The sequence below is a fragment of the Phocoena phocoena genome, chromosome 14 (assembly GCF_963924675.1).
Source record: "Phocoena phocoena chromosome 14, mPhoPho1.1, whole genome shotgun sequence".
Classification (NCBI taxonomy): Eukaryota; Metazoa; Chordata; class Mammalia; order Artiodactyla; family Phocoenidae; genus Phocoena; species Phocoena phocoena.
The window spans coordinates 85,371,457-85,443,321 of NC_089232.1; the positions used below are offsets into that span (position 1 = coordinate 85,371,457).

At 49.7% G+C, this 71,865-nt stretch overlaps 1 protein-coding gene across 1 annotated transcript; it reads right to left on the bottom strand.

Moving 5' to 3' along the window:
* Positions 1-3,391: 3,391 nt before the first annotated feature.
* RNF144A (ring finger protein 144A) lies at positions 3,392-38,713 on the bottom strand. The gene is made up of 7 exons (XM_065891337.1): positions 38,579-38,713; positions 26,458-26,562; positions 26,275-26,335; positions 20,291-20,498; positions 15,714-15,861; positions 10,885-10,974; positions 3,392-3,523 (listed from the first exon to the last, which is right to left on the bottom strand). Exons 1-7 carry the CDS (start codon positions 38,711-38,713, stop codon positions 3,392-3,394), a joined length of 879 nt encoding a protein of 292 aa, XP_065747409.1.
* Positions 38,714-71,865: the final 33,152 nt, after the last annotated feature.

The window sequence follows — 71,865 nt, forward strand, 5'->3', positions numbered from 1 at the left end:
AAGCTTTATACATGCAAAATGTTTTCCCTTGATGATTTTACTGTGATTTATATACACATCCCGGGGTATTTATTAATCAACAAGAATCTGAGAAATATACAAAAAAAACACCCTGGTTCTTTCCAATCTTCTCATTTTTAAAGACGACCAAGGGAAAATGCTCTCTTCTAATTTGCGAAATAACCTTTAACATTTGTAACATAGGAGAGAAAGATAAAATCATCTTGGAGTAATTTTTGCATATCTGATACTCCCCTTCCCCCGGGAACTGGCCTGGTTGCTAAACCGGTTTTGTGCAATAATATGCTGTAAAGAGAATTTGTTCCCCTTTAAAAAGATGCCAGAGGTGGCGGATATTGTTCCCTCAGCCCGCAGCTCCCCCTGGAGGTGGAGCAGACACTGGTCTGGACAGCCATGCGCGCTGGCAAAGGCTCTGCGCATGCTCAGGTCCTAGGTCGGTCTCTGTCCCGTGAGCGTCTACAGAGACGCCTCTGAAGGCGCTGGTCCCCTGTGACGATGGCGAGCTCGGCCGGCCAGGCTGGAGGATGCAGGGCAGGATCAGGCTCAGAGACCAGGCACGGCCGGGGAAACCTCACAGCGTTGTCAGTTACCAAAGGGACTCAGATAACCCCACCCGGACAGGGGCAGAGTCAGCCGTGGTCTGTCTCCATGCTCTTCCACCCCTCCTCCCCAGATTTAAAGGCCTCTAAATGAATAAACAGACGTGTGCTTCCAGAGAGTCAGCAGGAAAACCACCTGTAAAAGTGTCATTTTTAATTAAGACCAGCTCCTAAGCATCGAATCCCCAGGTTTTACTGGGAGGGACCGAAAGGTCAAAACCCAAACCGCGGGCCACCTTCCCACATCCTGTTTACATCTGACATCAAGCCTGGTTCATACTGCATCCCCACAAACAACGGGATGGCATTCCTCCCTGAAAGAAAAGGAGTCATATGGGGGCGATGCAAGTCTATGTAAGGATCTCAATGCGATCCCGCTGGTATCTTTCTAGGGAATAGACAGTTTTAGTTTTGTTTTTACTGAATCAGACTGAGCACTCTGAGGCATGCCTGATGCAAAAACTCAGAGCAAGTAGGTGCCCGGCCGGCCCCAGAATCTCCGGTGTTCCCTGCCTGGGTCAAACCATGTGCTATGAGCAGAGGTAAAGGCACAGGGATGGTTGATGCTCTAGATGTGCACGATTTGCCCATGGACTCTTCTAGGAGAGACAAGACAGCCCGACTCGCTAGGAATAAAGGGACCTGAGCACTGACCCAGGGAATGCAACCTTTCCAAAGCCTCTGGTTCCCGCCCCAAAGGAGGGGGTACTACTGTATGGACCTCTGTATGCAGTGGGCAGTAGTGAGCACAGGCAGGATGACCTGGGATGATGAAGGCCTGCTCCGTGGACCACTGGACATGGGCCACGAGCCTGCTGTATTCCATACGAATTCTAAAGTGCACTCACAGATCATGAAGCCATCTCACGCCTGGGCCACCAACCTCATCTTCAGGCCTCCTGGAGTTGTCACTCTCTCCAGAAGAGCCATTCTACCTCCAGGGCCGATCAAAACGTCTCAAGCTGCAGAGACCTAGTGCCCAGGCTTCATCCAAAAAGACGGTCCCAGGCATGTTCTTATTGTTACTGAGTTTTCAAACTGCAGTTATAAGGAGGATTTTTTGCATGTAATTTTGACACAGACTGGGTTCCTAAATGGCTTCAGTTTCAAAAAGAAAATCAATACTAGAGGGGAAGAGTGAGGTGAGCCTGTTTCTCCTACTAACTGATGAAATGTTAAGAAAGACATTTCTCTATGGGAAGGAAAACCAGGACCTGAGACAGGTACCCAATTGCAGAAGTCAAGGGTATAAAACACCACCACACTTTACAAATGTGCTTGCCACAAGCAAACAACTGAGATAAAAGTCAGGTTTTGTTTTCATTTTACTCCTTTGTGGAATGCTTAGTAAGTTTTAAAAAAAAGTTCCACCATGATAAATCTACAACATTTGCCTTTCTACTATGTTTAGAAGTCCCAAGTTGGATGCGATCAGTTTGCTCTTTAAAAGCCATTATTAAAGTCAACTTTCTGTAAAGAACACACTGTCCAAAGGCAATTGATGGAGTTCCGTGTGTCTTACTGATCCGGGCATCCTGCTGCCATGGTAATCGACACACACAGCCTGTAAAAGACCCATCCAAATAACTAAGTGAAATGGAAGATTTTTTTCAGCAGGGTAAGCAACAGGATTTGGAACTAAGATGATTTCTCCAAATTAGCTTAGTCATTACAAAAACTGTGAACATCCGGAAGCTTCTCCCCCAGCCCCTGGGAGTCCCCCAGCCCTGATAGGAGGCCCCCCTTTTGGGCATCAATGTCACTATTTGCTTGGTTTTGTCTGCTTGAGGAGACTGAGGCTACGGCCAAACCACAGGGATTCTCAGCAGAACTATTTCCAAGTAAAACATTTGGTTTCTGAAGACATGAAAAAATATTTACTGATACTTGGGTGAAAAGAGAGGAGCCCTGTGAGCTGAGCTGAATCAACAGAGAGAGAAAGACAAAAGGCAAACCTAAGGATGGGCATGTCCCTTCAAATGCATCCGTGTTTTCAAAGAAATGCAATGACACAGGAAACACGTTGATGACAGTACACAGCTTACAGCATCCAAAAAGTCTCCACAAGTTTCAAGAAAAACACAAAGAGCGCATAAGGCTTTCTAAATCTCCTGAAAAGTGGCCGAGCCAGAAAGGTCATTTAACCGTAACTTCTTAAAATGCACATTTCAAGAAAAGGCATAGGATGGTTTCAATGCACCTTGTTGATTTTTCACTACTCAGTTGGAAAAAAAAAAACAAAAAAAAAACCAACCTTCTAAAAAGGATTTTACTAAACGCCATTAGTAATAAAAAGAGTTGTCATAAACAGAGTGCTTTTCTCAAGTCAGAACACTTGGATTCTGTCTGAAGTGAGATGCGATCCTTAAAAGACTTCTTCTCTCAGCAACGTGGCGCCAGCTTGAAGCCAAGGAGGAGACGGACAACGTTCTGCGAGAGAAGGTCTCCTCAGCAACACCAGACGTTCCTAGTCTACCACCACCTGGTGGTCCATACAGCAGCTCCCTTGTCAAGTCTGCAGAGACAGCCTCTGTGGGACGCGCCCCACCCATGCCAGCCTTGCCTCCCCCACGCCGGGGTGACTGCACCTGGGGCCTCCGCCAACGATCTGATATCAGTCCCTGAAATCACGGCATCCGGCGTGACACTGTGAAGCTCAATGGGGCACATAAGGCAAGAAACATGTTTAGTGAGAGGGGGACGGCGGGGTGGGGATGGGAGAGAACCACGCTTCCCGGAGGTGAGGTCTTGCTCCAGCATCACGCCTTCCTCTAGGTGGGTAGGGGGTCGTCGTCGCCTTTACCGCACTTGCACTTGCAGCAAAGCACAAACGGCGTGGCCAGGAGCAGGAAAGGCGAGGCCACCAGGAGCAGAAGCCCGAATCCAGCAAAAATGCCCACAACCTGCAAGAAGGAGACGGAGGGGCACAGGGTAAGCTGGCTGACCTGTAAGTTCGATAGCTAAAGTATAAACCACACAACGATCCGTGCATCCGTCATCCACCCACCTATATCCACCCATCTATCCATCCATCCATCTGTATCCACCCATCCATCCATCCCTCTGTCCACCCATCCATCCACCCACCTATATCCACCCATCTATTCATCCATCCATCTGTATCCACCCAACCATCCAGCTACCCATCCATCCATCCCTCTGTCCACCCATCCATCCACCCACCTATATCCACCCATCTATCCATCCATCCATTCATCCACCCACGTATATCCATCCACCTATCCATCTATCCATCCATCTATTATACACACAACATCCACCCATCTTTCCATACATCTTTCATCTCTCCATCTACTCGTCCATCCACCCATGCATGTTTCCATCATCTACCACCTATATCATCCATCCATCAATCCATTTATTCATCCACTCATCATCCATCCATCATCCATCTATCCAGCATCCACTCACCTATCCATCCATCCATCTATCCATATTTCCTTCCCTTCACTTCCTTCCTTTCACTCCCCCTTCCTTTTTCCCTTTTTTTCTTCCTTTCCCTTCTCTTCCCTTCCCTCCTTCCATCTAAATACCCAAACATCCATCCAATTATACATCCAGTTAACCAACAGGCTTCCTCTGAGCCAAAGGCTGTATTAGGGGCGACAAACACAGAGGCACATTAGATCTTGGCTCTCAAGGACCACCCAGTCTGGTGGAAAGAGACCATGACTACACCTGATAATAATACATTTTACAAAAACTGCCATTGGGTTCCAGGGTGTAAAGGGAGCCCAGGAGCCAGACACCTACATTAGCCAGGGGCAGGAGACTTTGCGTGCAATGGGAAATGGTTGAGATTATAAGGGTTATGAGGACGTGGGTGGTAAACAAAAATGAGTGGGATAAGGCATTCCAGGTGGGAGAACAGAAAGGCACAGGCGTGGTGCATTAGGGGGTGACCAGACCTGTGTTATTCCTGGAGTTTAAAACCCACCATTTACTGCTACGAATTTTGATTTTTTAAAAAAACATATATTTACCCCTAGGTATGAGTAAATCCCGAAGGAAATAAGCCTCAAATGTAGACATACTGTCATTCAAATCGGGCAGTGAGGCTGGACAAAGAAGCAAGGGGGGTGGTTCTTTAACTGGTCCCCCCTCCACCAGCTGCTGGAGTCCAGAATCGGAATCCGAAGGTGGAGCTCGTCCGCCACCTAGTGTTCATAGCGATAAATACATGAACCCGTTGGGCTCATGGTTCTAATCCTGACTCAGTGTGTTCACCTCTCTGGGCTTCAGTTTTCTCGATCATAAAATAAGCAGATAAAATAAAAGATCTCCAAGCGCTAGTATCAGCCCTGAAGTGTGATGCTCCGCTTCAGCATCACAGCGGTGTGAATGAAAGTGCACCCTTAGATTCTGCCGGAAAACCACCTCACACACACACACACTCTCACACACACACACACCATGTTGTTTCTATATTAGACTGTGCTTATGCTAAGAATCTGTGTTTTCTGCCGCTTGGCTGAGTCCATTTGTCTGAACATAATGTCAACGGTGGAATTACGCGGTGTGGATTCAGATCACGCTCTGTTAAAATCACGCACACAGATATTTCGGAATACATAAAACCCCCCAGGAAGGCATCACTGATCTGCAGGGCATCTTGGATAACCTCAACCACCTGGGACACTTTCTCAGTCTCTAGGGAGCCAGGGACTCTCGCACCAATAACACACCAAAATCCTTCACCAAATGCTCACATTCTTGGTCAATAAGACCCCATCTTCATTTTCACTCAGGCTATCTTGTCTCTTTCTTTGCATGCCATTGAACAAGCGATGTTACCCAGTGGGTCCCAACTGGTGATGGGAGGGTACAGATATTGTCAGAGGGAAGTCAGCCAACAATAAAGAATGAGACAGGAAGTCAATACCTCACAACAAAAATAATCACTTCGTGAGCATCTTATAAGTACGTGTCAGGCAGAAACGATATACTGTAGGAAGACAGAAGGATAAAGAAGGAATCACGGTGAAACGAGGATCATTCATACTGGCAAACCCTGATTTAAAGGAGCGGCTAACCTGTCAGACAGTTTCTCAAGAGGGACACTCATTCAGAGCAGAACACAGTTTGTGTGACCAGCATAAGCCCCTGTACACAGCCTGGTGGCTCTGCCTTAACAAACGTCCAATATGTGTTTATAGGATGAACCAGTTCAATGGAATCTAGTAGCTTCTGAATCCTCTGCCCCCAGAGGGTTCTGTGACAAAACCACTCCAGGGCTTGGGAACACTAACCCAAGTCAAAGAGATGGTGAGATGAACGGGACACATTTAATTTACTGAAACTTGGCATTGGACACAGCCTGGGTGTCTGCCGCGCCCAGGCCTGAATGCGCAGAGGCCGGGCCACTGGCCCGAGGGCTGTGCTGGGGTATATGGGGGCTGCTCCCATGTCTCTTTCCAGTTCTCCATCCAATGACATCACCTTGGCAACTTGAAACAGCCATCCTGGGGGTGCTGACACCACCGAAAGCGACCAACCCTACAAAGTCGGCCCGCCCCCTGCCGCCCCATGGCCAGCTGTTGAATATCCTCACTGCGCTGGCCCTGTGTGTGTTCTGAGGCAGGGGATGAATGAGCTAAGGGGGCCGGTGGCAGCTGCGTCGTCTGCATGGAACGTTTACCGATTGCTCCCACTGCAGTCGTCCTCGCCCCACCACAGAGCCCCTCTTTTCTCTGCTTCATGAATATCTGCCGTTCTGGATTGGATAGAGTGCGAGAGAGTTAGGGTCTGCTTTTGTCCTCTGAGAGAATGGGTTCTCCTGTTGGGAGGAGGAGTTGGACGCAAATAATGAAAAACTTCTGCCCCAAAACAGAGTCAGGACACTGAAAACAGCCCCAGGAGAGGCGTCAGGTCCCGCAGGGGTCAGGCAGGTGGAGATGGGGGCCTGATCAGGGAGACACAGGAAGCTGTCTCTGAGGATGGGATCGCCGAGCTGCTGTCTGCAGGAGAAGGACCCCAGCAGGGAACGTGAAGACGGCTACCCGTGCAGTGAGCCTGGGAGTAGTGTTCGGGGAGCAGGAAGGAGGTGATGTGGCCCGAGTGGAGGGGTGCTGGGGGGAGTGGGAACCCTGGGGGCGGCCCAGGTCTTTTGTTCAGAAGATACGGAAGCTGGGGGTGCGCTTCCCGCCATGAGGGAGACCTGGAGAAGGAGGCGATCTTGAGGGAAAATCTAAACTTCTGTTCGCGCCTGTTCTAGCTGAAATGTACCGTTAGACGTCCAAGTGGAGATGGCCGGCAGCCAGGTAGGCACGAGGCTGTGAGTTCGGTGGGGCCGCCAGGACGGAAACCGAAGTGAGGCAGACATAGCCTTGCAGTCCCGGGGGGCCGTGGGCTCTAGGAATGCACACAGAGGGCTGACACGACGTCCCCTCCCTGCCGTGGTCACAAGCGCTGGTCCCACCTGCCTATAAACGTAGAATAATGAAACCACGGTTGACCCTGGATAATAAATCCAGTCCAATTTTCTCATTTCACCAATGCAAAATCTATGGCCAAAGAGCGATTCCAAAGGCCCCAGCACTTAAGACAGAGAGGACTGGGCGTCTAGTTCAAGTACAAGACACAACTTGTGTGTATTTTCCTGAGCGTAGTGAAAAATACCCTCAGAACAGGTCACTGCGTGAGGCCCCTGCCCTGTAGCCCGGCCTCAGGGGGGCTGAGTGAGGACAGCTCCACCACGTGTGAACACAGATATCAGCAATCAGCCGCGTGTGAAATGCCACCCTCGGGCTAAAAGTGAGCTCTCTCGTTACAGGGAGGTGGGTCTCCTGCTCAGAAGAAAAGGAAGAGCCAGTGTGGGTGAGACTCCACCTTGTCAGGTGCTGGCCTCCTAAGGAAGAAGATTTACTTGACTGAGAAAGAAATGCAGCCCTTGTCTCTTACGCACGATGGCTGATTGCTGGAACAGCACCGGGAAAGGCAGAGGGCGCCGTACAACAAGCGTGTTTCCAGAGATGCTCGTGAAGGCAGGTGGAAGGCCCGGCCTGTGACCCCTCAGTGTGGTCAGGGAAGGGGGCAGAATTAGGATGTGCAGAGCTGGGCATGGACAAGACAGGGAGAGAGAGGGTTGGGTGATGAAGACCGGGACAACAGCGGGGCCACAGCAGGGCCAGGGAGAGGGACACAGCACAGCTGGGGGCTTCCGTCCCGAAGTCCAGTGAGTGACGAGAAGAAAAAGAGGAGGGGCTGCAGAGGGAGACTCAGAGTCGGGCCCTGGAACGGGGGCCTGCCCGCCGTCCCAGAGCACATGGGCATCAGCGCCTACTACGACGTCCGGGTGCTAGGGAGACACTGAATGCAATTTTCCTGAGTAAATTGATGGAAGATAATCAAACCTGCATTTCTGCTTAAGAGACTTGGTGATAAATGCAAAGTGAAACTCCACTCGCGGATCATTGACGAAGCAGATCATGAACATGCCCTGAGCCAGAAGCCCGTTTGAGGGGTAAGGGAATGGAGGCTACCAATCGGATAGAAAGCCAGGAGACTCACAAGGGAAAGGAGGACTTTCTCGGCTTCCACGTGGATGCTTTACCTCTAAAAGCAAATTACGAGAGTGAAAGTTCCTTTCAGTAATGGAGATTCTGTATCATGTGCTGGGAGGTGGTTCTAACTATGAAAACTGAAGGCTTAAGAGCAAATTGGTCTTGTGATTGCACACGAATGTCTGCTCTGGGCGGGGCTCTTCCACTGCACACCATGTCCCTCGCTAATTCCCAAGCCTCTGGCCTTCGTTCCTGGTTTATATGTCACACGCTTTGCTAGTTTTCGTGACTCCCTTACTTTCCTTTTGACACTGCTCACTCATATTTTATTGTTTACCCCAAATCCAACACTAACGTGTGGACATCTGTCTACAGCCCTGCGTGTCTCCAGGGTTCCTCACACCCCAAGGAAGAGACCCCTGCACCCCGAGTGCCTTTGTTCAATTCCACAAGCACCGAGAGGGGCCTGAGATCGGGGCGGCGGCGGTGGGGGCTTCCTTTGTCCATGTGGCTCCAGGGGTGACTCAGAGCTGGCACTCAGCAGGTGCCCCTGGCAGGTGCCGACCGACGATGCTGAGAGAGGCTGGTGGGAGGTGCCCCCAGGATCCTTCCTCAACAACAGGGGAGGCTACAGACCCCCATCCAGGCTTCTGCATTTCTCAAGGGCCTGTTCTCTAAATGACCGTTACCAGGAACCGCAACTGTTCCAGGACCCCGGGAACACGTGACTCACTCCCGGGGATAAGCAGGCACGAGGGCTGAGGTGTGAGCGCCCAGCCCAGCCTCGCTATTGGACAGGGTGACATGGTCTCCACAGCTCTCACACTCTCCTGGGAAGCTTGCCATGCTTTTAGGGCGCTCAGGCCACATGGAGAGACAGCTCCTTATGCAGAAAGAGGGCCTTTACAGAGGGAATCAAGTTAAAATGACATTACCAGGATGGGCCCTGATCCATTATGACTGCTGTCTTTATCCAAAGGGAAGTTTGGACACAGAGACAGATGTGCAGAGAGAAAGATGAAGTACTGGAGAGGCGCACCTGGGAACTAGGACTGCAGGGAACGACCAGGGGCCGGAAGAGGCAGGCGGGGCCCTCCTACAGGTTTCCGAGGGAGCCCTGCCCATACCTCGACTCCAGACTCCTGGCCTCTAGAACCGTGAGGGAGTCTATTTCTGTTGTTTGGGGTGCTTTTTTTACACAGCAGAGGTGGAGGGGCGAGCACTGGAGCTGGCTGTACTGGCCAGGAGGACGAAATAAAATGCAGCTAAAATCCACTCTCCACGCTGAGGTCGGCAGACTGGCCCTTGGGCCAGATCTGGTCCGCAGTCCGTTTTGTTTAGTTTGGTGCTTACAACTTTATGGAGCTATAACTCACATACCTCACAACTCACCTATTTAATGCACAGTCTGATGGTTTTGAGTGCACTCACAATTGTGCAGCCTTCGCCACAGTCAATGCTACCACCTGATTGTTTAAAGCGTTTTCCTGGAATGCAGCCACGGGCCTTTGTTGGCCTACTGGCTGCGGCAGCTCCTTCCCTACCAGGCAGAGCTGATAGTTGCAACAGAGACCTTATGGCCTGCAAAGCCAGGGCCGTCTACTGTCCGGCCACCTGTGGACTCATCAGCCCTGCCACGCGGTCTGCAGTGAGGATCACCGAAGAAGCACACTTACGGGTGGTCTCCTTCTATTCCCACAAAACTGCCTGAGTCTCGGTTCCTGCATCTCCCAGACCGCCTGCTTCAAGGCTGTGCTGAGAAATGCCGACAATGTGGTAATGGTCGGAGCCCATCAAGGCTCTTCCCCGCACCCAGGACCTGGCGCACACCCGAGTCTTGCCTGCAGCTCCCCTCGGTAGGCTCCCCCCGCGCCCAGAGCACACCCCGAAGATCGCACCTCATCCTGCAAAGCCCATGGGGTCAACGCTGATCATCTCTGACCACTGCTGCCTCCTGCTGTCCCCATGGACCTTTATGCCATAGTTCCTCCCATCAGCCCATCTCCGTCCCCCCTGCTTGCACTGTCCCCTCTGCCTTGTCCCACCTACTCCCATGGCCGGCTCCCCAACACTCAGTGCTCAGTCAAAAAGCAACGCCTCCAACAAGCCTTCCCAGCCACACCATCTAAAAGACCTCTCCCCAATCACACCTCCCCTATAGCTGAATCCACATCATATATATATACGTTATCTGTCCCTACATGGAATGTGGGTTCCATCAGAGAAGGATGCATCTATCTTATTCACTGGAGTATTCCCAGCTCCTAGAATACTGCCAGGCACACAATAGGAAATAAATATGTGTTGAAAGTATGAATAACTGCACCAGCTGCACAGACATCATCACCCAGGGACCTTTCCATTCTTTCCCTCTTACCCTTCTCTGTGACTGATTTGCTCACCTGGGAGCCTCTATGGAAAGCTCTTCCGTTAAAGGCCATGCAAGGATTCACTAAGCACAGTGGGTCATTACCAAGGTCAAGAGTAGGTGCAAGCAATCGAAAGCCTGATGTTGAAGAATCATCAGGGGCTAAGTGTGGTGCATATTTATTCCAGGCCTACTGAAAGCATAATCTTGGTCCAGGAAAAATTCAGGCGGGAACCTCATTTACTAGCTTTTTTCTATATAACAGACCTTTGACCAACTGGCAAGTCTCCTGGAAACCCCACACACGTGTACACACACACTCTCTCTCCCCCTCTCCCCCATAGGTCAGAGTGCGAGGTGAGCGGCCTCCTACCTGTGTCCGATGCCAGATGACAGATGCCCTGGAATGACCCAGCTTGTTCCTGCAGGGCCCTTTATCATAATGGATCAGAAGGAAGTCATCCTGAGAAGGAAGGGAAAGAACAGGGGTGGGTGGGACAGTCCTCTCTGTTCAGTGAATGAGTCCTGCCTGGTCCCAGTTTCTTTTTTTAAAGCTTTAATTGGGGATGTGAGAGAACGAGGACAACAGCAGAGGAAGAACGTACACCCAGAGGGAGCTGCTGCCACCCCAGGTCCCTGTGAGTCCCCGGGCTCTCCATCCTCCGTGGAGCGTCCCCGACAGACTGCTCACGGGCCACTAGAGGGAGCCCTGCTCCAGCTTCGGTCTCTGCTGCAGCCTGGCTCCCCCACCCCCACCCCCGCCGGGCTCAGGGACTCTGTGCTGATGCAGGACTTCTGAACAAGTAGGTCAGAGCCCCCTGCTGCTCCACGAGCTGCCCCCAGCCCTGGCTGTGCTTTACTCCCCACGAGTCTTTGCCTGTGCATCTTCCCGCCACCCTGGCAGGATTATTCCGGGATGCAATGACTTCCTTTATGTCTGGTCCATCCTCCTCGCCCTGAAAGTCCTTCCTCTCAGCTCAGACCAAGAAAATGTTCTCAGTACTCAAGAGGAGACCCACCCTCCACCTCGGACTGTCTAGAAGTGAGAGACAGCTCGAGGGAACATCCTGCCCACCCTACCACCTCCAGGTGTCCTCACGTCCCACCTCCATCTCCAATCACCTTCCCCTGACAACCTTCACCAGACCGTCAGGTTCTTGGAGCCGGGACCCTGAGCTGATGTCAGTCAGCCGCTGTCACCACATCCCCGGCTCGGTGCACGGCCCCCAAACCTCAGCGAGCAGCGACCGAGGTACAGGAGTGCGTTTTCTGGACAAAACCCTCTGCTTCTCCATGTACAGGAGGTGCCATTTTCTCTCCTATCGTCCATAAAAAGGACCAGCTCAGTAAACAGCACAAAAGAGAGGCTGACGCTGTTTGTTCACTTAACTGAGGCTGTAAACAGAGCCTCTTTTTTTTTTTTTTTTTTTTTTTTTTTGTGGTATGCGGGCCTCTCACTGTTGTGGCCTCTCCCGTTGCGGAGCACAGGCTCCGGACGCGCAGGCCCAGCGGCCATGGCTCACGGGCCCAGGTGCTCCGCGGCATGTGGGATCCTCCCGGACTGGGGCACGAACCTGCGTCCCCTGCATCGGCAGGCAGACTCCCAACCACTGCGCCACCAGGGAAGCCCCCAGAGCCTCTTTTTGAGAAAAGGGGAAATAAGCACAAGGCCCAGCGTGTCTGAGGCGGGAAGTCACTCCTCCGAGGGCCGGGCAGAGCCGGGGGCGATGGTGTCCTTTGGTCCTTAGCGGCCCCGCTGGGTGGTCCTCTCAGGGAGCCTCCAGTCTGATGATTTTATAGGTCGGCCTCGTGGAGCCTGAACACACGCTGGAGCATCAGGAAATCCTGGCTTTTTGGGGGTCGTGGCGAGGGCCCAGACTGCCACCCCCCGACTCACCCCCTGTCCTAGACCCTCATCTGTCCAAGGAAGCACAGGCGCGGGTGAACGCACGCTTCTTCTGGCTGGAGCTTGTCCTCTCTGGGGCCATTTCTGATGACTTCTGTCCACGGAGACTCTCTGTTCCTCGAACTCCTAATTCTGTTTTCTTTCACCCACACACCACGGAGAGTAACGTCCCACTTTAAGCCTCATTTTCCCAGGCTGCCTCTCACGGTGTTGCTCTGTAGACTCCTAACAGCCTTTGGATTTGTTTTCTGAAACGCAAGCTGAGCTGCTCTGTGTGGCCCAGCTGAAAAGTCTTCAGGGCTCTCGCCTGGCAAAGCTGGACAAACCCGGGGACTGCACGCTACAGTCCCTGGGGTCGCCTGGGGAAACGCGGATCCTGACTCTGGGTCGGGGCGGGGGGGGTTGTACCCCGGTCACAGATGCCCCACGTGGCCCTCATCAAGCTGCTGTTGGACCAGTGTTTGGGGGGCACGAGACCCCGTGCCAGAGGTCCAGCTCTAGCTCGGCACGGAGACCCTGGTCACGTTCCCCGCCTCGGCCAGACACAGACCACGTACAGGCCACATCCTTCCTGACCACGTCCTGTCCTCTGGAGGTGACCCGTCTCCCACATTCTGCCCTCTGCCTGGTCAGCTAACTCTCCATAGCTGTGCCCACACCCCACTCCCACCCCAGACCCAGTGACCCGCCCCGGAGGGGCTGCTGGGGACTCCACACCAGCCGTCTTGTAGCACTGTGCTCACGAGGACCAGGTGCTACTAGGGGCTTCTCAGTCGGGAGGTCACCAGCCCCTCAAGGTCACGGATTTTGCCAGCGACAGCCTGGCAGCCCAGGCCTCCATGTGGAGTTGAGTTGCCAACACTCACGGCATGCTTCCTGAGCAAAACAAAAGCCTTCTCCCTAACAAAAGCTCTCCAAGATGCTTTTACAATATAAAAGTGATTTCATCGTGACTTTTAAGTTCCTGGATGAAGCCCTTGGGTATACCCACCGCAGGGCCTGCCAGGAACCTAGGTGCGTGGTGAGAGTGAATGTTTCCCTTACATTGTTCAGAGAAGCCTCATCAAGCTTCTGGGTGGAAGCAGAAACAATGGTGCCGGCGAAAGAGCACGGTGGACCAGATGCTCGCAGATAACAGTGAATTCCTCAGAGCAGCTCCACCACGGAAGGTGTGAGACTTCCTGTCCTACTCTGGCTGACAGTGACTGGTCGTACCCAAGCTGTTGGGTCTTAGGGTCTGAAAGATCAGAGAGCGGATGCCGAGTCCGTTCCTCACTCCTTCGGTGCTTTGGGGAAAGATGGTTAACCTTCCTGGACTGCTTCTTAAAGTCAGGAAACAATCATTCCACCTCTCACAGAAGGAGTGCCCGTATGAAACAACAGGGCTGTACAGCGCATGTCACAGATAGGCTAACCTTCAGCCCACATAAGCATCACTTCATAAACAGGGACCATTTACCACCAACTCCAAAAACGATAGAAGGCGAGCGGGTCCCTTCTGTCTGTAAGCGGTGAATGTTGGGCCCGCAGGGCCAGCAGAGAAGCAGTGCAGTCCTGGGCCTCACGGGTGAGGGCGGGGCCTGGCGGGGGGGCAGGGGCAAGGATGAGAATGGAAAGAATCACCCTAAGATGACTGATAACTCCGGGAGGTGTACGTGCCCAGGAGCCGGTGCTCGGAGGGGAAAATTCCCGAGAGGAGGGAAGGGGGCCGTGTAAGCCCCTCCTCCGTCTCAGAAGCTCTGCTGCTTCCAGACACACGTTCACACACTTGCCCTAAATCACGGCTACTGTCCTTGATTGACCGCTGCAGAGCAGACCCCCTGTCCCTCAGGGTCTGTTTTCTGTGGTCACAGGGTCACTTTTCAGCAGCTCATCACCTACAGAGGAAAACAGGCCACCCTTGGCCCCAAGGACACTGACCTTCAAGGAGGAAATTGCCCTGTGCTACCTCTGTCCCTGGTCCGGGCAGAGTCAGGACACAACGGGGCCTCTGGCCGGCAGGGACTGTGCTTTAGAGCCGAGTCAGACGGACACACAGATGGACAGAGAGGGTGTCTCTCCAGAGACCAGAGCAGAGAGAGAACAGCTTTGGGCTCAGAGGGGACAGACCTCGGGGAGGTCACGGTAGCAGGGGAGGTCACAGCAGAAGCAATGCTCCCTCTGGAAATCTGTGTCTGTCCATTTCTAATACTTCCCCCCAAAAATCTACCAGGAGATTTGATAACATGAGGTAAAACTGGCTTTCATTTCCTTCCCCCTTTAGGAAAAGTTGATAAGGAATTGCAAATTGCAGGCCAGACTTTAGATAATATAACATAATTTAATAATCAGTTTTCAAAAAAAAGAAATACAGTAAAATGCAAATTACATATATATATATATTATGCATAATACAGGGAGACTATATATAGCCTATATATGATATATAGAGACTATATATTTGGACTATATATATAACTATATATATGATAAATAAAGAAACTATACACATAAAGCCTCTGAAGGCCCTAAAGACTTTTTAATGCTTCAGACATCATTCTGAACAGCAGAGACAGTGCAGGGTACACTGGGGAGATGGTGGCCGTAGGAGGCCAGAAACTTCCATTCTGCCAGACGACAGAGGGTCTGTATGCTCTTCTGCCCTGCAGGTGACACGAGTGTCACTAAAGTAACTGCCCCGCGCCCAGCATCCGCGGTCCCCTGCCTCCATCATCCTTGCTATTCCAGTAACGGCCCCTGCTATGGACTGTTTGCATTCCCCAAAATCCCTGTGTTGAAGCCCTGACCTGCAGTGTAATGGTGTTTGGAGGTGGGGCTGCCGGGAGGTGTTTAGGTTCAGAGGAGGTCATGAGGCTGTGGCCCCCGTGATGGGATTCATGTCCTCATAGGAAGAGGAAGAGAGTCCAGAGCTCCCTCTCTCTGCCAGGTGAGGCCACAGTGAAGGCGGCCGTCTGTACACCAGGAAGAGGCTCCAGAATCTGATGATGCCGGCGCTGATCTCAGACGTCCAGCATCCAGCACGGAGAGATCAACGTCTGTTGTTTCAGCTCCCCGATGTGGGGAGATGCTGAGATCCTACCCACCCCTTTAACACCCAGGCTGAACCCCAGCCTGAGCTGACCCTTCGCTCCCAGAGCTCCTGCACCAACTCCCATCTTTGGATACCACTGCATCCAGGGAGCTCACATTACCATAAATACGCACAGAGAAAACGCCTGACAGTGTAACTTCAGCGAAGCGGCTGGCGCACGCCTCCGGCTTCAGCCTGACCCCCAAAGCCCCCGCCGCGTACTCACGTCCAGGGACTCGAGGCAGTACCAGCAGAAGGCGTGCTTGCAGTTCTTACACATCATCTGTGCGCACCCTTCATCCCGCTCGATGTAGACCTTGCACTTGGGGCAACGTTTGATGGGCGCGTCGTCCTCCTCCAGTTGGAAGGTGGAGCTGCTGAGGGAGAAGCTGCATCAGGGCTGTGCTCAGAGGGCCACAGGGCCAGGAGACACCTGCCAGCACAGGTTAACCCTGGAAGCACTCGCTCAACTAGAGGGACTGAGGTCACCTGTGAAATATGCTGAAACCAAAGAGACTCGAACTCTGGAAAACAATCACCGAGAAACTGTGAAGCAGCCAGTTTGACTTGGGGAAAAGAAAAAGCAAGATCAGCACATGTCTAAATTTAGATGTGCACAGACAAACCAGAGAAACTAGGGCCAAAGGCTTAGAATGGAGGTCTCTGAATAATGGGATTACGGTCGAATCTTATGCCCTTATTCATCTAATTGTATACTCTCCTGAGGGTTGATAACACATGGTATGTTCTTTGCCATTATCAGAAAAAAATATTAAAAAACACACACATACACACTAATCGCTTATTAAGATCTACTTGACTTGTCTGTACAAAACTGTTTTCCTGAGAGGTCTGAGCAGGCCCACAGGGGTGAGCATGGTGGCATTTAAGCTTGGGGTCAAGTGCAGCTCGTCGGCACACAGGCTGGGTGGCAACCTCTCTGAGGCCCAGCCTTCTGGTCAGTGTGAGTGTGACAGATGGGGTTATGCATGTGTGAAGGGCAAAGGGCAGTGCAGGCCTGTGTGAAGTGCCCAGTAATTGGCAGCAATGATTCTATGCTGTTCATAAAAAGACAGCCTAGGTATCTTTTTAGGTTGACTGTAGAACGATGTCCATCCCATGCTATTCATCTTAAAAGACAGCTAAAAATATGCAATCATCTGGAAAAAGAAGCCATCAAGGGCAGTTATCACTGATTATGGGGCACGTACTGTTTGAACTCACTGCAGCTACTGAACGTCACCAGGAGAAAAATGATTTCCCATTGGGATGAGCAGCCTTTTCAGAACCTAATGCATTCACGAGTGTAAATTCACCACAAGTGAGCAAATTCTGGCACCCTGAGTAAATTCTGGCTGAAGGATCTTCCACAAGCATCATAGTGAATGTCAGCCTTAATTATGTCATCCCTTTACACGGTTGTCTGAGGATCAGTGAGCTTCCGAACAACTGCAGTCTCAGGGTTTTCCTAAGCTCGAGGCTCCTACACCGTGGGGCACGTGCCCCAGCTTCATAGCTTCTTGTTTCGTTCACTAGTACAAGGTGACCAGGTAAGACGACCTGGAAGGAAGCAGTATGTCCTCGTGGTCAGGGGGCCTGGAGACAGACATGCAAGCCCTGGCTGGGCTGTGTACATACTATCAGTCTCCACGTCTGCAGACATGAGGCAAACTGCATCCGTCTCAGAGCCTGGAGACAGACATGCAAGCCCTGGCTGGGCTGTGTACATACTATCAGTCTCCACGTCTGCAGACACGAGGCAAACTGCATCCGTCTCAGAGCCTGGAGACAGACATGCAAGCCCTGGCTGGGCTGTGTACATACTATCAGTCTCCACGTCTGCAGACATGAGGCAAACTGCATCCGTCTCAGAGCCTGGAGACAGACATGCAAGCCCTGGCTGGGCTGTGTACATACTATCAGTCTCCACGTCTGCAGACATGAGGCAAACTGCATCCGTCTCAGAGCCTGGAGACAGACATGCAAGCCCTGGCTGGGCTGTGTACATACTATCAGTCTCCACGTCTGCAGACATGAGGCAAACTGCATCCGTCTCAGAGCGGGGGATGAAGATGTAAAGAGTTTCTCCGTGCTGAGCACACAGAACCCAGCACGTATATAGTAATCACTCAATAAATGCTAGTTGTTAGTAATACTTGTACTGAAAGATAATACAGCTGTAGCTCAAATTCATCTCTAATTTAACAGCAAACTGCGGACCAGCCTGGCTGCACAGAATGAGATTTACAGTGAAGCAGGGTTGTCATAACACGTGCAGGTGCCTCCATGGGGACGGGCAGGGGCCAGCCGTGCACAGACGCTAGCTGCCTCCTTCTGGAATGAGCTTGATTTCTAACAAAGGCCAAAAGTCAGGAGGTGCCAAGTCCCGTGATTAAGGTTGACTATCAGGTTAGAAAACATTGCTTTGATTTGAAAGCCAGGTGTGACCTTAAAATAATGAAACCAATTTTCTCATGTGACTCATAAACTAATTTTGAAGGAAATGCCATGAACAGAGGCCACGTTAGTGGAGAGTGGAAAGTGCCTCTCAGGGAGACTTTTCAAGCAGAAACAGTTAAAATATGTAAGTTCTGGTGCATTGCGGCATGGAAATTATATGGTATAGACAACAGTTTTCAAACATTTTCTGGTACCTTAATTATATTTAAAATGATTATCAGTAACAACTACTATTATACACTCAAACTTGTGAAGGCAGGTAGGAGTCTTTTGACAGTTTCATCACAATTTACGTGGTCTAATGTCTTTAAGGGGCAAACACACAACATAAATGAGTGGGGCTTGTCAGGTGGTGGGTGGGAATGGGGGTTAAAGGAAGATTTAACTTAAAGGAAAAAAAAAGTCTGTTATATGAAAATAACCGAGTGTGTCCTCAGTTATAAATGGTAGTTGAGAGTCAGCCCAGGGGCCAGGGAGACAAGAGGGAGTGGTGAGGACTGTGGCAAAGTCAAGATGCCAGAAACCCCAGATAAAGAAGGGGTTGCTGCCCAGCTCCAGACACCTGTCTCCTGTGTGGGATGAAGTTCCATGTGGCTGGATAAGCCAGAAAGTCAGATTTTGGGGGGGTAAAATCTTTGTTTTTTATATTTTCACAAAATGAGATTTGTGAGTTCTTATTCAAATTGCCCTTGTGTCAGTTTCTTAGGTTGCACAACCTGACTTTTTTTTTTTTAATTTTGTTTGTTCTTGTTCTTTCTAAGGTATATCACGGATGATTTAATATACACGTATGTCGTGCCACCGTGACACGATTGCAGTCTTTGGGCAATGACCTCCATGAAATCAGAGCACCACAGATGAAGAAATACTAATTCATCAGGCTCCCAACACCCACCACCCTCCACCTTAAGAAGGTTTTATGGATCCCTTCTCCATCCCTCCCAAGAGCAGGACACCGGCTCTTCCTGACTCCTGGTTTCGCTGGTTCTTGGAAGGGAGGAGCCCCTCACTCACTAAGCGGGGCCTTCTCTTAAACAGTCACCCGACTGCTTCACAAGGGCACAGCCCCGCCTGCCCTCTACCTGCTTCTTCCCCAGCCTGGAAATCCAGCCCTTCCGGTTATGTGTAATCTGTCACACTCGCAGTGTGGCTCTCCTCACAAAATTATGAAGGATCAAGACCCTAAGTATAAGTTAAGTGATCATTCTAGCGTTTCGGCGCCTGCTGTATGCCAAGATTTGGGGTGACAACGCCCAAACACACACAAAAGCTCAGCCTAGTGGAGGGACCGGCCACATAAACAGATGAACTAACAGCCAACAAGGCTGGTGCTGTCATCAATGCAGACGATCTCCAGGGGGGACACAGAGGATGGGTCTCCAACCCTGCCCCGGGAACTGGGAAGCTCGACAAAAGAGGGGACATGAGCCACATCCTCGAGGGTGGCAAGGAGTCCCCAGGGAAAGCAGGAGGGCGAAGAAGGGACATTCCAGGCACAGCACACAGGTGCAGGCGGCAGGGGACAGGAGTGTGTCCGGCGCCGCCACGAGGGTCCCTGGGTAGGTCGAGCTGTGGTGAGAGGGGCGGGGGCAGCAGATGGGGACAGAAGAAGACAGGCTGGTGACACCTTCAGATGGATGGTGAGATTTACTCCACCAGGAACTGGCCTCAACAGGCGCTGGGCCACCTCTATCTGATTGAACCAGATGCCACGGCAGATACTGGAGGACAAAACAGCTGAATACGATCAGTTTCTATGCTTCAACCTACTAAATTTCAAGGTACACAGAGTGATGCTGTGGTGTCCACCTGGCCATCCAGGCTGAGGGTCTGGCGGGGGATGGGAGGGCAAAACCGCTATAGTGGTTTACTGCATCCTTCCTGCCAAGGCCCCCATTTCAGGGACATGTGGCCCCCTTGGCCTCAGGCACCAGGAGCCTGTATTTGGCGATCCTTCTGGTGTTTCTAACCACTGCCCCCCCTCGTTTCTGCTCCTGCACCCCCATTTCGGATCATCTTCAGCACAATGGAGTCTTGGCAAAACTTCAGGTTATCACAGGACTTAAAACCCTGCATAGGAACTGACTGTTCATACGTTTGCCTTTCTGGATGGGCAGAGTGTACTCTGTTTCTTATTCAACTTTATATTTCCAGAGGCTGGCATAGTGCCACGCACATAATTAGTTCTCAAAATTTAATAATAAACAAATCCAGGTCTGAATGAGACCCAAGAGAAGACTGACCTTGGAGACTGACCGGGGTGCAGCCCTGTCCTCCCCAGAGGCACATTGAGGGAGAAGCCTGATTCCATCTCCCAGCCTGCAGTCTGTGCCCCGAGCGTACCTGGTCTCCCCGGGAAGGAAGGTGATGGGCATGGTCTCCGGGCAGCCCTGGCCAGGGTGCCAGCTGGCTTTGCAGGCGGAGCAGAATTCCGTGTCGCAGGCTTTGCACTGCACCAGCTGTGGGGTCTGCAGCCCCATCTCCTGGAGCTGGCACACAGCCTGGCAGGTGGACGCCGGGCACCAAGTCCGACAGGGGTCCAGGAGCACCTCTGGCACAGGGAATAAAAACAGGCAAGTCAAACTCCGCAGGACCAAGGATCTGGCGGGGCTTCGGACTGATGGACACGGACTTCACGTATTTAAGGGAGAAAAGGAAATCAAGGTCAGACATAACATCCCCTTCACGATCCGGGACCCATCTGGCTCTACCTCCTCCCCCCCAGGTACTCCCCACTTCCCACTCCACTCACGTGGGGGACAACAGATCCCCAACTACCCCCAGAGTCCTCGTGTCTCAGGAGCCCCTACATCCTGGAAGCCTTGTGGTCCGGGGACCACGTCCTGCTCGCTGTCCGCCTGCCCTGGGACATAGCTTCGTGAAGTCAGGCCCGTCCTTCAGGCTCATAGCCTCACAACCTAGCCCAGTGTGGGGCGTGCGTCGGGCATCCCAAAATACCGGTTAAGGATGGAAGGAAAAGAAGGAAGGGCGATGGCTGATTCTTCTTCCCATCAAAGGTCAGACCTCTGACTTACGACTGTCTCCCTCCCAAGTTCAAATCTAAGCCCTGAGCTAAGGACTGTATGAAATTCACTCTTCAACAGCAGGCTTTCCCTCTGAAGTGGAGCCCACATCACTAAGAAGCCTGTTTGATGAAATCAGTCAGGAAGTTGATTTTGAAAAACAGAACACCACAACCCTCCCATTCCTTCACATCTGCTTTCGTATCTCGCATTTCTTTAAATAACGGTCCCGAGCTGTCCTTCACGTAAGCCTGGTTACTGGTTCCTTGGACCCTTTGTCCAGTGTGACTGGACTCTCAATGCAGGCCAGCGGGAGGGAGAGCTGGGCAGGAACCCACACGGATGCTGATGCAAGGCCAAAACGCCGCGAGGGAGGCCAGAGGATTCCAGGGTGTGTTCAAAGGCCTCCAAGTCAGCCACTGAGGGTCGCTCTTGAGAAGGAACGGACTGCATTGTGCTGGGAACTTGGAAGCAGTGAAAGGCGCTTGCAGGCTTCTCGGCCACGTGACCAGTGACGGCCAGGGTGGGTGGGTTCACCCACATCAGAGACAGGATTTGTAGGCACTGGGAACTCCAACAGGCTGGGGCTGTCATGAGCTGCAGGCGTCTGGGCCTCACCTCAACAGGCCACCTGCGTATTTGCCATGCTCCCCAATCAAATGTGGATTCAGCCCGCCATGAATGAGCTCCTGTCAGGTACAACTGGACTAAAACCCATCTCACCATCCAATCCGGGGGCTAACAGTAAGTATTTCAGTCTTTGAGGACCATGAGGTCTCCATCCAACTACTCAGCTCTGCTGTGGTAGCACAAAGGCATCTGTGTTGATCCGTAAATGAGTGTTCCAATAAAACTTGATTTATAACCCCAAGCCAGGGGCCGTACTAATTTGGCCCACTGGCCGTGGCTGGCCGACTCCTAACCTAGTCTAACTTTTTTTAAAAGGTGAATTAATCAACAGCACAAAAGTATCAAATTGGTAGGTCTGGCAGAAGCTTTAGAAGACTTGCTAATACCGAGGAACACCTGCATTCAGGAAAATGTGACACTTTTTAATTGTTTTTCTTTATAATAAGGTGAAATCTTCCTGAGGCACTTAATAGTGAGCGAAGGAGTAAAGTTCGCTCTTGTCACGAAGAGCTGAGAGCGGCGGCTTTTCTAAGACTGTTTCTGGCTGTCCGATCCGAGGCAGTGCTTTTCTGGAAAACGCACGTGTGCGGGGCAGCGGCCTGCAGGCCCCTGGGCTGAGGAGGCAGGAGGAAGGCAGAGGGAGGGATGCAGAGGCGGCCTGGGGCACCAGGGGAAACACCAAAGGCCGCTGCGCCAGGGTCCTGTGCCTTTTAGCAGGCGGCCCTCCCCCTCCGTCATCTGGAATTTCTCTAAGAGCTCTGCCTCCGGTACTGGTGTGCTGGTGGGTGAGCCAGGGTTTGCCGCACCTACATCACGGGGCCCCTATGTGCCCGGCCCCCGAGGGCAGTGCTGCGGGATGTGCGCGCTCGGCCTTCCAACAGCTGGACACGGGCAGGTACGTCCTCAGCAGGGTCTGTTTCCCTGCCAACTTGGCAAGGTGTTTAGTGCTGTCGCCCCTAAAGGGACAACACTGTCCAGTTTAGACCCTTCCAGTTCCCACCGCTCCCCGCTTCTGCTCTGAGGAGCCTGTGACATCAGGAGGGGACCAGCAGAATCTCTGCCTGCATCTCACGGCAGAGCGCCATCTTCCGTCCATTCCTCTTAGATGGCACGCGTGGCTGCCGGCGGGGCGGGGGGGAGCTTTTCATGAAAGGCCCAATTATATCATGCAGCGCACAGCAGAGGAGACCCAGTTAGGGTTTCCATGGTAACGACTTCAACTGTGCGACCTGTGTCCTTATGGCACCGCGCATCCCTATGGGAGAGACTCCCTGTGGGAGATGTGGAGGGCAAACACTCTGCCCCATGGATCTGCTAGCTCAGAACACCCTTCTGTCGTGCGCCCGGCACACATGCCCTTGTGGGCACAGCCTGGGCTCCTCTCTCAGACGTCTATTAGAATTCTACATCATCACCCCGCTGCTGGAGTCTGCCAGCTGGTTGTACAAGATGGGACGCAATCAACAGGAAAATCCACACCGGGCAACAGCAGAGGTTTTCTTTCCAGGATGTGTATATACATACATATCTATGTCTGTCTATCTATCTATGTATTACATATATATGTTATACTATACATTGGATACATTATATCATACGATATAACTATTATAAATATTGTATCTTTTATATATATATATATATATATATATATACATATTTGTATATATTTTCACACAAGGCAAGCAGTGTATTTTCTGGCACACTAGAAGAAACTCATCTTAACTCCCATCTCCCAAAGGTATATTCATAATAGATTAATGAAGCAGTTCCCTAATAGCTCTACTTATCAAAAAGCCCAACTCTTTTAAAAGATGTTTTTCTTTCCTTTCTTTTTTTAACATCTTTATTGGAGTATAATTGCTTTACAATGGTGTGTTAGTTTCTGCTGTATAACAAAGTGAATCAGCCATACATATACATATATCCCCATATCCCCTCCCTCCCACCCTCCCTATTCCACCCCTCTAGGTGGTCACAAAGCACGAGCTGATCTCCCTGTGCTATGCGGCTGCTTCCCACTAGGAATCCATTTTACATTTGGTAGTGTATATATGTCCATGCCACTCTCTCACTTCGTCCCAGCTTACCCTTCCCCCTCCCCGTGTCCTCAAGTCCATTCTCTGCATCTGCGTCTTTATTCCTGTCCTGTCCCTAAGTTCTTCAGAACCATTTTTTTTTTTTTTTAGATTCCATATATATGAGTTAGCATACGGTATTTGTTTTTCCCTTTCTGACTTACTTCACTCTGTATGACAGACTCTAGGTCCATCCACCTCACTACAAATAACTCAATTTTGTTTCTTTTTATGGCTGAGTAATATTCCATTGTATATATGTGCCACATAAAGATGTTTTTCTTTCTTAAACACAACTGTCCTTTGAGAAGCACACTGTGAAGGGCCCAGCATCCCCACTCATACTGGTCCATTCTCACTGCCCTGGATATATAAACAAATGCCTACAGCGTGGTGTGGTCGGTGCCCAAATAGGAGCTCGTGTGTAGTCCAGTGGGGAACGCAGGCAAGGGTGATGGACCTTCCCTGGAAGCTTGTTTGTTCCCAGCCTTGGGGGTCTTCCAGTTGGGAGAGTAGGTGCTCAGAAAGCACCTCACAGCCTCCCTCCTGGCTTCCTGCTTCCCAAGGACCTGGCTGGAGGAGTGGGGAAACTCAGATTAAAATCAAGGCTCTGATATAAGATGAGACGTGCAAAGTTCACAGGAAGACAGTGTTTGAAACTTTAACCATAGGACTTTTTAGTAACTAACGGTTGTCAGAAAATCATGGCAACTGTCACTTTTAATCCAGTCACCATCCTCATTTGAAAACGAATTTCAAAGGGAGGGAGTATGTTGAAACTTGCTCACTGATCCTGTCTCAGAATTTGCTCAGTGACCAGCTATAATCAAGAGCTGTATTTTACTAGCCCTAACATTTTTTTTTTTTTTTTTTTTTTTTTTAGCCCTAACATTTTAACATCTCATTCAGACCGGTCTCTGGTCCTATTAAGTTCGAATCCTTTTTGTGTGTTTTGCTGCTTTGAACGTAATGCTAGAAAAATGTTTTAAAGTGATGGGTTTGAGAGATATTTTTTTAACCTAAGTCGAGTTGGGTTCATTATTATGCAAAGGAAAAAGAAAATCTTGGACTAAGCTAAAGCTCGGAAGAAATAACACAGTTAAAAGTATTATGTAGGAATATTTACCCAGCTGCGTTTTTAAATTCAATGTCATAGAAAGTTCATTTTCTTGTAACCCAAGTAACTGCCAGTTTCTGTCAAGATTCCCACTGGAAAATGTTTTCAGAAGACGCTCAAAGTCTCAGAAATCCAAATTAATTTTATTGCTCCACATACTGACTTTTGTATCACATGGCATTATATTTAAGCTATAAACTGCCCCAAACCAAACAATATATGGCATTTGACTAAATAAACTCTTGAAAACAAATTTCAATGCCATCAAAAATCCTGTTTGATTTTTTTTAGGTTGGCCACACATTACCTTTTTTTTTTTTTTTTTCTTTTTTCTTGAGAAGTGAGCCTCAAGAGGAAATGCAGCTATCTTTAGCAGTTCTTAAAAAAAAAAAAAAAAAGAAAAGTTTCCACATTCAGCTAAACTAAGAGTCTCTGGACACTTTCCTCTAGTCTATTCCGCATTCCATTCCCATCCTGATGGTGTTTTCCTGTAAACACGCCACCCAGGGCTTCATCTCTCATAAATGCCTGATCCAGGCAAGGACTGAGAACCAGTCAAGGAAGAGCGGGGAGCAAACTTCCGTGCTCACAAGCTGAGCTGAAAATTTTACAGTCGGGATGCAGCATCTTCACAAAGTTTTACATACAGAGCATCTTCTTTCTACCCGTGTCTTATTCTGCTCCTTTTCAGATGAGCCCAAGGTCCAGAATATACATGAAAACGAGGCCAAACAGAATCCACAGACTCTTTAGAATACCATGTTATGATCCTGAAGTATTTCAGACAGCAAAGAGAAAGACCCATCCCGGACGCTCAGCGTGTCTGAACTCTGGAGCGGCCCGGCTCCAGCCAGCAGGGCTGGGCAGGGCACTGCGGGGGACCTGGTCCGCACCCCACCCCACTACCCGCCAGAGATGGAAATCAGGGCACGTCAGTGAGTCTCTGTGGGTGTCAGGTTAACAGACAACCTTGTCGGGCTGTTGGGAGACTTGGTGAACTAAGGACTCAGCACCCACTGGTCCCAGCATGCACGACGCAGCCTGTGAAGGCGACGGACATGCGTGCGGTCAGGATGGCGAGCGCCACGATTCCACCCTGCGTGACCTCGGGACTTGCTTCCAGGCCTTTGTATCTCTTAAATTCTCCGGAGGTCAAAGAATTAGTTCTCAGACTGTTAGGCCTTAACCTGGCTGGAGAATAATGCCCCACGAGGGTCTCTTTAAACTACCCCCAAAATCCCAAACCCCTAGAAGCAAGCTGTGTTTCACGAATCTTTCCTGTTCCTAACTAGATCCCCAACAGAGGCCTTCCAACTGTGAGCTCTGCAGAGAATTCAAATGACAGCCGAACTTTAGAAGTCTAATTTACATCAATGTTTTCACTTCTGCTGTAGCCAAATGATATATAATCACAATCACCCAAAGCACTCCCCGAAGTTACCCGGATTCTGTCACGGGCTAAGGCACTGGGGCACCTACCTCTTTCAAATTGTAGCTTTTTGTATTTTTGCATGATTTCAGCTGCAACCATACACTCGATCTAAGGGAAAAAAGAAAAAGGAGTATAACAATCTGAGGGCTAGACTCCAATGCCAGGTCAGCCTAGACAGAACCCATAACCCCCGATCCACTGTGCACCCCAGTTTTCCCAGCTGAACGTGCCTCGTTCTCCTGTAGGTGGCCCTGTTTGGGGCAGGCAGCATCAGGGCAGCTAATTGCAGTTTCTAATCCTTCTTTGATCAAGAGTTCCACGTACTGTTTCAGGCACTGAAAAAAAGAAAAAACAAAACAGAGAAATATCTGTAAACATCTTTACTTCCCTAAGGCTGAAGGAGCAGTGAGGCGTTAAAAAAAAAAAAAAAAAAAAAAAAAAGGGCAAATCAAAAACATTGTTCCAATGCGTTTTTTTGTATATTTGCCGCGTAGCCACAGCAACGACCAAATTAGGGGTTGTATTCACTCAACAAATATTTGCGGGGTACCTCTTCTGCACCGGGGCTAGGGATGCGGGCTGGACCCCTGGGCCCGACCTCGGCAAACACCATGCCAGTGCGCCCAGGGCAGGAGCAGAGGCATCGAGGGAAGCAGGGAAGCCGCGTCCCTCAGACACACGTCAGACGTCAGGCGCCACGCTCAGTCCCCTATATTCCATTGTTTCACGTGCTCCTTAGAATATTCTTGCAGGAAAGGTGTGACCATGTCATCACTCGGGTGTGAACACTGAGTCACCAAAGAAGGAGCTGCCAGCTAACCCAGACAGCAAGGGCAGAGCCCAGATTCCAGCCCAGCCTCGCCTGCCTCTAAGTCGCCCCTGCACCCCACACCGAGAACCCAGGTATGGCTGCCCATCCTCCTTCAGGGACCCCTTACTTACTGGGCAATTACTTGCTACCACCTTCCGCTACTTGGCAGTCTGGCTGGACATCTGAAGTAAGTCAGAAAAATCAGTGAGGGACACAAAGCAAAGTTCATACCGAAGTGAGGAGGCCTTTCCCAATGCCAGTTTACTCTTGGCTTCACTGTCTGCTAGTTGTAAAAATCCAGTACTCCCTTAAAAAGCCTTTGTAAACAACAAGTAGAAGAAAGGTCATGACCTTCCCTAGTTGCAAGCTCACTACCATTTGTGACTGAGACAAACACTGAAGCGCTTACATCAGAACTCAAAGAGCATGGGAAACCAGACCTTTCAGTGAAGGGACAACAAGGCACAATACCTCACCAGCATCTCCAAACCTCCTTTCAGCCACAGCCCAGTGGAACACTGGGGCTCATAATTCCACCACCACTACACTATTATAATAACGCTATTACGTGCCATAGCGATTCATCAAGAAAAGACATAGACTGTTGGTGGGAATGTAAACTGATACAGCCACTATGGAGAACAGTATGGAGGCTCTTAAAAGACTAAAAATAGAACTACCATATGACCCAGCAATCCCACTGCTGGGCATACACCCAGAAGAAAATATAATTCAAAAAGACACATGCAGGGGCTTCCCTGGTGGCACAGTGGTTGAGAGTCAGCCTGCCGATGCAGGGGACACGGGTTCGTGCCCCGGTCCGGGAGGATCACACATGCTGCAGAGCGGCTGGGCCCGTGAGCCATGGCCGCTGAGCCTGCGCGTCTGGAGCCTGTGCTCCGCAACGGGAGAGGCCACAGCAGTGAGAGGCCTGCGTACCGCAAAAAAAAAAAAAAAAGACACATGCACCCCAATGTTCATTGCAGCACTATTTACAATAGCCAGGACATGGAAACAACCTAAATGCCCATCGACAGACGAATGGATAAAGAAGATGTGGTACATATATACAATGGAATATTACTCAGCCATAAAAAGGAACAAAATTGGGTCATTTGTAGAGACGTGGATGGATCTAGAGACTGTCATACAGAGTGAAGTACATCAGAAAGAGAAAAACAAATATCATATATTCACGCATATTTGGGGAACCTAGGAAAAAGGTACAGATGAACCTGTTTGCAGGGCAGAAATCAAGACACAGACGTAGAGAACAAATGCATGGACGCCAAGGGGGGGAAGCGACAGGGGGTGTGGTGATGGGATGAATTGGGCGATTGGGATTGACATGTATACACTGATGTGTATAAAATTGATGACTAATAAGAGCCTGCTGTATAAAAAAATAAATAAAATAAAATTCAAAAATTCAAAAAAAAAAAAAGTAAAGCACATAAGCTGTTTCCTAAGCCTCTTCCTCCCCCCTGCAAAATGTCTAATCCATTTCATTATAAGAATGCATGGTTACCAGGAACGGATGGGTCTAAAATCAGATCCAGCTGCACTTTCCACTGGTTCTGTGCTTTGAACAAGTCTGCCTCTCTACCAGCCTCATTTTCTGGATCTGCATTTTAGGGTGGTTCAGCCTACATCATGGTGGAGTCGAAAAAATATTGTGCAAGGGAAAGAGGTCAAGGACTTCCCTGGTGGCTCAGTGGTTAGGGGTCCGCCTGTCAATGCAGGGGACGCGGGTTCCATCCCTGGTCTGGGAAGATCCCACATGCCGCGGAGCAACTAAGCCCGTGCACCACAACTACTGAGCCTGCGCTCTAGAGCCCGCGAGCCACAACTACTGAGCCCACGCGCCACAACTACTGAGCCCACGTGCCTAGAGCCCGTGCTCTGCAACAAAGAGAAGCCACCGCAATGAGAAGCCCACGCACCGCGATGAAGAGTAACCCCCGCTCGCCGCAACTAGAGAAAGCCCGTGCGCAGCAACGAAGACCCAACACAGCCAAAATAAATAAATAAATAAGTAAATATATTTATGTTAAAAAACAAAAAGAGAAAGAGTCTAGAAGACTACGTGGACAAGAGTGTATGCTCAATATATAAATGACGGTTGATCTAAATGAGTAATTCTCACCATTTTAGCAAACCAGAATATTTCATTCACTAAAGACTCTAAAGATGGCAGTTTCTTTAAAAAATAGAAATCAAGGTAATCCTCGAAAAGACCCATCTCCTACAGCCTCTCTCAAGAGCACTGAACAGAACTCTAAGACTCCACGTGTCAGTTGCAGCCTAGGTGCCTACGACCCAAGGGCCCTGTATGCCTCTGTCCTATCCAAGCTCCCTGTGACCACGCGGGCCTTGAACTCAGGTTTTCCCCAGATCATCTATGTTTCACCAATGCAGTGATGAGGAAGAGAGCTCCAGAGAACCGAGTAAGGATGAGCCGAGTCCTGGCACTGCCTCTGAGGCCTAAGACGGCAGAGGTTTCAGAGGTCAACTCATCAAAACTAACAAAGGAGCTTCCCAGAACGAGGGAGGGGCAGAGGAGGAGGGAGGGGGTCATGCCGAGCCTCCATCAGGCCTGCACCTCTTCAGGAAGACGGCACCAGGGTTTGGTGGTGTGCTGAACCCCTACAGCAAGGTCTGTTCACAGTGGGAGGTGACTGGAAAGCGAATGTCCTGTGTGGGGCTGGGGGCAGAGGCTGAGGAAGAGAAACACCGCAGGCTTCAGAGCTACAGAGACACCTGGAATCCCTGTCCTTCCAGGCAGAGCCGCGGACCGGTTATGTGAAGAGTTTGGGCCACAGCCCCCTTGACTACAGAATACAGATGCCCATCTTGCTGGGCTTTTGCAACGGTAAGAAAGAAACTATGTAAAAGCACCCGGCACAATTCCCAACACACAGACCAGCTAAGTAAGAGGGACCGCTGTTACCTGCGGTGTGTCTATCTGGGTGATAGATGTCTTACAGTCATAGGTGAAAAGAAAGTCAAAATCTTAGCAACAAGATCATTATTTTACTTTTTACAATTAAGTTTGTCTAAATTGAGTCTCTGGAGGACACTGGAATGCCGTAAGCTGATAAAATGCTGAAAACTCTCCCAATACTGTACAGAGAAGTACACGATGAGAGCAGGTTTACAAATTGCAACATTGAAAGCTGGTGTGAAGCACACACCCGGGGGGCGTCTCCGAGTCTGAACGACGCTGTTGAAGAGACTGCACGTATCGACAAGCAGTGCGTCACGTCTGCGGAGCACTACCCAGGAGCGTCCGTCCTATGCCATTAGCAGGCCGCTGTGCAATTTGCAAAATGACTGTGCTCTGGAAGCATCCATTTGTTTACTATATAAAAAGAGATGAGGATCCAAGTGTCTGACCAAGCATCCATCGAAAACAAGCCCGGGCTTCTTCCAGATATAAAGCAGACCATGACTTACAAGCTATGTTTTTCAATCTAATAGCAAAAAGATGTCTTGAAATGAGCACAAAAAAATGCCAGAGAAACCTCAGTCAAAATATACATGACAAAGGCAGACACTGATGTACTGATATTTCCCACTATCATATTAGTTATAGCTCCCTGTAACCAAATGCCTCAGGACCCTGTGTTAATCACTACCTGTGTTAGCCAACTAAACAAACGTGAGGCTCTTAGGAGGTGTTAATCACTCCCATTTTATGGAGGAGAGAACAAAGCTCAGGGAGGTTAAAAACGAGCCCAGAGGTGGAGTCTGTAAGTGTAGGAGCTCGAGCTCAAACCCACGCGTGCCTGACTCCAAAGAGGTGAGGGTTTTGTTTTTATAAACTCGTGTCTTCTTCCTCCCCAATCAAGAATTCTTTCAGGGCTTCCCTGGTGGCGCAGTGGTTGAGAGTCCGCCTGCCGATACAGGGGACACAGGTTCATGTCCCGGTCCGGGAAGATCCCACATGCCGCGGAGCAGCTGGGCCCGTGAGCCATGGCCGCTGAGCCTGCGCGTCCGGAGCCTGTGCTCCGCAGCGGGAGAGGCCACAACAGTGAGAGGCCCGCGTACCGAGAAAAAAAAAAAAAAAAAAGAATTCTTTCATAAGCAATCATTTATTACTTATTTTCTGTTACCTCATGAGGTTTTTTTTTTTTCTTTCAGTACAAAGCATTGTATGCATTTTAAAGTGGCAAAGTCTGAGTCAAACTAGACTGTGTCTTTATGTGTCCCTGATGCTTGGAGGCCAGGACATTCCATGACATCAAGACCCCAAGGCCCCTGTGGGAAAAGATGCGGGTGCAGATCCTTAAGACGCGCTGTGCTGGGGCTCCAGTGGGGTCCCACCTCAGGGGCGCGGGTGGTCAGGAAGGCATCCCAGAGATGGAGAGCTGGCCAGAGGGACAAGACATCCCAGCGAAGGAGCGTCTACCACACAAACGGCAGGAGGAGGGAGGGGGGCTGTTGAGAGCCGCAGAATGTTCCAGGCCTTTCGTTTTCCACTCTGTCGTCCAAGTCTTTGAAACCCGGTCCAAAGGCAGAGGCAGCACTGCTGATCTGCTAAGGTACCTCCGCTGTGCCAGAATTTTTCTGCCAAGGAGAAGGGGGCCACACAGACACCTCTGCCTGATGTAAAGTCTGCAGCAAGCCTGAATTTCATCTGTTTTCTCCCTTGGAGGCCTGCTGGCTACTGATGATGCTAACAGCTGAAAGAAACCTCCAGAAACTGTGCTCAAAGGTGCTTGAGTAGCTTCTGCTTACCAAGATCCACTGTTTACAAACAGTCCATGCAGGCAGGTCCAAACAACTGTGGTGGGACCCGCACAAACAGTGTTCAAACAGCAAGGACCCTGGAATCCCCACCCTGGGTTGGGATGCCAGCGAACCCGCCTGCCAGATGTGTGACTGGAGCCGGAGCCGTGCCTCTCTGAGCCCCCGTCCTCCACGGTGTGGAATGAGACAAGCCTGGCGGACAGAAAAGGGTGCCTCTACAGTCGGTGCCCCAGGGTCCGCAGTGCTCTGGCATGGTGCCCGCACACGCACCACGTGTCCTGCCCGGCATCCCCTCAGCCTCCATCACTGAGGGTCTGCTTACATTCCTTCTCCATTAGAAGGCAGGCTCTTTGAAAGCAAGAACTGTTTATCTCTCCAGTCCCTGTGCCTGTGAGTGCCGGTAGAATGCAAGGGATTAACAACGCCGCAGGGAAAGGCAGATGCCAACAACTGGGGAGCTGAGCGCTCACACACACGACAAGCCGACACCCGCATGGACACGGACACTCGGCAGCCGTGCAGAGTGGGGGAGACCCAGGGCGGCGCGGACCTCAGGTCACTGCCAAAGAGCAGCTGGACGACGTGGCATCCCAGGCATCTCCGCAGGCGGGGAGGGCAAGCCCTTCCTCACAGAGCTGTCCTCAGGGAGGCGCGAGCCACCGCCTGTCACAGCAGGCATGACAAGGATGCTTCATGCATCCCCCCCGCCCCCCCCCCCCCCCCCCCGGCCATGCCACCAGGGGCTGGAAACCTGAGCAGGCCACCCAGCCGGCCCCCCGTGGTGAATGTTCTGGCAGCGAAGCTGCTCCAGACTGCAGGAATGTGACTTTACCCAAAGCAGGGGAGTCCAGAGTATGAAGGTTGCTTTTGTAAAAATTTTAGAGGAAAACAGAATTCAGACGTACTTTCTACCAAAAGAAAACCCCCAGAAAACAAAACCCAACTCTCATCTATGTGTTCTCTTTGTCCTCTGCTCTTGACAAACAACAGGATCTGCTGTCTCCTGGACTAAAGCTCCCTGAGCTCCGACCCCTCGGCTTTGCTGAAGACCAGGTGCAGCCCACGGTCAGCCCTGCTCCAGGTAACCTCGGTGCTCTGCTCCCTGGCTGTCCTTGGGCCTTTCTGGGGAGAAGACACCATTCTCTCCTCCGCAGGGAGGGCGCTCTCCTCACCCTCGGGCTTCTAAACGAGCTGCAGGAGACGCCGTGTGTGTAGGACAAGGTCTCTCTTCTCCTAAGCCGCGGAGAAGCAAGTATGAGCGTTTCACCAAACCACACCTTCATCACCAAGAGCTCCCAGGGAAGGCCAGACAGAGCCGGCTGTGGTGGGCAGGGTTAACATATGGAAATCAGAGTCAGGGACACAAAGGGGTCCTCTGTTTCATCCACTCAACAGATATTCATTTACTCTGCACCAAAAGTCCAGGAGGCCGGAAATGCAGAAGAAACAGATAAACCTTGGGTTGAACTCTTCCTGAAAGTAGAATGTGTTTCGTGTGCATGTGAATTTAAGGCACGTGAGAGAAGGGGATGCAAGGATATGACGAGTTTGAGGGTCTGAGGGTGTGACAATGGGAGTACATGGGCAACTGCTCAGAATAGGTGGTACCTGAGGGCTAATTCTAACAGAGGGGTACTCTGTTCACCCAGTCTCGTTAGGTTCAGCTGTCTAGATTTTCCAAACGACTGAAGATTATTCCATCGAATGGAGAAACCGAGACTTTTGTCTTTTATCTCATGAATAAGAAGGGGCTGGGGAGACCGAGAATGCCCATTTGGGTGTCTTGCCATCAATGGGGCAGGGTTCCAGGACCCTGACTGCAGCAGGATGTGGGTGGGCCTCCTGCAAGAGAACAGGGAGGTCGGCTTTGAGCTTCCGAATCAAGGGCACAAAACGGGAGAGAGAAAGAGGGCCCCAAGTGTCCTTCCTGGGTAGGAAGGTACTGAGATCTGGGGGCGTGAGAAGGAAGCCCAGTGCCTGTGACCCAGGACATGGCCTGCAAATGCCTCCCAGCAGCCCTTCAGTTCTTTGTTATGTTTGTCAGCAAAGCTGATACCAGGAGTCAGCACTTTCTTCTGTATGGTTAATGCACAGGCATCAGGTTTTAATGCGAAAAGCAAATGCACCAGAGTCAAGGCACACCCAGTGAACGTTCTAGAGCAGCTGGTCCCGTCTTTCTGAGCTGTGGTGTCCCTTTTAGGAGATGGAGAATCCTGCCCACTTGCAGGGTCTTATGGGAAGTGCGGCCATGTCGCAAGGCACGGGGTAGACCACCGGCAATCAGAGAAGCTGTTCTTTCACCCACAAGGGGAAGTTTTAGAGGGACCCTAAATCCAGACGTAAAAATGAAAACCACGCCTGCGGAGCCTGTGAGCAGTGCCCCAGCTCGCCGGCCCCAAGAACAGGATCAATGACGGTCACACAGCCAAGGAGGCCAGAGGGTTCCCTGGGAACACACGTGTCTTCTTTACCCACAAGTTACTGAGAGAGATGCCCTCGCTCTACCTGTGGACAGCACGGGGTGAGGACGTGCCGTCTGCAGCTGCTACCATTTTGTTACCATCACTGGGAGCCCCAGCTCTGCAGGCTTCCTGGGTCACAGGCAGGATCCTCATGCCACCGGAAGCTCTTAATGCCTACACAAAGGCAGTGCCAGTGGGGCTGGCAAGTGACAATGTCCGTGCAGTCTGAGAGCTCAGAGACTAAAGAGTCCCACTTTCCTTCCCTGCACAAGGGCACCAGAGAAGACGGGGAAAGGGACTTGCCCAGGGCCCCCCATTGTTAACGGTGGGGCGGACCCTAGGACTAGTCAACACTTGTGAATTACAGCCAAGCGCCCTTCCTGCAGTGTCCAAACTGTGGCTGTCTACGCAAACAATGCCCTGCCGAGAAGCTGGTCTCACTGGAAGATTCGTGCATTTTCTAGGCCCAAAGCTTTCTGCTCCTTGCACATCTCTGGCCTCATGCGGGAGGCGGATGACCCAAGCTGCCCTGCTCTCTGCACATCACCATCCAAGCACAGCTGCACATTCACATCTTTCTGGCCTGATGCCCTTCTAGTCCCTGCCAGTTATGTCACTGTGGGAACCCCTCACAACACCCCGTCCTTTGCCTGCCCTTCCTGATGGGGCTCTATCTATCACGCTTTCTTCAAATGACCCCCTGAAGCCTGCCGGGTGAGTTCCCTTCTCTGTGTGGTCACATACCTCTGTTTATACTGCGATTACAAGTCTTTCCATCCCAATGACAGCAATCCAGACCTCTCTCTCACCTACACATGGGATCAGGAGAGCAGAGACTGGAAGCTTTCATCTCCCCCAGGTACCCAGGGCACCTGGCACAGGCTGGCGCTTGACAAGGACTGAAGAATGGAAGTGACCAAGCACCCACTTTGTGCAAAGCTGATGGGGATGTTAAGGTGTGCAAGTCAAGGTCCATCTCCTCACGTGATGGATTTCTGGATGAGAAAACATAACTAAGGGAAAGAGTCAGAAGTTCTGGGTCTCGGAAAACAGACATTTCCACCTTCCTGATCCCTGGGGCGTGTTATTTTGAGAGGGGAACCACAGCACCCCACGTCTTTGAGCCTCAAGTCCCCCCAACCTTCGGAACAAGAAGATCCCCTGCAGTGCTGCGAGCTGTCACACTGACCCTGCTTTGTCAGCAGTGAAACACCATAAACGTTCTATGTTATAGGATGCTGCAAGTATAGGGGAGACCACAATGGCCTTGATGGGCTTCATTTTAGCTTAAAATGTCATACATTTTAGCTTCTGGTCCATGGGGCATCTCCCAGGCCACCGGAAACATAGGTTGACGAAGTGGAAATGGGATTGGCTCTCAGTGCAGGATCTTATTTTAAGGACATATTTTGACATAAACGTCAACAACCCTTTCTCTCCTCCCAGTACTTTTGCACAGAAACTGTTGGTCATACTTGAAGATTTCAAATTTTTGCACATAAATGTTCAAGTTTACGTTTATCTCTTTAAGTTTCATTTTCACACTCAGCCAAAACTTGACCATTTGAGCTACCTGGTGGGAGTCACATCTCCAAACCCCTGGCGCTTAGCATCGTACCTGGAACGTGCACGGGGCTGGGAGGGTCCCTCCAGCCACTGAGACCCTTGGACCAGTGCATCCCTCTCCTACCTGTGTCACGCCCCACCGGCCCCATGCACAGGCTCTCCATGACCTTTGAACTCACCCTAAAGCCACCAGGCACCCTATAAACAAGGGAAATCCCCCAGAACATGTGTCATGGTCACGCCACGTTAGTACGTGGTAGGCACACACTTCTGGTGCTCGAGGAATCTGGGGATATGCAGGTTAAATCAACAGCTGTCCCTCGTGTGGGTTCCTCGGGGCTTTCTCTGTGCTCTTGAGCACCCAGAGCGTCCCAGGGGTAAGGGTACAGAGAGGGACACGGCATGCTGTGTTTAGTAAATCCACTGAAACACACAGATTGTCTGAGTGCATCTTTGAGGACAAGTGTTCCTCAGGACACACGCTTGGGGAAAGCTGCCCAGAGCTCCCTTGAATCCCTGCGGTTCTAAGTCCCAGTTCAGAAGCGAGATGGAGAGGATCTGAGCCTCCACGTGGCAACTCCTTCACACGTCCTTCCTGAACCTTAGGGTAAACTCCGTTCAGCTCCATTATACAGATGAGGCGCACAAGGGAAGCTGAGGTCAGAAACAGCCTGCGTTTCAGTGCCCTGACGCCTGACCCCAGTCACTAGGCTTTCCCCTCGAGCCCGTTCCTCCTTGAGGTCAATCTACCTCAGACCTAAAGCCCATAATTCTCTAGTAGTGTTTTATTTGAAGAGTGCCCCCTTTCACCTTTGCACAGTTTTCTCTCTTCACTCTTTCCTACCTTCCCAGGTCTGTCCCCAGGAAGAAGACAGTGGCAGTTCTGCTGGCTGGGGGGCCCTGAGGCCTACACAGAGGGGACAGCACGTGACGGAAGCCCTAGGGGACATGGGCGCCTTCCCCCAGTCTGCGACACGCAGGTGTTTCCTGTGCTTCACGGTGCAGGGAGCTGCAGACACAAGTAAGCCTGCCTCAACATCTTAATTTTTAATAAATGGCTGTGAGAAAACAATCACAGCTGTCACCTGTTTCTCAGTGCTCCCAGCAAACCCCTCTTTGAGAAAACAATGTTATTTTCCTCTATTCACAGTCCCTGACTTAAATTAAATGTTTGATCTGAATTAGACTTGCCTATTTATTTTCACTACTATGCTCTAGAAATAGAAAACTAAAACAACAATGACAACAAATGAAAGTCTGGGTAAAACCATGCCAGGGTGAATGGGCGACCTCACAGTGGAAGAAAAGAAGTCGCGGGCCCATGAGGCCCTCCCCACACGACGCAGGCAGGGGACACGAGTGGCAGCAAGCTCGCCTACAGGCACGTCTGCAGAGGGGAATCAAGCCAATTGGTTGAGATTGCGGAAAACTCCCCTTCAGGCAAGAGGGAGGCAATTCTTGCATAAAGAGAACTCTTTAATCCATCCCCACGCTGGACCATCTCATCCTCCAGAAATGAAAACGAGTCCAATTCTCTGTGTTCATTGGCTGCACGTCTGTCTTTCCACCCACCTCCCCCCAGGGCTCTCTCCCTCCCAACCTTCCCCAGCTTAGAAAAAGCCCAAAGCAACTTCCGGTGGTCCAGGTTGAAGTTACTTTCCTGGGGCTTCAATGAGGCACATTTCTCGGCTGCTAAGCGCAGGGCTGAGGCTGACTCTGTGCGGTTCAACGCAGCTGCCTCTCCCGATTATCTATCATGGGCCCCGCTGCAAACCAGGCATTTGGGGGCAGAACTGTGCCCTCAGGAAGCCAGTGTCTAACAGAAAGGGAAGTCAGAGACCCGGACTTAAACGACTGAAAGCTCCGTCTCATCTGTAAAAGGCAGATGATGCTGTTGAATGCACACAGGTCCCAAACAGAGACAAACAGAATAAGGTCTGTAAAATAGGGGCAGGAAGAAAGAAGTCTCTGAAAATCAGGAGGAGGCTGTCGGGGACAGAACCCAATCCAGACATCTGAACCATACATGGGAAGGCCATCCCTATAGTCCATTTATAACAGTAGTCAAATTCAGAAACTTTTTTAGTTTTTCACAGTTTAAAGGAAAATTGTTTTTTCCGGACTTTTCTTTTTTCTTCTTCTTTTTTTTTTTTTTTTTGTATTTCTTGAATGGGAAGAAAAACCAAGCAAAATTAAATGAGACAAACCCTACACCCTCATTTTTCTCTTCTGATAGGTAAAATGCTGGGTCTGAGGGAGGCCTGATGGGAACAGAAGCCCCTACAGGCATTAAGAGCAGGCCATTTGGCCCACGGTGACGCTGGCCAGGAAATTCAAATGTGATTTCAAGATGCAGCCTCTCCAGCTTAGCACTAAAGCAGTGACGGCTGACACGGAGAGCTGACTATTCTACCGTACACACTCACCGGGCCAGCACCCCTGCAATCTCAGGCATGTCATTGTTCAACTAAATTTAAAGGGAGCTGTGGTGAAGCTCTGCCTTTCCAGAAAGGAGCGCACACGCCATGCTCAGGGTTTCTCAACTGCGTTCCCAGCTCCTAAGATTCTGTTTAACTGATTGCTTTTGCACCACGAGCGCCTGCCATCGAACCTGCTTGGGGAGCCTGACTGATTTGGAGGAGAATCCCTCCAATAACTGGGTAAAAGTGAGGGCAAAGGACTGCATGGTATCTCCAAAAACAAAAGTGAAAAAGGCTCATCCTGAAATTCTTTTAAACTGGCGTTTTCTTCAAGACCCACCAGGGTACAGAAGATGCATTGGCACTGGGCAATGGTCGTCATCTTCTCCACTGGGTACTCCCCGAGACACAGCTTGCAGGACACCAGCGGGTCTAGGGCCAGGTCCCAGGTGGGCCGGCACCGTGCTGTGGTCATGGTAGAGCAGTCTGAAATGAGAGAAGCACAGGCCATCAGACACTTGTGGCCTCCACCAGAACCGAGGCAGGGGTCACTCCTGGCTGAAACTGGGGCTCTGGGGGGTGGCCAAGTGAACACTGAGGGGCCCGGGGTTTTAGAGTCCTCGTCTGGGTCCTCTGAGAAGTTTTAGCCAGTGGTCCCCGATCTGAGTCTGTGGGTGATTCCCTTCCCGTATTGATGGTAATATTCAAAACGGCGAGTGATCTACCCGTCGGCATCCTTCCCTCCACCCCTCCGATGGGTACTGAGGAAGACACTGTCCACTAAATGAAGCACCCAGCTCAGGAGGGCAGAACCTTAGCAACCCGGCAAAGGACGCTTTTGTTAAAATAGTTACTGATCAGATCAAAGTGTTCTCCAGTCTCTGCTGTAGGGATATCCCAGGGAAACCAGTTGGTGGAGTTCTGGCCTCTCTGTGCCCTCCCAGTAGAATGGTCCTTCCACACTGGCTTCTGTCCTCACCGCCCAGGTGTCACCTGACCTTCCAGAAGCAGCTCAAGCACCACTGCCTCCGAAGTCCTGGAAGACTGTCTAAAATGTAAGCTTCAGGGAGGCAAGGCCCTTTGGCAGATTTGTTCATTTATGTGGGTCAAGTGCATCCAACAGTGCCCGGTATGTGACAGACACCTCACAATCACCCATGGAACAATCCTCACTTCCCCACCCTCCCCAACATTCTCTGTGCACATCCACCCCTGGTCTGTGTTCTCCTGATAACAGGCATCTTCCTATTGCTATGTTACACACCGATTTCCACTGCTTACTGCTCGAGGGAAACAGAGAGTGTCCAGCTCTTAGCTCGGCTCTGACCCACGGTGGCCTCAATAATTTCCTGTCGATTGACTGAATTCTTGCATCCAGGGAAATGGCTCCTTGCTCCTAGCATACCCCCTGCGACGTGATTTAAGCCTTACAACACTTACTTTGCACCTGTGGTGGGTAAGTATGTGCTTTATTCTACCAGCACCCCCTGGCCCCCCAAACTCAGAACTGAGAAAGATTCAGTTAAAATTTCAGATAAAATCCACGGCTATCCAAACTCTCACTATCTGCTATCCAAATCTCAGGACCTAAATTGATTTAGAGAATTTGGTATCCTTCCCTACTGAACCCCTAACCTCACTCTCTAAACTGAGGCATGAAAAGATTTGGAGAGCAAGACACACCTACATTCCCCCCGAGTTTGTGAGGCCATGAAAAGAGGGTTTGTCTTGTTCAACTCCACATGTACAGCAGAAGACTGTACACATAACGACAAAGGTACACACATGAAGGGAAAGAAAACAAGACAAAGCAACACCAACCAACGCCCAGAACGTACACAAAACGGCTCTCGGATCCTGGAAAGTCTCAAAGATGTGTGAGACAGAGTTCCCCACCTTAGGGTCTTCGGATTCAACTCAGGAACATCCTTTGCCAAATAAAAAGCTAATTGATAACACAAGGCAGAGTGTAGGATTATGTGTGAAATCAGTGCTCAAGGCACTCGGGAAAACTGGAGATCAGCCTGGGCTAGAATCTTCCGAATAGAACTTCGCAGGGGAGATAAGGCTTGAGTTTTAAGGGGAGGTTACATTTCATACAGGTGAAAAGGGGGTGGATATCAAAATAAGAGAGAGGAGTATCCCAGCATCTTTCACCAGGCAACAGGGTGTGGAGGCAACACCATAGGGGCAGAAGGAAGTCTGCTTCTCCAGGGCAAACAGAACACCCCTATCTAGTAGGGTGCTGGCTTACTTGACCACTTTCAGCCTCAGTCTGCTCATGTGTGTGATGGGGCCACAACCTCCATCTCCCAGGGCTGGTGCAGGATTAGCAGAGATCATATGAAGAACCTGACACACACGGCAACGCTCAGTAAACCCTCGTCCCTTCCCCTGGGATGCCTCATTGGGCCATAGTTTATCCACCTGTGAGAAGGCCTCTGATGATACCAACCAGGGGCTGGGTGTGCAAGTTACTTCTGGGGTCAGGGAGCTGTCATGATACTTTTTTTTAGAAAAACATTATATCCATTTCTCGTGTTTTGACAGTCGCAGCTCACCGGGTATCACTAAGCAAATATTTACTTAGGACGAATGACTGTGGGTTCTACGCAGGGCGCTGGGGGCGGGGAAGGCACGTGTGAGCTGGGGAGGAGACTCTGCGATGGTCCTGGGAACGCACGGAGGAGGTAAGACACAGTGACACACGACCCAGGCGCATGAGTGATGTCAGAGTGGCAGAGCAGTGGAGGAGACCCTGACCTATAAGAGCTCAAGCAAGTGAGGGGAGTTACTGAATTCCGGTGGGAATCGGCATTGGGAGTGAGGGCGGGAAATCCGAGGTCGGGGTAGGGAATGGACAGCAGCCTCCTCCCAGGACAGTAGTATCTGTGGGCGACTTAGTCCAAAGTAAGTGCACTTTCCATTGTTAGAAAAGAACTCTGACGCAAATTCAAGTAATTTTGGGGTGGGTTGGAGCCTTCCGGCTAATTTAAACAAACATGATCATTTGACCTTAACCCAAGGGCACCAGAACACTTAGGTGATTTGGGGGTCACTCAGTGATCCGGGGGTGCAGAGGGTACCAGAATCAAGGCTCCTCGTGTCCCTGAGTTCATTTTCATTTGGAACATCTCCCTCCATCTTGAATTTATGTTTATTATGATTATTTTAAATGTCCAGTGTTGCCTGGATCCTGGGCTCAGGTGCCAAGACTTTTTTCTGTATGTTTCTCCGCACCTTTTTCTGTTTTAATCCTTAATATCTCTTAAAGCTCACAGTACAGAGTGTCAACTGTGTTTTGATTAAGACTGTTAGCTAAGCCCCAGCAGGGATCACAAAGCTTTACTGGAAGCATTGAGAAACTGCCTAAGACTGGAAATGTCCCCAAGAGGACAGAGGTTGCTTAATTGGCTTTTCTGTCCTGGAGAGCTGGGGAAAGGCTGCAGTGGACACTGTCCAAAAGGTCTGGGGTCCAGATTCTATAGGGCACTGAGCAGCAGATGACATGTCACCCAGCAGACCTGGGTCCAAATTCCTGTCCTGCCACTTGGTCATGTGATTTTGGAGAAATTACTCAACCTCGAGGAACTTTCGTGTTTTTCTCTCTGTAAAACTTACACACCATCACCTCCCAGGTACACTTGTGAAGAGTGAGTGAGAAAGAATACGTTTAAAATTCCTGGTAAGTAAAGGTCATTAGGCTCTGTCGGGTTCAAGAGCTTGGACATTAACCCATATGAACCGAGGGGAGGAGAAAAACTGAGAGATGGTAAGATGGACTTAGTCTTAGGAAGTTCACGCTGATGGCCGTCATTTTTGGAAGAAGCAAACACCAAAACCTCAGAAGCCTCCTGCTTTATCATCTGCTGTGCAGGTTGCTCCAAGGCTGGACATCACCCCAAATGGCAGAAATCAGGGACTTAACCCTTTGACATAGTCCTTGAAGCCCACGGCCCTGACCCCACTCACTGCCTTTCACCCTGGACCACTCGTCCCATCCTGGCTGGTTCCTCCCCAGACAATTCTGTCTCCCCCAGCTTCTGAGCTTGGCTCCTTTCTTGTTTATAATGACCCTCAGTTCAACTTGCAAGGCTTGATCTCTCACTTCCTTTCTTCCTGGACCATGATTTCCACTTGACCTGAGACAGTGTGGCCTCCACTGCCCTGGGCACAGGTTAGCCGTAGCCTCTCGCCTCCCAGCCCCATGATTCAGCCTTGAAGCATGTCAGACACGGTCTCCTGGCATCTTGTCAGTATTCTTTCCTACAGAGTAGACACTCTCTAAGGTGAGCACACAATCATGGTTCAACGGAAACAACAACTGGACATATTTTACCAAAAAAAAAAAAAAAAAAAAGGATACATTGTCTAAGCCCATCACGACCTTCCCGACACACAGGATGGGCTGAATATGATTTTGCAAACATTGAACAGCTGCAAACTTGAAACAGGAATTTGCAAAGAAAGTCACAATGCACAATAAGAGAAAAAAAGTGTTTGTTTTCCTAATGTGAATGTCAAGTAGAAGGAAACAACCAACTATTTTGAGAACATCTGGTCAATTATAAGCATTATTCAATCTAAGCAACTCAAAATGTTTATAAGGCAAGTTACTTATTAAGCGCGACTGGGTTATGCAGAGGGTGCATTGTGATGAGAGGTATACAAGGATGAGAAAGAGCTAGAAGGGAAAAGAACCCACTGAGGGAGATAGTCTTAAAAGTACGATGTGGTTATTTGGCCAGGACCATCGCACCTGGGCTCTGGGGCTGTGGATTCTGCAGGTCCCTATTCACCCACTGTCACCCCTTCAAGACAAAGTAGGGGAAGGGAAAATCAAATTGGTGTCAGCCAATCACTACCCAACTTTTACTCTCAGGACTGCCCTAAAGCCGGCAGAGGCATGTTGGTGGTTCTTCCCCAGCCGAGGGGGCAGGGGGAGTCACAGCCATCTGAGTTTTCACTAGCCTTTCAGGGAACTCCCATCTGCAGTGAAGTCTAAGAACCACTGGGCTACATGATTCCACAGGATAGCCTCTCCCCCGAGGACCCTCACACCCTGAAGCCCAAAGGGGCTTAAGCCCAACACATGATCACCTCTCAAAAATGCTACACTGTGCAGCCTGTGTCTGCCAGGCACGGGGTTAGACTCTGCATATCAGCCTCCTGTATTCTTTGCCATGACTCCCTCCGGGGAAGCGTGGCCTTTCCACATCTGCCACGTGTGTTAGTTTGTCCCCCAAATCGAAAAGCAGTGCTTTCTACCCTGCTGGACAGTGCTGGTCACAGGCAGACAGCCCATTACATACACATATATGTGCATCAGGCATTATGGGAACCAATTTTATACATTATTTCACGTATCCGCACAGTGACTTTGAGGCTTTAGTAGTTGTTACTATTCCAATTTCAACAATGAGGAAAGCAAGACACAGAGAAGGCACGTAACCAGCCTGCGAGACGTCCTTTGTATATCCTATGGATTGCATGAGAAGGGAGCCTTCTGGGTCTGTAGACAAACTAATTCCAGTTCTGCCACAGAGCTTCCTGGGCCTAACCCGAGTGCTTCCACGTTGGCGGCGGGGTGGAAAGCTACAGCTTCACAATTTGGAGCTGCCAGTCACAGCAGAAACATGAGAATGGTTGCTGGGTAGAAAATTGACTGCAGGGAGGTTGACTTATCCAAGTGTATGTGGTTCCATGAACCTTCAGGAACGTGTCTGAATGTCACCTTCTCCAGAGGAGACGATGCTGCTCCCAGGTATTCACGCAACTAACGTGAAAACTTATATTCACATGAACACCTGTGCGTGGATATTTACAGCAGCTTTATGCATGATTGCCAAAACACGGCCTCAAACAAGATGTCCTTCAGGAGCTGAACGGATAAATGACCTGTGTGACATCCAGACAATGGAACATTTTTTCAGGGCTAATGGGAAATGAGCTATCGAGCCATGGAGAAACATGGAAGAACCTTCAATGCATGTTATTAAGTAAAAGAAGCCAATCTCTCTGAAAGGCCACAGACTGTCTGATTAAAACTATATGACATTCTGGAAAAGATAAAATTATGGAGACTGTAGAAAGATCAGAGATTGCCTGTCAGGGAGAAAAGGATAAACAGGCCGAGCACAGAGGATATTTTAGGACAGTGAAACTAGTCAGTATGATTTGTAATGGTGGATGCATGTCATTATACATCTGCCAAAACCCACACCAAGTGTGAGCCCCAATGTCAATGGTGTGGGCAAAGTCATGTCCCCCACAAAGTTCCTATGTTGAAGCCCTAACCCTCAGTGTGATGACTGTATGGCCTTTCGAGGCAATTAAGGTTCAGTGGGGTCATAAGGGTGGGGTTCTAATCCAGTAAGGCTGTGGCCTTATGAGAGAGGAAGCTCTCAGCATCGTCCTCTCTTTCTCCTACAGGTGAGGACTCAGGGAGAAGGTAGACACCTGCAAGCCACAAAGAGGGCTTTCACCAGCATCTGAGGAGAACCCAACCCTGCTGGCTTCCCGATCTTGGACTTGTAGCCTCTAGAACTGTGAGAAAATACACTTCTGTGTTTTAAGTCACCCAGTCTATGGTGTTTCGTTATGGCAGCCTGGGCTAATACAGCAAGCTACGGACTCTGGGTGGGAGGGATGTCTCATTGTAGGTTCATCGCTGTAACACCCACGCCTCTGGTGGGGATGGCATGTCAGCAGTGGTGGAGACCTCAGACTCTTCTATATGGTACCTCCCTATACAATCTGCACCAACTTTCTAAATATAAGTCCAAATCTGTTAACCTAAAGGTAAATTTAAAACCAAATCTGTTCATCTAAACTGCCCTAAAATAAAAAGTTTATTTTAAAAAATTTGTTATTTTCATTTACACCCGAATAAGCCTATTAACATGCAGACTCAACTGGAATCTTTTAAGAATCTAAGATTTTAATTTGTTTTAAGACCATGTTTTCCCCAAGCAGTATTATTTTTATTTTTTAACTTATTCTTTTTTTTTCTATTGAAGTATAGTTGATTTACAATGTTGTGTTAGTTTCAGGTATACAGCACAGTGATTCGGTTAAATTATATATATATATATTCTTTCTCAGATTCTTTTCCATTATAGGTTATTACAAGATATTGAGTATAGTAAACTGTGCTATACAGTAGGTCCTTGTTGATTGTCTATTTTATATATAGTAGTGTGTATCCATTAATTCCAACCTCCTAATTTATCTCTCCCCACTCCCTTTCCCCTTTGGTAACCATAAATTTGCTTTCTATTTCTGTAAGCCGATTTCTGTTTTGTAAAAATGTTCATTTGTGTCATTTTTTTTTAGATTTGACTCCAAACAGTACTATTAAGTGTGATACTAAAAATCAGAGGAAAACGGGATTAAATATAATTGGGCAGATTCGTGTGCTTATTTTTAACCATCAAACCCCGTGCGGGTCTTCAGGTGGTAATGAACACAGTGGTACTCCAAGAGGGCCGTACAGTATGGCTCCACTGGACAAAGCACAAAACACGCTCTCAAGCACAGCCACACACCATCAAGGTTAAAAAGGGAAGAAGAAGCTACTTTTCAGCCATTTCGCTGTCACAGGTTCCCCAACATTCAGACTTTGCAGGGGAAAGAGCAAAGAGGAGACAATCAACAAGGGGCCCAGGGACCAGAGAGAACTCTGGCCTGTCCGAGCTGCACTCTGCACAGGAGAAACAGCCAGAGACCTGTCAGGCACAGGTAAGGGCTTCCACTCCGCACGTCATAGAGGCCCAAGGTCCCTTACCATAGACAGGACGAGGAAACTTGCCTTCACTTAACCTGGGACCTTCCGTTTACTTCCCTCCTGCCTCCCAAAGATTCGGACCATTTTACAAGCATATAAACTCACCTCTGTTAACCGTGGCCCAGAAGCCTTTTTGTGCTAAAAGCATGGATGTCTAAGGCAGTCAGCCATTCCCGGGCAAACAGGTCCTGTTGCATTCGGCTGCCCCCCCACCCCGTCCCTGAGGCCCCATCCAGCAAGGCAACCCCCTTGCCAGGCTGTCCCACAAACCCATGTCCCAGCCGGGCCCCGTGTCTGAGGAAGGTAAGCCTGTTTCCCCTTGAGGTCTTCAGTCGGTTACCCGACACTGGTGTCCCTCAGTCACCTTTTCCGTAAAATGGGGTTTTTAGTTTTGTCTTTTTTTTTTAATGCTGGGAAATACTTGCATTCAAGCAGGGAAGGGAAGGCAGAGGTCTGGCCCGATGCTCTATTCCTTTAATGCTGTGGGATCTGCCCCCGGAGCTTCTCTGCTTGTAGTTATCTCAAGTTCAACATATTTCAGCTTAACCCCCTTCTAGATGTCGTTTGGAGGGCGAAGGAGATCTGCTTCCCATCGCCACTGGGCTCTGGGGCTCTGACTGCCTTGCCTACAGATTCATGGCTTGATAAATTTGTCATATTCAAAATCTTGAAATGTACTAAAAGTGGGTTTAAAAAACCATCCACGAATGGGAGCTCTGCACCTTTCAAATGCACCTGCACAGGTGAGAGCGAAGAGGAGCTCCTTCACCTGGCGCATCCTGACTGTGATGCAGCATCTATTCCTGGGCGCTGAAGTACACAGTGGGGTTGAGGGGAAGGTTGACTTAAACGAGCTGCTTCCTTCCACAGAGCAGGCCCACCTCCTCCCTCCATCCTACCCTGGTGCTCTGGGTCTGTGCTTCTCTTGCCAGAAAAAACGTCTGGGCTGGGGCGAGGCCAACACAGTGAGTCTTCCTGCAGCAGGGTCCGGAGCCCGTCCGGCTGCCCGGGGTGCAAAAGAGGGAGGCCCACACAGACACGACAGAAAGCCGGCTGAAAAAGCCCTTACAGACATTTCCAGCGCCAGCCGGGGCGCCGGCCTTGAGACGCTTCCTCCCCGGCCTGGGCAGACCTGTGCACTTGCTTCTGGAAGCTGCCCCTCTGTGGGAGGCTTGGCTTACGAAACAAGTGACATTCACGGCAGAGCACTCACTCACAACGCCCCAGTATCTTCCTCATCACAGACTGCTTCCCGCAGGCGGCCCAGCCCAGCCTGGCTCTCTGACCTTGGTCCAGGAATGAAAGGAAGAGGGAGACACAAAGGGACTATTATTCCCACCGCAAACGTCACACTTTGGCTACCAGCGAGCAACAACTTTAAAAGTCAGACATAAAGGCATTGCGTTTTAAGGCCGATGGGGATCATCATCGGATTGTGTGTCCTTTTAGAGATGATTTCCTTGCTCCCAGCTGTTTAGGGATTTGCTAAGAGGTCGCACGGCCACCTCACGCCGTCCCACCGCCTTCTACCTGGTCATGAACTACCCTGATGGTACTATCGCCAAATCTTGCCAGTGACACAGTGAATCATTATCTCCACTTTTTATTTTTCAGATAAGGACACAGAGAAAAGAGCAACAGAACATGTCCACACATGTAGGATAGAGCACGAACAGCATGGGCCACGCCCATTCCCTGCTCTAAACATTCCTAATCACGCTCTGCCGAAGAAAAGGCCCTCAGTGGGGCACACGTGTCCTCTGCGTCCCCCCGCCCCTCTAAGTCAGTCCTGGTTGATGGGAGCACGCTCTGGCCAGCTCAGGTGGGGGCAGGACAGGTGCGTGGCTGTGTCCTTCCAGGCACCACGCAGAGGTCTTGCTGCTAAGACAAGGAGCCTGGGAAATTCCTCGGTGTGGAGCTTGTCGATCCCTTGGGTTAACAGAACAAGACGTGATGGAGTAGGGAGCACGCAGTGGGATGGACACGGGCCTCTGTGAAGATTCCAGAAGCCGGGGTTCTCATGTCAGCATAGCTGCCCACCGACCATGCGACCCCCGGGACCTGTCCTGGACCCTCCTGGATCAGCAGCCTCATCTGAGCGCTGGCTTGGGCCTGGCTCGATGGATTCCTCCAGGCAAACCCTCTTCCTCTACTGGAGAAGCATCGCTCCCCAACGCCTCCCAGCCGAAGCCCCCTGTGCTGTGCTGTGACTGCAGCAGCAAAGGGGGGCTTCGGCGGGGGCGTTGGGGAGCGATGCATCTCAGAGAGAGAGAGAGCTAGAGGATAAAATGTGCTCTCGAAGGATCGATCCTGCCACCACAGACCCATCTCAGAGCTCAGGTACTCCTGCAGCTGTGAGCCCTGTCTGTCCACGAAATCATCTCAACACTCCTGCCTGCCCTTTCTAAGAGCTCACCACAATTCCACCTCAAGCCCCTCCCATCCCAACGCCTACGGTTACACACCCCAATCCTTCCACGTACTCCCGATCGGTAGTTAGCCAGCCGGCGTTAGGTTTCTGTAATGATCCAAACACTGTTCTAGGCACGGGATGACAAGGGCCAGAGGTCTCACCCACACAGCACGTCGGGCAACAACCAAAGCCTTTTCTCCGGTTGAAGCACCTGCTTGTGAAGACCTCAGCATGAAAGAAAAGGGATCAAATAAAAGGTATACAATGACAGGGCATCTGTTCAAAGAAACCTTGCGGGAGTCGAGCAGAATCACCCTTTTATCAATATTGAGCTGAAGATGGTTTTGGCTTCCTTGATGTACTTTAGCCAGAAAATTAGGTAAAATTTGGAGCGTCCAAATACATGCAGCAGATTTCTTATTGTACCCATATATACACTTCTTTTATCAGGTTTATTTGGATTTTGTCTTTGCTTCTTAAGAACAGATGAGAGGAAGGGGTATTGCTAAAAACAGAGTAAGTAGATACGATAAACTCCACTCGGGTAGTTAGAGCTGATTCATGTTTTCAGTGAGGAGGCCAGGTATCTGCCAGATTCTCTGAAGACAGAGCTGGCAGGATGACATGTAGGACTCAATGAGGGGCCTGAAATAACCAAGAGGCACACATGGCCCAGCCTGAGGTTCCGGTGGTGCCCCTGCAGGCCAGGCCACGGCACGTGCCAGAGCTCTGGGGTCGTTCAGGGTCTGCATGCCCGAGAAACGTACATACACATATACCCCTTAGTTTTCAAATGTACACGATATCATTGGGATGAACTAAAATGTGTCCCTAGGGGAATTCACACCTGGGACAACAGAAGGCAGTCTTCCTTCGATCATTCATTAAACAGGTATCTCGGAGCGCTTTGTTCCAGGCACTGCTCTGGTCACCGGAAACGTTAACAGTGCACAGAATCTACAAGCACCCCTGCCCTCTGGGAGCTAACACTCCACTGGGGAGACAGGAAATAAATAAGGTAAATCGGTAAATCAGACAGTGCGTCAGCCAGTAATGCGTGTGCAGTGGGCAAAACAAGCAGGGCGGGGGAGATGTGCTGAAATGGTGTCCAGGGTCCCCGACAGACCAGCGGGGCAAAGGCAGAGGCCAAGCGACCGGCGGGAGACAACGGCAACTGTCCAGGTGAGAGACGGGGTGCGTCCGGGTGATGCCATGAGAAACAGGCCGAGGACAAGTGGTCATACTCTAGACCTGCTTGGAAAGAAAAGCCGCTAGGACGAGCTGACAGCCCAGGTATGGCTATGAGAGAGACAGGGTCCAGGACAGCCCCAAGACCTTTGACCTCGCAAGTGGAAGGACTGAAGGACAGAGCTGCCCTTGCTCAAGTCTGGTGGGCGTGGGAGGAAGGTGCCAGGGTTTCTCCATCATTTACCGCCAGCTGCAGGATCTCAACGAGCCCCTCTGAGCCCAGCTCAACCGCTTTCCCAGGAAGCAGACACGGTGGGTACACGTTACCAGCAGGCAAGGCAGGCTCTGCAAGGGGCAGAAGCCCTCCAAGTGAAGAGCAGAGTCTGCGAACCAGGGCGAGGCCTTTTCTTTGTACAACCTTCAAGCTAAGAATGTCTTTTTGCATTTTGAGAGATTATAAGGCAAAGAAAAACACAAGCAAAGAAATGTGGGCGAGCAAAGCCTACAACACTCACTATCTGGCCCTGCACAGAAAAGTCTGCCAGCTCCTGATTTACAGGTCGGCATCCTGCATTCCGTGGGTGGAGCCAACTAGGACTCCTGGATGAGGCTCAGAAACAGGAAATTCCTACAAGAAGTCCTCCAGGAGAGCAGGCCCAAGGTCAGGACCAAGGCCAGGGCCTGAAAACAGCATCCTGGAAATGTCACTTTAAACACCCGTAACCGTGAGCAACTCTCCAAAGCCTGAGGTTCGAAGAAAGGAAGTGAAAGAACTAGAGGTTTGGGCCCTTTCTCTGCTTCCACATGTATGACAGCCAAAGGCTGGACACTGCCTGAACAAGACAGTTCTAAGTGCCCCATCCTTTGTGCTCTAGTTCATTGAGACCCAAGGGCTCCTAAGGATTTGTCCTAGAAAGACCACAGCAGGCACAAGTCAGAAGGTCTAGCGCACACCCTCAGCATCCAGGAGACTTCTTGTGGGAAAGCAAACAGGAAGCTTTAAATCCCGCTTCTCCTATTTGGAGCAGACCATGAGGTGATTGCTCACACAGGGACCAGACACATAAAAGTGCAATCACCTCGTGGTGTGAGCCACACTCAGTCCCCATGTTTTTAGATCTGGAAGCAGTAACCTCTGACACCTGCCAGCACAGGCGTGGGAGAGACATGCAAATCCCATGTGAAGAGCAGGAGTGGTGTCCCCTGCCTTGGACCCTGTAACACTTCTGTGACAAGTATCTTCCCTATGCTATCTCCAAACTCTCATTTATACCTTTGGGTATACTCAGAGTTCACTTTTAATCACCAATAAATTATAACCCGCTGTGCCCCGAGTTGGGCAGAATCCACATCACTCTATGCCTTGGGGGCTCAGCTATTTTCTCATTGTAATAACGGCCTGATAACTATTAAAGGACCCCTGTGTTCAGAAAACAAGAGCTTGGAACAAGCCTAAAGAATCCCATGTCACTTCACCAGTATGATGATTATGACAATAATATCGCGAATCTTTGTTTTCCAAAGCCCATGACCTACAGACTATCACATCTTTCACCTTCTTCCAATCATCTGATCGCCTACATAAAACCCCCTGCATCCCATCACCTCCGGTCCCCTGCCCCTCTTTATGTTACCCCAGGCAGTGTCTACATGCACTTCTTTATTTATGTATTGTTTTCTTCCCCCTCGAAAGTAAGTTCCATGAGAAGAGTCAGTATTACCATCCGACAGTTTAAAAAAACCTACTCAGAAAAATATGGCTGTATTTAGTTCTTTCCTTTACTGCCTAGTTAACTAGGTGGAAAAAAAAAAAATACCAGCCTCAGTGGGCATTACTTATTTCATCGGGGTGAAGAGGACATACCTATTTTCTGACCTAACAATGCTGAATAGCATCTCAGAATGCCCTTGTGATTGCCTGCAACGTTTCTGAACTTCTATTCAAAAACACTTTCTATTGTATAGTCGATAATCAACACTTCAAAGAAGGAGATCAGCTCAGTTATCTTCATTTAACAGATAACAGCAGAGGCTGAAGAAGAATAAAACATTTGCCAAAGTCTCAAGTTAACAGATGGCAAATCCAGAATTCTCACCCCCTTCCTGACTTTCCAAAGTCACATTCTCTTCCCGCACCAACGTTTCCACTACTCTCAGGTCCACCGAACACTCTCAAGGCACCCACTGCTCAGATTGCTGACGGGGTGGCAGAGTCTTCCCTGGGGCTTGGAGAGGCCCCTTCACTCACAAGAACTCCACTCACGGCCCCTCTGCTCTCGTCCACTGCACACAAAAGCCAATTGCTAACCTGGCTGTTCCACCTTTAGATGACAAGAGGCCACCGTCTGAGAAAAAACGCCACTGCTGTTTTAACCTAAGAATTTTGAAAGTGTCATGTTTTGCACATAAAAATGTCCTTTCCGTCACCGAGAGTCCTTCAGCTGTGAAATGAGGCATTTGGCCCCATGATGGTTAAGGACAGTCCATTTAGGCTAAGATACCGAAATCAATCCAGCGCGCCACTTCCTTGATGAGATGATGAGTCATAATCTCACAAAAAGCTCCTCTGTCTTCCCCAGGCCCAGTGCCAGAGTCTGTACTTTCTAATAATCAGGAGAAACAATCTATCACCCTACTGCGTTTCCTAACCTCTTTGTGAAGAAAGCTGGGTCATCAGTATGTCCTTGGACAGGACTGAAGACCAGGGGTCCAGAGGTGTGGCCAAGATCAGGGAGTCGGGAAGGGTCCTGAGATCCACGTACCCAAGCCCCAGGCTCAACCCTCGCCCACGATTCTAGAACTCATATTCCAGTAGGGACGCAGAGAACACCACAGCTGCTCCAATCTCTCTTTTCTGCCCCTGGCTAAGGAGACCCCAAGTGCAGATGAGCTTACTGGATGGAGAGAGAGATACCCAAGTCATGACAGAGAGATGGGATCACGGAGATGCCACGAACCCCTTCTTGTCCCTCTCCTGTTCCAATACCCCGCCTGTCCCCACTCTCCAGCCTTTAGCTAGACAGCACTGGGGACTCTATTAAATATCAAAACCACAAAACTTACTCAAAATTAGTTCTGACATGGTGGTGATGATGCCCGACAGGTGCAGACACAGAGCTTCAATTTAGAGAAGAGTCACAAAGACAGAAGGAAGGCCCCAGACGAACAGGGTCAGCACTCTGCCTGCAGAACTACTTCACCGTCTCCTGAACGTGCAGCTTTGTTCAAAGCCCACCCATGAGGGAACCGGATGTAATCAAATAAACTGACGCAACCTTTCCTGCAGGGAAACAGAGATGCCAACTTCAGATAACTCTCAAGAAAACGCTAGCTTCCAAGGTGGGCAACATTCCTGCTGGGAAGACCCATAAGAAAGCGAGTCTAGAAAGCGCATTTACTTCCAGCCCAGTGTTGAAACCTGAGTTGTACTCCTCGGACCGGCACACGGTGTTCCTGTGCGTGGAGCCTTCCTTCACGGAGAACAGACATGGAGAAGTCTGTTTCGGGGAAGGACCAAGGTGTTGACATGATAATGGGTCTAAAGGGACTACGTTCTCTCAAAGACATACAACTCTTTGGTCACTTGAGAATCATCAGTGTAGAATTACAGTACCCAAAATAATAGGACCCGCTATGTCCAGCCAACGTTTTCCTCTTTCACAGGTTATTACAGGCCTCTGATGCATCAAGGGCCGTCTGCATGCTTCCTGACATTCCAGAAAGGAGCAGGCTCAGGTGCTCCAGGGCCATGGAAGACCACACACACCCTCGCCCACGGGCACCCAGATCTCATCTCCAAGTCCGCTTGCACCTGCGCAGAGACGATGAGGGATGGGAGCCGAGGGGCTGTTTCTCCGGGCTCCGCAGCAGCCTCACGTGTCTGCAGGACACTGTTTCATCAGGTCTCTCCTGCTTGAAAGCTTCTGACCACTCCCCAGCAGTGCAGGTGAAATGCAAAGCCCTCAAGCCCCACCTGCACCCACCTTCCTCTTCCTCAGAGCCCATCACTGTCTGCGGCTTATCTTACTTATCTCGTTTATCCTCTGCCGTCCTTTCCTCGAGGAGGCTGGTTTTCATTGGCTTTTCTCAAACTTGCATCCAAAGGCCCCGGCACAGAGGACGTGTCCCATGAAAATAGGTCAGCACAATCCACCTGATGCTCCAAACTCATGCCTGGGAGAAAGCCGGGGTGACTGGGTGAGAGGGAGCTCTGCTCTACTAGAAGCTTTTCTGGAACAGGAAGGATTTTATGTCCATGTCATATCCACTACCTGGTATTATGGGCTACATGTGGAAAGTAAATATTTACTGAGTGGATGTCTCAATAACTACTAAATTAGCAATTTGGTGTGACTTTTCTCTGCAGTGAAATACAATTGCTCATTTTGGCCCAGTTAAATTTATGTGAAAATTGTCCAAAGAACCACGTCCAGTCACCTGTGCTTTGGTGTGAATTCACGTGGAAAGGTGCCAGCTCTCTCTTCCTGGGAGCCAGGACACTGGCCGTAGCCAGCTCTGTGACCTTGACCCACCTCCTGAGCACTCTGCACCCTGATTTGCTCACGTGGAAGATGATAGGGCTGATCCTCCACCTATAAAATCAACTGCACATTTTTTGAATTATAATAATCTGGCTATAGTCATGGAGCCACTACTTAACACACACGGCTAATGGTAATACATAATGATAGACCACTACTGAGAGGCAACAGTCAATATTTTTCAAGGACCTTAAAAACGTTCAACTCCTTTGATCAAGTAACACCGTTTCTGGGAATTCATCCATAAGAATAAAAAAATCAGGACTTCCCTGGTGGTGCAGTGGTTAGGAATCCGCCTGCCAATGGAGGGGGCACGGGTTCGATCCCTGGTCCGGGAAGATCCCACATGCCGTGGAGCAACTAAGCCCGTGCGCCACAGCTACTGAGTCTGCGCTCTAGAGCCCGTGAGGCACAACTAATGAGCCCACATGCCACAACTACTGAAGCCTGTGTGCCTAGAGCCCGTGCTCCACAACAAGAGAAGCCACCGCAATGGGAAGCCCGCACACCACAATGAAGAGTAGCCCCTGCTCGCCGCAACTAGAGGAAGCCCACGCACAGCAACGGAGACCCAACGCAGCCAAAAATAAATAAATAAATCTATTTTTAAAAAAAAAAGAATAAATAAAATCAAGGGCATTAAATGTTCATTATAGCATTTCCCGTGATATTAAAAAAGTTTTCAGAGCATAAATATATGTTTTAAAAAGAAATATCAAACCAGTAAAAACAGAAGAATGGAAAAGTACGAGCCACAGAATGCTATTTTACAGTCTTAACCAATGGCTTTACAATATAATTTTGGATAAGAATCATATGCTATGTTAGCCACCACAGACAAAGAAAGGATACACACCCACACAAGTAAAATCACTGCTTCATTAGAATGAGGAGACATTATGTTTCTTCCTGGCAATATTCCTTTATATATACAATTTCAAAAAATTCTGCAAAGCCAAGGTAAGTCAAAATAAATAACAAAATTATTTTAAAAAACAGTTGCAAAACTTATTCCAGTTAACTTCCTTTGTACAGTTTTAGAAATTGAGAGATAAAAGAGCAACAGTAATAGAAAATGATCAAAGTACAAGAAGTAGTTCACAGGGAAAGAAAGACAAGTGTCCCCAGATGGACTCATTCCTAAGAAGAGAGATGCAAATTCACTGCGTAAGATGCCACTTCTCAACTCTCCAACCGGCAAACATTCAAACGTTTGACAAAACACTCGTCCACGAGGCTGTCGGTCAATAATTGCTCTCCTGCCCGACTGGTTGGAGTCCGAGATGATACAACACATCAAAAGGGTTTTGTTGTCAGAATCTACTGACACTTTACCTACATTTATCCTTTGATCCAGAAATCCCACTTCTCGGGCATGTGACCAGTGTATATGTGAGCAAGTTTGTCATTGTGGTCTTGTCTGAAATATCAAAAGATTAAAAACAATCCAAGTAGGTGACAGGTTAAATAAACTGAGGAAGTCCACCCTGGAATGGATTACTAGGCTTCTGTAGAAAGAGGAGAAACATTCCATGCATTAAAATGGGAAGATTTGAGCAATGTAGTAAATTTAAAAGGCAAAGTGTAGAACATGTATTTTGCATACTGAATGCTGTGTAAACTTCATATGTATGTTCGTATTTATTTTATTTGCATATGGATGCTGCAGGCACTATGGAGAACAGTATGGAGGTTCCTTAAAAAAAATAAAATTAGAGCTACCATATGATCCTGCAATCCGACTCCTGGGCATATAGCTGGAGAAAACCATAATCCAAAAAGATACATGCACCCAGTGTTCACTGCAGCACTATTTACAATAGCCAAGACATGGAAGCAACCTAAATGTCCATCAACAGATGAATGCATAAAGAAGATGTGGTATATATATATATACAATGGAATATTACTCAGCCATAAAAAAGAATGAAATAATGCCATTTGCAGCAACATGGATGGACCTAGAGATTATCATACTAAGTGAAGTAAGTCAGACAAAGACAAATATATGATATTTATATGTGGAATCTAAAATAGATACAAATGAACTTATTTACAAATAATGCCATTTGTAGCAACATGGATGGAAAAACAGATTATCATACTAAGTGAAGTTAAGCCAGATAGAGAAAGACAGATCTCATAGGATATTGTTTATATGTGAAATCTAAAAAAATGATACAAATGATCTTATTTACAAAACAGAAATAGACTCACAGACATAGAAAACAAACTTATGGTTATCAAAGGGGAAAGGGGATAAATTAGGAGTTTGGGATTAACGCATACACACTACTACATATAAAATAGACAACCAAAAAAGAACTACTGTAGAGCACAGGGAACTATACTCAATATCTGTAATAACTTATAAGGGGAAAGAATCTGAAAAAGAATATATATATATATAACTGAATCGCTTTGCTGTGTACTTGAAACTAACACAGCATTGTAAATCAACCATACTTCAAAAAAAAAAAAAAAAGAAAGAAAGAAAAAGAAAATGGAAAAAAAAGGAACACTGGATGAATACCTGAACCATAATTAAAGCAGTTACCTAGCGGAGTGGGCTGGGCTAGAGGGTGGAGGGACTGACCGGGCACAGAGGCAAACAGGACTCTTCAAATATTACCTTTAAATAAATTGATTGTGAACTATATGGATACTCCTGTTTAGAGATTACAAAGATTTTAATGAAATGAACTTAAGTATTTTAATAACAGTAACTTAGAATAAACAGAGGGTCTCTTGCCTGGTCTTAATTCCATCAAGGGATAATGCCTATTCATTCTACACATAGACTTGCCTACTTAAAGTCAGAGGATGCATTTCAAAACTGTATAAGAGAAAAGTTCCAAATGATATTTTAATAGTGTTTTTCTTCTCTGAGCTAGCTCAGAGTTCCAAAACTGTCAACGTATATCTGCTCTCCTCCATGTCTCTTCCAGATTTAAAACCTGGCATTTATTTTATTGTTGAAAGGCTCAACATCCTCTGATCAGCTGCCTGTCAGTGCTAAGTTTTCAGACAAGGGCCTGTCAGCTCACAGAGTAATAAGACTTTCACAGTGTCAGCCTTTGGGGGAGGGTTCTATACTTCCCACAAGGAAAAAAAAGCAACATCAATTCAAATAAAGATTAAGAAATAATAATAACAGCTAACATTGACTGAGAACTTGCTAGGTGCACAAATTCATAAGCCACTTAAGCATACAACAGCTGTAAGAAACATCACCCCTCATTTGCAGGAGTGCCGGGGTACAGGGAGGCTGAGTGGTGGAGGTGGGGTGCATCTCTCGGCGGGCAGGACCCAGGCCTGTTCTCTAACCACAGGCTGTACGTCTTTATTTTCTGAATGCAATGAGACCGCACGTAGCGCTGGTTGTCACGAGGCAGCTATAACCTCAGCGACACGCGGGACCACGTTCCAGTCGCCGCTCTTGCTTTTTAAGAATCCTATGTGTTCAGTTACAACGTTGCTGGTGAACAGGGGTAAGTGAGCTTGCCATCCCAGTTTACAGAGTATGAATGAGATGGAGCCGGTAAATGGGTGGTGTCCAAGCTACCATCAATAGACGAGCACTAAGCATGGCCTGGGAGCTGTGGAGTCTAGAATTCTTACCCAATCTTAATTTCTATATCCTTCCTTCCACTAGTGAATAATGTGCTATGAAAGCCCAGTAAAGGTGTAGACCAGAGGCTGGCAAATGTTCCCCATAAGGGTCAGACAGTTCCTACCGTAGGCCTTGTGGGTCATAGAGAGGCTCCGCAGCAACGGCTACACTCGGCAGTTGTAGCCTCAAAGCAGCCAGAGGCAGCTCCTAACCCATGCGCAGGGCTGTACGCCAATGAAACCAGGGGTCAGGATATGGTGTAGATGCCTGTGGGGGAATCCTGCCCTCCTTTCTGACCGTCCCGCTGCTCTAACGTGGTTCAATACTGTAACAAAGTTTGCCTTTGTTTTTTTTTGAAACCATTTTTTTCTGAATGCCTGAGCCTGCAGTAAAGACGCTACACAACCTGATGCTTTGCCAACTATAGCCCGAAGGAACTGTGCACCGAACAGCCCGCCTGGCTTCACACAGGACGGGGACCCAGTCAAGGTCAAGAAAATCCTTCCATTCAGGCCACGTGCTCTAGTGTTTATTTCTTGCAGAAGTCCTGGGCCTTTGCTCGCTCTGTTCCAAGGGCGTGGACGTCCACGCCTCTCCTCCACCTAGTGAATCCGTGCCCCCCTCACCATCCAGCTTAATGGCATCTGCCAAGATCACTGCAGTGCGAGGCATTATGACCCTCCCATGAATCTCACTGGCCCCAGGTCCGAGGTACCCCGACCACAACTTATTCAGACACAACGTCTTACCTCCATGCTCAGTATCTAAGACCCTCCGGACAAAGCTACGCCATCTTGCCTTGCGCTCCTGACTCTTACGTAAGCATTTATTCTGTGGGTCAATGGCAATAGGATGGCTTTACCATCCCAGTACACACGCGAGGAGCTGAGAAGGTGCAGTACGATAACCCGGCCAGGCTGTGGTTAAAGAGTTAGTGGCAATTCTGAGAGAGGATCCTAAGTCTCTTTATCCAAGGAGCCTAAGACATCACAGGAGCCTAGTCTGATAGACAGTGGCCTTTGCTGAAAGTGGACAATCTCCAGGACCAGAGGCCACTGGGTTTGAATCTCAGCACGGCCACAGGATGGTGGCAAATTACTTAAACTTAACGTCAGCTTACAGTTACCACGGCACTATCTTAGGCTGTATAAAATGCATACTGCTTCATTTAATACTTCCACCAACTGTGACGTATGCACTCTTATCCCCATTTTATAGATAGGAAAACTGAGGCACTGAAGTGCTGCAACTTGACCAACATTAAGTGCCAGAGCCTAGTTCCAAACCGAGGTGTTCTGGCTCCAGAATCCCACTCTTCCAACCATAAGCTCTAGGGCCCCTTGGGCCTCACTGGCAGTGGTGTCCGTTGTTATTGATCATTCAACACATGCTGTTATTACGATTATTCTCTCCTCATTGGCAGAGGATGTACACCTCTCTAGCTAAGGCGGGTTGGAGAACTGACCTCATCAACTCTTTCCCGCCCCATCAACTGCTCTGCCAGCCACAAGCATCTACAGGAGGTCTTCCTCTGGGAGTCTGGGCCTGGACACAGCCCAGGGATGGGCCTCCTGATCTTGGCCTTGGTAGGTGTGGACAGTGCCCTCACGGAGGGTCAGACACACCCTGGAACACTGCTGGCTGCCTTGTCAACCGAGATCACAGCAACACCTACAGCCAATGGTAAGATGGTGCATAAGCTAGAGAGGCCAGGAAGTGGGTGGGGAGGACCTAGAAAGGGAAAGGGCTGCCAAGGAGTCTGATCCTACGCTCCCATCCCCAGAAAGAGCAATTAGCCCACAGAAGAAACCACCTGGGGCTGTTTCTGCTCAGCCTGACCCACTCGAAAATTCTTCTAAAAGGGAAAAATCAGTTACAAACACATGAAGACTTGCAGTTTAAGAAGGTGAGGGGTGCGGTGAATGCCAGAAGTTACATAACATCCTTTCTGTAGGCTGGGGGAAAGCTGTCTCCCGAAGTTTGACAAATGAACAAAGAAACGTGGCAGCATTTCAGACTGCCGCCCAGTCTTTCTGTGGAACTGATGTGCCCACGAGTGAGCCCATCCCAAACCCTGGCTCGTGATGAAGAGGAGAAGGTGGGGAGGGGGAGGGAGATCATGTAAAATTAGCATCTTCTCAGCTGTGTGCTGAGCTGGGGCTTCCAGGATAGCGGAGGGGCTCTGTGGCTCCAGCCTGATTTGCGGTTATTGCATAAGGTTGTGGGCCTGGGGGTGGGAGCCATTCCTCCCCAGGAGCCTGAGAACAAAGAAATGAGGCTCCTCCCCCATGGCCCACCGCTCGGGAACCAGGCTGTGGTCTCCCCTGTGTGCAAGCCAGTAAGAAAAGACCAGAAAGAAAACTGCATTAAATTCAAAAGAAGCCAACAAGGAATCCAGAAATATACATGCTGTACTTAACCTACAGCAGAGAAACACGCAAGGCCTCATTCAAAGGTAGAGTTGCAGTTAAGCAGAGTTTACTCCACACTTGCTAACACAGTAAAAGAGGAGGGACAGCTTTGGGAATCACACTGTCCAAGCCCTCTTCCATACACATCACTCAGAGACAAGAGACCTCCATGGCCACGTAGCAGAGCGGCAGAATCTAATCAGAAGACAGGCCCCTAATCCCCAGGTCAGTGGAGGGGCCGTACCAGCACAGTGAGATTGGAGGGCTGTCTGCGTTGAGAATAAGCTGTTCACACAGCTGAAATGAGGGGCAGAGGGCACGAGGTCTACAGAGAAGGGTCAAGGAAAATGCTCAGTAACGCTGACACTGTATCTTGTTTTTATCCAGACCCACCCAAGAACCCAATCTGTTTTTCACTCTTAACCATCACGTCTCAGAGGTAGCTCCGTATTTTAATTTTGCAGCATTCATCATCTTCCTGGCATTTATGCAGAGCAAGATTGGAACTACCATGTGTACCGGATGCCAATCGGCGGGACCGTCCCCCAGCCATCGCATCACAGCCCCGTCCTGGGCTCACAGTACCAAAGAAATCAGGTCGACTGGAGAAACCAGACAGCTGGAGGAGTATTCAGATGGGTTCACGATGGTTCACAGACTCTTGGAAATCGGAGAATTAAGAGAACACTGCACAGCCCTCCCTAGAGGCCCCCGCATAACTTCCGGGCTACGGTGAACCTCAAGCCAGCTGGAGCTTCTGCAGCCAGGACAGAAAAGGACAGTGGGCAACCAGAGGCACCAGCAATAAAGTCGGACAAGGTGCTTATCAGCATTCCTGTTTCTCTAGATTTGCCAGATACTTCACAAAGTGTATGTTATACTTTGTAAGAAGAAAAACAAGTAAGAAAAATGTGGCAAAGAAGAACAAAATTTAGGAAAGTAAGGTAGAGCTGAGTGATTTTAGCGCACAAAGTTCATGTCCTCGAGGTTTTTGTTTGTTTGCCATTTTTTTTTAACAAACTTTCTTTTTTTTGTGTGGTACGCGGGCCTCTCACCGCTGTGGCCTCTCCCGCTGTGGAGCACAGGCCCCGGGCACGCAGGCTCAGCAGCCATGGCTCACGGGCCCAGCCGCTACGTGGCATGTGGGATCTTCCCAGACCGGGGCACGAACCCGTGTCCCCTGCATCGGCAGGAGGACTCTCAACCACTGCACCACCAGGGAAGCCCCAAACATTTTTTTCTGCAATAAATTGTGTGCAGGCCATGCTTCAGGGGCAATACATTTAGCTCAAAACTTCAAACAGGGACTTCCCTCGTGGCACAGTGGTTAAGAATCTGCCTGCCAATGCAGGGGACACGGGTTCGAGCCCTGGTCTGGGAAGATCCCACATGCCACGGAGCAATGAAGCCTGTGCGCCACAACTACTGAGCCCGTGCGCCACAACTACTGAAGCCCATGCGCCTAGAGCCCCTGCTCCGCAACAAGAGAAGCCACTGCAATGAGAAGCCCACGCACTGCAACGAAGAGTAACCCCCACTCACCGCAACTAGAGAAAGCCCGCGCACAGCAACGTAGACCCAATGCAGCCAAAATTTAATGAATTAATCAATTAATTTAAGAAAACTTTGAACAGGGACAAGGTCTTGGGAGAAAGGCAGGGAGCCCTGGGTCCCTTGAGAAGTTTCCACAGGGTGAGGAAACTCAGCCCCTGAGGTTGTGCAGGAAGAAGGCCCACATCCCCACCCCCTGGGCCTGCGGGCCGAGAGCACGTGTCTGGAACCAGATGACCTAGGTCACACCACCTGCGGCCCATGCTCTCTGGGGACCTTGGGCAAGTTACTCAAGCAACCCAGCCTCAGTTTTCCCATCTATAGAATGAGGATAAGGAGATGTGCATTAGTTAGTTAGGGCTGCCTTAACACACCACCACCGACGGGCAGCGGAAACAACAGTCATCTATTGTCGCACAGCTCTGGAGGCTGCAAGTCCCAGGGCAGGCTGGGGGCAGGGTTGGTTCCTCCGCAGCCCCTCTCCTTGGCTTGTACACAGCCATCTTCTGCCCATGTCTCTTCACATCGTCCTCCCTTTTGAGGTGTCTCTGTCTCCAAATTTCCCCACTTGATGAGGACACTCATGATGTTGGGTTAGAGTCTCTGCCCTAATAACCTCATTTCAACTTAATTCCACCTGTGAAGACCCCAAGTGACTCTGCTGAGGGCCCTAAACTCAGCCAGTGCCCTTCACGGACTAACCATCAATGTCATCATCACTCCCAGAGCTCCATCCCTGGTGACAGGCTGTCACCAAGGCCGTGTGCAAGCCCTGCACCAGAGGCAGGAGGCACAGCCCGAGGCACAGGACCCCACCTGTCCGGCAGGACGGGTCACACTCTGCCAGCCTCACGCTTTCTCTGCAGGGGACGGGGTGGCCTGGAAGGGCAGCACTCGGGGACACAGCGTGGCCACCATCACCCTTTCTGATGCTGGAGGAGGAAGATTTGCAGAGCCATTGCCCACTGCCCCCTAAGTTCTAAGTGCCTCCTTTGTCCTGAAGAAGAGTGAATTAGTTTTTCTAGACATGGTGGCTCAGCTGACTTGTAAAGAACAAATTTACAAGGAATTCCAGGCGCTATTTTGTATGGTTGGAGAGAATGACCTTTGTGTCAAGCATGTCTGTTTCTGTGACAAGAGCAGGCTGGGTCAGAAGCCCCTCATCCCTGCCCCTGCCACAGGACACACTAAAATTACTGAACGGGCTTGTGTTTTCCCAGAATCAGTCAAGGGTTTGCCCGGCTGTGGAGGTGAACAGCAGTTGGCTCAGCGGGGCCTGCCAGCCAGGAGGGAGTTGCGGCCCTAATTCCCACCTGGCTTCCTTCTGTGCCCTAAATGTTCACCGCACTCCTCCTTTGACCAAAATAAAATGAAAGTGTTTTTGCCGACATACTTCAACTTGAGAGTCATCCTGGAGGATATTGTGACTCTGTATTTTCTAATGCAAATAAGGAAAGCCCAAGGGCCCTGGAATGTCTCTCTGCCAGCCTTCAAGACAGTGGCCCAGAGAGCGGAAGAGACTTGACAAAGGGACGCACTCGGGGTTGGCAGGGATGGGCTGTCTGCGGACCGTAAGTCCAGTACGTCTGCCCCTGCCGTGCTGTCTTTGCATCAGACTGTCCCAGGCCATAATATCCTGTCTTCATAGAAAAGTTCCCTTCACTCCGTGTCATAGTGGCAATGCAGGGGGAATAGTAGTGCAGTGCAGGAGAGGGACACAATTTAAAAGCAACTAACAACAAATCCCACAGAACTAAGAATCCTTTCAAGAGGGAACCATTTCTCGGGCCCCAGAGATGTCAGCGACTTATCATTGCAAGCAGTGACCCGTTTCTGAAAAGCATCAGTGTTCTTTGAAATGCTCATAGGAGGTCCGCCAACACACAGATTCCAAATTCAAATAGGTTAGCGCTTTGAGTTTAAAAGTACATCCATGCCCTTTAATTCATCTGATTCTCCCAGCAAGCTCTCGGCTTTTCCCTCGTTTCGCACATAGAGAAACAGAGCCTACGGAAGCATCTCAGCTTGGCCTCCCCCAGAAGCAGAAACAGTTTATTTGGGAAGTGATCCCAGAGACCCAGCTGTAGACGTGCAGAGTGAGGCAGGAGAGGAAAGGCAGCCAGAGCAGGATTCATCAGGAACAGCTCCCCCCATGGGTAATGGGGGCTTCCTCCCCACAGTTGGGTGCTGCAGGGGGCGGGGCGGGGTACAGACCACAGGAGTCACTGCAGACCGGGGGTCTCCATCCCCCCACCAATGGGAGTGCCCAGCTCTGAGCTTCGGGAAGATTTCCTGGGGCAGGTGACAAACGGGCTGTGCCTTTCTGTACATGAGGAATTAGATGTTTCACAGAACATCTTCCAAGCTTGATTTGGGGTAATTTGTCAGATAAATTAGTCTCTAATTGGAGACAGAACAACCTAAATGCACAGAGATGGGTTAGAATTTATTAGAATACGTGTCTGAATTGATGAGAACCTGCATTCAGGGGGATGGCGATGGAAAAATGCAGGAGCATAGGATGGATGGGACAGTCAGTGAGGGAAGATGCCAGAGGGATGCGGGTAAGGATCGGGGGGCTGGGGAGGAGGAGACCGAGAAGTATCCCTCAAATGCCCCTCGCAGGTCCTGGAGACACTCTTGACACGGTAACAGAAGTCAAGAAAGCAGGGTTGATTTGAGAACAGGAGTCTGTGCCGGGCAGAAACATGGACGTTACCAAGACAGAAGGGCTTCCAGGTGGACACACAAACCCAGTCTCTGTATCCCAGGTCTGTCAACAGGGAATCGGGTAGCTCATACACCTATCTGGGTACCCACAGCCCAAGGGACCACCTGGCATGCCGAAACCTGCCCAATGGCCCTAACCACTAACCTCCTAACTGTCCTGTTCACAGAACATCCTCCTCAGTTATTATTCTACTAGACAAACTTGAGGTTCTTCAGACCACCCCAAAATAGCCTCCAGTCACTCACCCTCTCAGACCAATATTGATTGGACTTCATAAATGCAAGGGAGGAGGTTGTTAATTTAGCTACCATTAGCCTCTACCCTAAAATGTTCTTTTTATAACAGATTGTTTTGGATATTTTGGTGATTGGGGATTTCTCCAGTGGCAATTTACCCTTCTCCCAAAACAACCCTCAAAGCACAGCCTTTCCCGTCTCTGGGAAGCCCAGGGCTGGGCCATGGCAACTAGATACCGTGCAGTCTGCCGGCTGTGCTTGTGGTCTGGGTCCTGCATCCTAGCCAGAAGGTGAAGAAAATACCCAACATGGAGAAGATACCCCCAATCTTAAAATATCCTAGAGCTCTTCTGGCCAATTTGTCACAATTAAGACTCACACGGTCAATTAAACCTCCTCTTTTCTTACTATGTAGGAGTTAAAAAAACGAGGCAAACTCAGGGCCTCACGAGGGCACAGCAAGTGCTTGCTGAGTGAGGACTTTCCTAATACTGAACGTGGGATTTTGGTTTGGGGACAGTCTTCTTTTTTCTTCCCTTTTCTTTCTTTCTTCTTTTTTTCCTTTTTAAAATAACACTAAACTTTTAAGTCTCTCAAAACTAAAATGCAAATCCTGTTTAAAAACTGGAAACGTAATAAATGAAAACCCCAAGAAACACATACCTGATAGTTAAAACAAAGATGTCCTTCTACTATTACAAAGTTACTTGCAGAAAAAGAAAAAGGTTGTGCTTATTTCACTGTTCACCTGGAAAGGGTAGACAGATGGCTTCATCTAGGAAACCCTGAAGGTAGAATCCTATAATATTTTCCAAGAACTGGTGTCACTGGCCTATCAGCCCTGCACATCTGGGGAAGCCACCTGCACGCGGATCAGCTGCCGTTTTACAACCTTGTCCAAGACTTTGGGAGGTTCTGCCTTTATAAGAAACTGGTCCCCCAAACTTTATCAAGGCCCTAAATGTACAGACCTTTCTGTAACTGAGAGAAATCTAGCCTCCCCAGGGAAGGGGGCCTGGTGCTGCCAGCCCACGCACCCCAAGGCTCCCATCGGCCTTGGCAGCTGTGGTGGGTAGCGGGGAGGGCCGGCGGGGAGCCCTGCACAGACACCTCAGTCTCCCCAGCAGGGTCAGAAAACCTGTCTCGTATCACCGCCTCAGACAGCCCTCCTTCAACAGCAAAGGACACGTCCTCATTTCCTCACCAGCCCGATCACTGCCCATTCGTCTGCAGAGTGCTTACGCTTCTGTAATATGCTCAAAACAGCCTCGCCAGCCAAGGTGAAGGAAACAGTTCCCACCTGAGTACACGTGGCTACATGCAATTCCAAACGAGGGCCCGCATAAACACGCACTCGGGACCCCTTTTTAGGCAGAAAACCCTGCTTTTGTATCTCATCTCCTTACTCTCTCCTTGATCTCAAACCATAAGCCCTGCTCCAAGTAAGGAGAATTCACACTGAAACCAGTGTGTTCCTTTGCCCCTGCTTTTTTGTTGTTCCTTTCCATCTCCGCTACTCTTGCAATGGTTTTCCTTTAACCCTACTCCTCTCTTCCGGGCCACTTCATTAATTCTTCTACAGCTCTGCCTCAAGCTGCTGAGGTGGGCCAGTCGGTGAGCAAGGAAAACACTAGACTCCCAGAGGGACCCTTCTCCAGTGCAAAACCACTTCACTATGCATAGCCTGTGTGCCTGACGCCTTCCCCAGCTGAGGATGCTCGGGACCAGGGACTAGATTAAATGCATCTCCGTGACTCCAGTTCCTCATCCAATGACTGGCACGTAAAAGACAAATGAGCCAGAAACCCTGAGTTTTATCCCTGGACAGGTCATGAACCAGCTGGAAGACTTTTACTCATCAATAGGAGGGAGGGAGGAAGGGTGCGGAAAAAGAAAGAAAAGTGGAAGAAAGATAAAGAGAGAAGGAGGAAGGAAAGGGAGTTAGTTAAACCATGTGGTTTATTTGGTTCTCTTCTCTTGTAATGTTCTTTCGTTCCGTCATTTTCTTTCCAGACGTGGGGCTCAGGCAGGGGACGTCTAAGCAGACATCACACAGTTGACTACACAGATTCGTTCTGAGAAGGGGGAGGAAGCCAGACAAAGGGTTTAACTTAGGAGGGCCAGGTGCCGAGGAGCAGCGCGACATGTGAGGAGAAGGTGGGGGCACGTGGAGGGCGCTCGGCTCCATCAACACCTTCAAGAACAGGAAGAAGCCGACACGGGGGATCTCTCTGATCATAATAGGCTGCATGGTAACTTGGTGCCCTAACAGAATGAGTGGAAATTATTTTCTCGCTAAAATGCATGGACATACTTCAACCCAAAGACCCCTTGCTTGGGCAGTGAGGGTGAAAATACACTCGTGCAAGAGTTGGGCTTGCATCGTTAGGCATTTAAAGTCTGTGTCCTCGGGGAACTCACGATGCCACCTCGATCCCTCCTCTCAAGGCCCAGTGCCTCTCTGTGGAAGGGACAGAAAAAGATGTTCTCACGTGCCTCAAACACAGAAAGCTGGATCTCAACAAGCAATCTGCCGCTCTCAGACTTGCTGCCTGATTCCAGGCCACGCGCAACTCTTCCCCTGTCCTCTGCTTCCCGGCGCCGAGGACGGCCCCGTTATTCTTCTGTCTTTCAAGATCAACATTATGATCATGCGGTCTCCCTAGACCAAGACCAACCAAAGACTCCAAAGGTCCAGCATTGGCCTCACGATGGCACAAACCATGGAGAGGGCAAAGGGCCGTCCAGTCCGTGTGTGAGGGTCTTCACTGGGCCCTGGGTAAGACAGCATCCAGCCTCAGGAGGTTTCCAACGCAGGTGATAGAATAAGACACGTGCACAAATAACTACACAACATAGAAGGGAAAAGAAGTGATGTGTTACTGGTTGCCCAGTAAGTGTTAGGAGCTTTACCTATTTACATTAATTTAGCCATGACCTCAGTCCAATGGGATATTTGTTACCCTAACTTTACAGATGAGGAAGCCTATTGTCAGAAGGTTAAAGACTTCTCACAAAATCTTACATGTATTTAGTCAACAATGGGAGATTTCCAAATGCCAACCAGACACCATAGCTAATGCCAAACACTCTAGGAGTTCCCAGAAGAGACACAGCGTTTCCAGATGAACTCATCGGTAATGCTTCACGGAAGAGGAGCTATTTGTGTGTGGCTTTAAGGGACTAGTAGGATGCTGCTGTGCGAGAGGAAAGAGATGCCAGGCAGGAGGACCAGGGAGTGATGGAAAGTAACAAACCACATGCCGGAAATGAAAGCACGACCTTGATGGAGCCACCCGCATCGGAATTCCCATTTCTTAGTGACATGTGTCTCTTGAAATAAAGTATTACCGATGTCATTATCATGCATGTCCCATCTCTCCAAATACATAAACATCTCTGTGAAGGCTGGATCTATGCCAAATATCTTCAAATCCCCAAAAGGTCCACTCCCAGAGCCTTGAGTGTAGTCGTCACTTAACGCAAATCTTAAATGAGCAGATAGCATCCTGAGAGGCACAGTGTACTGTTACAGGAATTCAACGGCAAAAATAAAATACCTCCACCCCTTAGAAAATCATTGCTTTTTTTCCTGGGCTGATCTCGCTGCATATTATCATTTTATCATCTGAGAACAACGAAAGAAATAAAACGCAATCTAAATATATATCAAATACCTCTGAAGCAACCAACCTCCCTGTAATGCAGTAAGAGGCAGTGAGAAACCCACGGACTGCTTTAACATCAGACTTAAAAAGGAGAAAAGCATTTATTATTTCGTTTCCAATTGCAAAAGTATGGCTTGATGTTTTAAAGAGAAAATACAAGAAAAGGCATAAAGAGTCAAATGATAAACTCACAAACCAAGAAAGACATGAAGGAGGCCAGGTTTATTTCAAACACCTAAGCAGGCTGTTTTAAAGGTTTCTTCAATACCACACACACACACACACACACACACACACACACACACACACGCACACCCTAAACTGGCATTACACTGAGCAATGGCTTCACACAATCCCTTCACTGCCAAGTTCAAAATAAAAGGCAGACAGTACTTTCTTCTGTTCTTCCTTTCATACTGAAGGTAGCAAACAAACCACTTGTGACTGTGAACACGGCAGAGCTCCCGACACCCTGCCTGCAACACCTCGCCCGTCCAGGGCAAGGCGAGTAAGTACACACACAGCCACATGCAGGGCGATTTGCAAAGACAGGACTGCCAGCACCTCTGCCTTTTATAGGTGAGGAAATTGAGGGCCAGTGAGATGAAATAAACGCCAGGCAGAAAGCAAGCCCATGGCTCCTCTGACTTCAGTAATTCTTTCCCTGAACTCCAGCACGTCTGAGTCATGACTGCTTTCTCTTCACGTTCAAGATTGGGTTAAATTTCTTCAATGACAGGTCTTGGTCACCACTTTCCATAACGCGTGCCTGGCCGCTCTCATTGCCAGGAGGAAAGGGCAGCGTGTAGGGATCCTCATGGACATATGCCGCCACTCAACTGCTAACAGAACAGAAGCAAAGGCTCCCTTCTGGGTGAGCCTTCCAAGCATCAGAGCAGACTCTTGCGATGCTAAGTTTCAAAAAATAAGAACATAGGCCAGCGTTTATCTGGAAACCTCAGAGGGCTTGGCTCTGCTATAAAGACTCTCTTCCAAAGGCACCAACGTCTCCATCTACACTGTACATCTTCCCTAGCCCACCCCAGGGGAGAAACAGAAACAAAAATAAAATTAAAGGGTTTCAATAAACAAGAAACCAAAACAAGGCACAGTTGGCTTTTCCTCTTCTCGTGTGTCCGTGTAGTTTTCCAAAGGCCTCCACTGTCATAAATCACCCTCTCAAGTATGAGAGGCAAGATGCACGTTTCCAAAGAAGAACTAATTCTTAGACTCTCAGAACATGAGGGCTGGGGAGATCGTAGGAAGCAAAGGGTCACAGAGAAGAAGTGGCTTAGAGGAGAAACGCGTGATCTCTGTACCTGCAGGAAGGTGAGATCAAAGTCCTATTTGATGCCAGACAAGTCTTGGGGGACCCATGGGACTTGGGGCTCCACTGGCTGTTCCAGCTACAATTCTCCTGCCCGGACGTGAGCACGCAAACGGACCCAACGCCTCCATGCTCTTAACTAACCATCAAATTCTGCAGAGGTTCTGTGTTTCTCTCCCACTGCTCCATCCCAGGTCTCAATTCCTCCTCTTCCTGTCCACCTATTCCTACTCCTGGGAACCCCAGACCTCTCACTAGGAGAGAGGCTGTGAACATTTCAAGGCATCCTAAGAGTCCAGGGATGTGGAATTGAGAGCTCCCCGGGTTCAGGCCCGGGATGCTTGTGCCGTATAAGATCGGCGACCTGGCCCGGGGCTGTGACTGGGCTGCAACAGCACCTTTTACAGGGATCCGGAGGCCCCTGTCCTCGCAGGGTAGGGATGGGGGAGGGGGAGGTGTGTATTCCAGATAAGTCACTGGGGCAACTTGACGGAAGCATCGCACGTTCCTGCTCTAAGGGGAGAAGAGGACGATCAGAGGAGAAGCCAGCCCTGCTCGACGGTGACCGAGCCACATGCTGGCTCATCTGAAGTAGGATTTAGGGGGGCTGACCGATGGGGAAAATATAATTCTTAATTCGGTACCCAAAGTCCTCTCAGATGGCCCCCCCCGCTCTAGACCTTGACCTCTGCACAACCCACCGCAGTGTTACTCTGCACCCGTACACTCAAGCCAGATCATGACCCCGACCCTCTCCTGCAGGGTCTTGAGAGAAAAGTGGCAGTTTCTCCACGTTTTCATCCTTTAGGTCTTCTAACGTTTGCCTTCTGCAAAACAGAAGCTTAAGACACGTGTGCTGAGTTGATCTGGCCTCGGGAGAACAGGCACAGGTGTATAAAAATGTACAAAAGTAAAAGACAGCGTGCCCTGACCGCTGGATGAGTGGAGGGCGGAGGGGACGCAGGGGGCAGATGTGGAGTCAGGTAAACATGGCCATTAAAAGGGGGTCAGCACTGACCAGCCCTATGGCACAGGCCTGACCTCTCTGCGCCTCTGCTTCATCATGGGAAAAACAGGAGCATAAGGCCTGTCTCGTGCGTGAGGTTTCCGCGAGGGATGAACCAGCCTCTCTGTGCACAAAGCCACCCACGGCCTGGACAGAGGAGACCCGCCAATGCCAGCTGCCTGAATCCGGTGCTTCATGACACAGTCAGCACTGAACTGAAGGGAAAGGGCTTTTAAATGATTCTTAAAGAAAAAAACAAAACTCTAAGCTCCCTAATATTGAATATAAACACACCACATCCTAACTGCAAGGGTTTTTAAGAAGTGGTCAGTGGGGCTGGTCATCCTTCACGGTCTCAGGCACTGGCAAAGCTAGCCCTTTCAGCACACGGTGGCGGTAGCCCAGGAGGACAGAGGTGAAGCCTCAACTCCTCGACAGCCCGAGGCCACCAGGCTCCCGACACCTGAGCCAAGGTCCAAGAAGATGGCATCAGGCTGGTGAATGTTCGTGGTGAAGCCGGGCATGTGGAAGAGGCGGCGAGACGGCACTCTGGCCTTCCCCCTTCACGTTGCTAGACAGCCCGCCTGCGTCTGGACAACCCGCCAGGCCCCTCAAGCCTCTGACCCCCGGTCTGTGTGTCTGTGCATCTGTGTGTCTGTGTACCTGTGCAGGCAGGCGGGCTGGCGTAGGACAGGAAGGGGCCCCAGGGTTTGCACAATGATTTGGGGTAGAAGGGAAGGGGGTTCTGCGTCCTCCACCCCAGCTCAGATCACACATGATAGCTGATTTGGAGGGAAAAAGTTCCACTGCCAAAACAAAAGCAGTTTGTAACATGTGGTCTATATTCGTTGCTAAGGCCCCTGTGGGTCTGAGACCCTCTGAATGAACCCTGCTGCTGTGGACAGCCTCTAGGTCTGGCAACACCACCTGCCCTGACAACAAAACCAAGGACCGAAAGGCCCCCGTATTCCTCTAAATCCCGTGTTTTCAGGCACTCGCACCCTCCCGGGGTCAGCGACACCTGTGCAACGTGCGGGCCAAACCCCTCACATCTCCTACCAAGATTCACCGGACTGATTGGGAGGGAAGGCCAGCCTGGGACCCTCTGGGAAGTCAACTGTGGTCACACGGATGTTCCCAGAATAGTGGACGCTGA

What these genes read in the sequence shown, in the direction of transcription:
- RNF144A (XM_065891337.1), bottom strand. Translation starts at nt 38,713, where the DNA reads ATGACCACAGCACGGTGCCGGCCCACCTGGGACCTGGCCCTAGACCCG. An exon ending in GCCACCTACAGGAGAACGAG is followed by an intron (nt 26,336 to 26,457) that starts GCACGTTCAGCT and finishes TTTTTCCCTTAG; the next exon opens with ATCGAGTGTATGGTTGCAGC. An exon ending in TCATCTGGCATCGGACACAG is followed by an intron (nt 3,524 to 10,884) that starts GTAGGAGGCCGC and finishes TCCTTCTTGCAG; the next exon opens with GTTGTGGGCATTTTTGCTGG.